Genomic DNA, 72,089 nt, shown 5'->3' on the forward strand with positions numbered 1-72,089 from the left:
GGTTTATTTTGTTTACTATTGAGTTGCAGGGGTTCCTTATATATTTCAGAGACGAACCTCTTATCACATACGTGGTTTGCAAATATTTTCTCCCATCCATAGGTTCCCTTTTCATTTTGTTGATTGTTTTCTTTGGTGTGTAGAAGCTTTTTAGTTTGATGTAGTCTCGCTTCTTTATTTTTGTTTTTGTTGTCTGTGCTTTGTGGCATCATATCTATGAAAACATTGCCAAGACCAATGTCAAAAAGCTTTTCCCCTATGCTTTCTTCTAGGGATTTTATAGTTTCAGGTTTAGGTGTAAATTTTTAATCCATTTGAGTTAATTTTTGTGTATAGTGTAAGATAAAGGCCCAATTTCCTTCTTTTAGAGGTTGATATCTAATTTTTCCAGCATCATTTGTTGAAGAAAATGTCCTTTCCCCATTGTGTATTCTTGGTACTCTTGTCGAAGATCAGTTGACCTTACATTTGTGGATATATTTCTGGGCTTTCTATTCTGCTGCATTCGTCTACACATCTGGTTTTATGCCAGGACCATATTGTTTTCATTACTATAGCCTTGTAATATGATATGAACTCAGAAGTGTGATGGCTCTAGTTTTGTTCTTCTTCTTCTTCTTTTTTTTTTTTTTTTGAGACAGAATTGCACTCTGTTGTCCGGGCTAGAGTGCCCTGGAGTTAGCCTAGTTCACGGCAACCTCAAACTCCTGGGCTCAAGCAATCCTCCTGCCTCAGCCACCCAGTAGCTGGAACTACAGGCATGTGCCACCATGCCCGGCTAATTTGTTCTATATATATTTTTAGTTGTTCAGGTAATTTCTTTCTATTTTTAGTAGAGACGGGGTCTCGTTCCTGCTCAGGCTGGTTTAGAACTCCTAAGTCCAAACAGCCCTCCTGCCTCAGCCTCCCAGAGTGCTAGCATTACAGGTGTGAGCCACCTCACTTGGCCTAGCTTTGTTCTTCTTTCTTTATTTTGATTTGGGTATTCCTGGACTTTATAGTTCTAGCTGCAGATTCAGTGCAACCCCTATCGAAATCCTAATGGCATTCTTAACAAAGGTAGAAATAAAATTTAAATTTTATATGAAAACCCCATGGTCTTCATTTGGACCTCTTCACTACCACTGATGTGGAAGAACACCTGGGGTGAAAACTGCTGCTCTCTGCCAGGTGGCAGAGCATGCATTCCCGTCACTGTGTGTGCTCCCATCCACTCTCGGAGGTCCACACTGACCATGCCTGAGGCCCCCACACCAGTCCAGAATTAAATCCAGGGGACTGCAGAGCCAGGAGATACGTCCACGTAGAATCTCTGCATACAATTGTTTTTTGTTGACTGTTTACTTTTTGCCAAGCCTGGTACCAGGCACTTCCCAACTAAGACTAAAATTTGCTGCTGGATCAAGCTGGTGTGTCTGATTTTCTCTTTCTTGAAAATACTTACTCTCCAAGAAGTCTCCATAGCCACAGTTTATAGATGTACATGCACTTATATTATTTCCAGCTATGGGTGCTCTTTATAATTCAGGTGAAAATCTTGCTAGATTTGCATGTAAATGCTAACTAGTAAGCATTACTCATGAATTAATTGATCATTTGTAAAATGAACCAAAAATACATATATTTTTAAGACTGACTTCCTTACCTTCTGTTTTGTAAGGTTTTCAAGGTGGTGGTGGGTGATAAAATTCTGTATATCTTGGAACTGTGAACTAAAATAAAATCTTAAGTCTCCCTCACCACTGGATGACTGAATGGACCTCTCTTGGCCAAGGGGATACCCTAAAACTGAGCTGCTGGCCATGAGAAGGGAGGCCAACATGCCTTACGCCCCCTTCCTTCTTGGAGACATCCTTTGTAACTCAGTACCAGGCTTAAGGCCATGTAAGACAAACCTACAGGTCCTCAATATACAGAACAAATCACTTGAGTCTGGGTACACATCAGGTGGCTTGTCTCGATCTTAACTTAAAACATTCCAAGCCTTTAGACAAAGCTTAATTTCTTTAACCAATTACAAATCAAAGATTCTTTAAACCCACCTATAACCTGTAAAACCCCCCCTTGAGACGTCCCACTTTTTCAGGCGACACCAATGTGTGCCTTCCATGTATTGGTTTACAACTTTGCGTGTAATTCCTGTTCCACAGCCAAACTGTAACCCAACCACAGGGAGTCCACTTGCTCAAGGCTTCTTGGGCGTGGCTCTGGGCTGTGGTCCTCAAATTTGGCTCAGAATAAACCACTTTAAATTATTTTACAGAGTTTGGCTTCTTTTTCATTGACAAAACTTGCTCTCAACTAAATGGCATTTCCTTCCACTTGCAGAGACTTGAGAATGAGGAAAGATTATGAAACTTTTACATTTCAAAGCTACTGACATTCTTTGCTGCTCAAAAGTGAGGCCTAGAACCCATGGCCCTTTGTTTCAGAAGGAACTTTAAAGAATCTTTTGATATACAAAGGCAGACATAATAAAGTACAAAATAAAGAGTTAATTTCTCTGCATAATAAAGAGAATTGACAGCCAAGTGAAATAAAAAAGAGTGAGATTACTTTAAGAGGTCAGCTGGAGCAGGAATGGTGGAGAGTCAGAAATGACCATGAAATATACAAGCCCCATAGGAGCTGGGTAATAGAACCAATTTGATTTAAACTGCAAAGAACAGGGTGACCTTAGCTAACATTTGGGTTATACAATTGAACTATCTTATCATAATATGTGTAGGCTAAGCAAAACTTTCTCTCCAGAGTCTAAAAAACTGGGAATTGAGTCAATTTGCCTTGATGTTTAGTAGAAATAGGTTATTTATTTTCCTTTACATGTTCATATATATAGGTAAGACAAATAAAAAGCAGCATATTAATGACAATCAACATAGTATATAATTTAATATAGTAACATTATAGCACTGTTATAATTCTACTCCCGTTAAGAATTTATTTTTAAATTAAGGTTTAAAATATTTTCTAGTTAATAAAAAATACATTTTAGGAATATTTTTAAATCAACCATATTTCCACTTCCTGGAGAAAAATTAATTTTTACATATTTTGGTTTTGGTGCTCTTTTGACTTTCCCTGACACTGTTACTGTAACTTTAAATACTATGTTTAAATATTTGTTACTTAACCACTCTTTTTAATAATATTCTTTGAACTTGTTTTTATTAAAAAAAACACAAAAATCATGTCCTTGACACTTTGTTTCTATTCTGTTACCTATAGGCTTTGTAAGTCACCCTACCATTTTGACATTACCTAGATTAAAATAAGGTTCTTTTTTAATAATAATAGCCTTTTTTTCTTTTTGGTTAATTATATTGCTATAGCTTAATTAACAAGCATATGCAGTATTTTTATTGTGTCAGTAGTAAACATTGCGGAGGCAGCAATGTGACTGAATAGGTGGAGAGCAATGCAAGCCTGTGCTCCCCGTCCTGTGCCGGGAGGAAGCAGGGCAAGGCGCAAAGTCCAAACAGCTCCTGATTTGTTCATGTGGCTCATGAAATGGTCTTTTCCTATGTTTCCGTCTGATTTGGGTGGAATCCTGAACACATACACACACATATACTTACCCTATATATACATGTATACATACATGATAAACAATCCTAAGAATCTGCATATATAAAATACATATATTTATCTCACACTTAATTGCTGATTTGAGTTGGAATATTAAAAATTATTTTCCCTCAGAATTTTGAAGGAGTCGTTGCATTGATATCTTCTGTCCAACACTACTGACAAGAATTCACATATGAGTTGATATTTCTCTACTATTTACGTAAGCAGCCTAGTGCTTTTGGGAGTGTTTAGGACTCCCAGTGGTGTTTGGAGATGCATAATTCCAGAAAGCTGTGTCTGGCCTGGGTTTCCATCATTATCCTTCCCTGTTGGGGGCCGTTCCAGTCTGTGCCACGCTGTAGCACAGGGCAATGGGCTACTCTTGGATCTTTATTTATTCCTCTGCAGTCCCTCCAGTTTCTCTTTCTAAAACTATATTTTCCTTACTATTTATCAAAACATGTGCATTTCTTTTCTTCTCTATGTTGGGATGCTAGGGATTCTTTAACTTGATTTTCTAAACCAGCAGTTTATTTAGCTCTATCTATTCTATTATTGAATTCATCCATTTATTTCTTCTTTTAATTTGGATGAAAAATATATTTGTTTTCTTTACCAAAAACCGTTTTGTGATGTTTGATTGATTCCTTTTCAGAACAACATATCTATGTTTTATTGATTTAATAACTTTTTAAATCATTCCAATTCCTGGTCAATTCCTCTGCTTGTGAAAGACTGCTTTTTGTTAGGCCCCTTCACTGACTTGGGAGTTTGAGGGCTGGCTTTGAAAATGGGAGTTGTCAACGGAGCCACCTCGTGTGAAGGCCTGTGGGCGCAGAGAAGCAGGCCGGGGACACCCAGGCTCGCCACAGGCCAAATCACTCACGTCTGTCTTGAACATTCGCTACTGTTGGTTTGTAGGAGGGTGTTTTTGTGGAAGAGATAGACATTGTTCCCAATGTACCTGTTTCTAGGATTGGCTGTCAGTGCGCAGACTTGAGCCAGTTTACAGACTCAGAACCCCTTGAATGAAGGGGAAGCCTGATCCTCTTGAGGCGGACCCTGATACACTACTGAAAATGTCCACTGCTCTTCTTTCCCAGCCTTCCCCAGGGGCCTATGGCCTTTTCCAAGGTGGCTGTGCATGAGGGAGAAGGAAAAAATCAGATCTTTTGGGAATTACTAGACACTACACTAATTCCAGAAGACCCTAAATGTACCTGTGGCTCACCAGTCAGAGCAGGGGCTTTTGGAGGTCAGGTAACCAATATAGGTTTGGCTTTGCTGTATCTCATAGTAGTCCAGTGGGTTCTCACACGTATCCTATGGTTATTTCTCCAGTTCCAACATGCAAAATTGGAAAAGACATGCTTAGCAGATGGCAGAATCCCTGCCTTGGTTCCCTGACCTATAGAGTGAGGGCAATTATGGTGGGAAAGGGCTAGTGAAAGCCACTAGAACTGCCTCAACCTAGAAAAATAGTAAATCAAAGCATCACTGCATCCCCTGGAGGAACTGCAAGATCAGTGCCACCGTCAAGGACTTGGAGGACGCAGGGGTGGTGACTCCCACCGCATCCCCATTCAACCCTCTTTGGCCTCTGCACAAGACAGATGGACCCTGGAGAACGACAGCAGGTTATCGTAAGTTGACCCACGTTGTGACTGGATTGCAGTGATTGCTGTGAAGTTGCATTGGTTGACTGGTGACTTCCATTTAATTGAAGTTCGGGACTTTATGAGTTTTGAGGAATCAGCCCATTTTTCTAACTTATCAAATTTATAAGCATATGGTTGCTTATATACTATTTCCTTATTATCCTTTTAGTAGCTGCATGATGTAGGTTAGCCTACATTTCGTTTCTGAAAATGGTTATTTATGTCTCCTTTTTATCTCTGTCAATCTTACTAGATTGGCCAAGGTGAGCTGAAGTCCACATAACTGAGTTTATGAATAACTTCCGCCCCTGTCATCACCGTCACTTTGTTCATTGCTTATTTGGTGATTAATTGAGTTGTGCTCCCCCTAAATGTGTATGTTGAAGCTCTAACCCCAATGGAAATAGGGCCTATAGGAGGCAATTAAGATTAAATAGCCTCCTAAGTGTGGGGCCCTTATCCAGCAGGACCGATGCTCTCCCAGGAGGAGACTCCAGAGCGCTGGCTTGGTCTTGCTCACCACACACCCACCACAGAAGGGCTGGGTGAGAACACAGGGAGAAGGTGGCTGTTCCCAAGCCAGGAAGGGATTCTCGTCAGAAACTGTCATGGCTGGAACTGTGATCTTGGACTTGCCAGCCTCCAGAACTATGAGAAATAAATCTCTGTTTTATAAACCACACAATCTGTAGTGTTTTGTTATGACAACCCAAACAGACAAATACACTGACAAAGTCAAATATTTAATTATACAACATCAATAATATCAAAAGTTGTTAAGCACTAGAGGAAAATGTGTGCACATAAGTCATTTCTATCATTTTATTTTAACCAAATTGAAAGGATATTACAGCTAAATATTGTAGTCATATCAAGGGATAACTAAGAATTCAGAAAGCACTACTAAGGGTAAAGATCTTGTAAGGAGTATAGTTAAAACATAAGCAGTGTTTGTTTATAAACCAGAACCTTGTATCAGTAAAGATTAAAGAAAATAGTTAAGAAAATAAAAACAGCATGAAAAATGAAAAAAACACAGATGACATAGTGTTTGGCTCTGGCCCTCTGGGTCCTGCTCCACATGTTCCAGGCGGAAGCTGTTTGTGTCCTGGAGCTTCCTGACCTGAAGCTCGTGGTGACAGCTGTCTTCTCCTGGAGATTGTCTGCTGTTGGAGGATTCTTAGAATTCTTAGTTGTACATGTCCAAAAAATGGCACTCCAGGGGTTGAAGGTTATGGCATTGTGAGACATGACCCCAGGAGTCTATGGCTGTGCTGAGGGTAAAAGTAAGTCCCAAGGTCTCTTTCAGCGTGACGCCAGGTGTGAGCGCGCTGGAGAGCTGTGAAGGAAGACTGCGTGTGCTTGCTGGCGGCAGGACTGAGCGTGTTCCACGAGTCAGTTGCGGGACCTGTCATGTCTGCCTGAGACGAGGTACAGTGAAATCTCTCACCTTTCAGGGTGACCTGACCCAAGTTCACATGATGAGAGTCAACGAGGGCTGGAACGTTTTCCTCCCGGTACTGAGAGCAGGAAGTTCCATTCTCAGTCAACAAAGCACAGGAGTTTCAGATCATTTTGTCATTTTGCTAGTTTGAGTTTTAAAATGACCTTGGCTATCTGTACTTGAGAGGATTGAGGGTGACGGGGCCATAGGAGCAATAAAGTTTCTGAGGAAGTGACAAGGCTTTGCAAAGTTCTTTAATACCAGTGCCAGCAAAACGAGTAGCAGTATCACCGGAGAGAGGTTGAAATTCCCCATGTTAGAAACAAAATATAAAGGTTTTTGTTCTTCTTTCTTTCTTTCCTAATGTCAGAACTGTGTCTCTCTGGCAAAGAAAGGCTTTAATCCAGCCTGAGAAGAAGCCGGCAAGAGTCAAATCCATGGAGAGAAGTACTGTGGAAGTGCACACGGCGGCAACTGAGGCTGGGTTCTGTTCACCTCCCCCTTTCCTAGTTTGTCACATGCTGGTGACAGATGCTCTGTGGAACAGGGACACTCTCAGCAATCTTTGTAAAATCCCCCCATTAGTGCTGATAACAGTAGCCAATTCCTCCTTGAGTGGCTGGCTTATTTCATGAACAATTTTTGCCCCAGTTTGTTTGGGATTCTCTGGCACAAGCTGGTAGCTTTCATGAAAGTTTCAGAGATTATTGTCATATAGCACATAACCAAAAGAGTTCCAGTGATTCTCTTCGGATGCCAGGGTCAATAACTGGTATTTTTAATAGCATCTTCACACCTCTCTGAAGATCTGACTTCTTGAGATGGGGGATCAGCGTCTCCTTAGGAGTCTCCTACTTGCCGAGTACTAAACTGCTACACTGGGCATTTTCTTTTACCTCCACGTTTCCTTTTTGTCTGGGGTTTTTCAATAGTCGCCATCTTAGAAACATTGCAAAACTTAACAGTTCTTTAATATGTTGACCATTTTTAAGTTGTTTCCTGCTGAGGCTTAAAAGTCTTGTTTCCTCAGTGTTACAAAACCTTGGACTACTTCAAAGGCACACTTGTCACCTGTGTATATAATAACTCTCTTGTCTCCGATTCAGCAGTCTGTGGTACGTGAAATATGGATGCCATATGGGCAAATTTTGGCCAGGTTGAGGCAGTCTGTGTTTTAGGAATGAATTGAAATTTGTTAAGGCATATCATGCCTGAGCATTTTCCATCTCAATCTTAAGATAAGACCTGCCAACAAACAAGATTAAATCTGGAATTTTTACAGACTGCCTAAATAAATCGTTTTTTAAGACATAGTCAATTCTCAGTCGAAGGAAAGAGTCACAGATTTCCTTTCTTGGGGTAAAAGAAGAAGAGCATCAGGATTTTAAGTGTTGTCACAATGGGTAGAAATGTACAGAGAATAAAGTAATTAAATTCCATAAGCGCTAAGCCCACATACTGAGGACTGCAAGCAAGAAAAAGCGCCACAGTGTCAAAGAGGCATCTCGGTATTAAGTCAGTGAAGTCTTCATTCCCTTGGCTGTGGCACCTATGGCCTCTAGCAAGGTGCGTAGGATATGGCCTTAGATCTAAAGAAAGTCTGAAGTAAGAAGCTGTTCTACCAGTATTCCTTCCAAGTGGAGTCGGAACATCAGGGGTGTGTTCAGGGGGATCACGTACAAACAGGTGCACAGACTTACGATAATCAGGGAGATCCACAGTGGGAGGATGATGGAGGCCTGATTGCAAGTCACCAAGTACCATTTGTACTTAGGCTCTGGGGGGAGGTTCAACTACTGAGAATTCATAGTGTCATTCGTGTGTCATGATTATAGAGAAATTGTGAACCCATTGCCGGTGAAACTTAGAAAAGCTCTAAATTGTCTCTTAATGAACATTCTAGAAAAATTTTGAGTGACATAATCTGTCAGGATTAAGGTATTTAGTGATTTGGGATCAATCATGACCCATATAATATATTTTGTTTTGACAAAATTGTAAATTTTAATATAATTTTAACATTATATTAAAACATGAGTAGATAGAGGGAGTCAATCTCAGCGGTCACTTTGTGGAATAAGGCAGCGTTTCACCCACATGCTACTCGAGGTAGATTCACAGAGGAATCGAAGGTCCTAATAGTCCTAATTTACAGCCTGTGCCTCAGTAAGCCTCTGCGGCACTGCTGCTTAAGTCAAGTGTTGAATTTCATAGGAAAGGTTAAACGAGTGCTGATCATCTTAATGTAAAGCAACACTGAAGAAATCAGACCAAAGATCTATAACAATAAAATGTGTAGCTTTAGGTAGCACTGAAGGTAAAATAGATTTTTTCCCCCACAGATCTTCACATTTCATGAAGATCTTTAAATTGTGCTTAATTTGAACACAAATATATTGGAAATTCAATGTCCAAATTAGCTGTAAGCTAATAATTAATTGAGAGTTCGCCAGGATTTCAAATAATGCCCCTGGGAGAGCATGTGTTTTGGAGACTGTGTCTGCATTGTAAACCCACACTGTGAAGCCAGCAGATGTGGGTTCTCAGTGGGGGTCCCAGATGGTGACAGTCATGGGCTCTGAAGGACAGGTTATGTGACGATAGCGGGATTAGTATGGCACTCTTAGCAATAAAAACTTTGTAAGGTTTTCTTTTAATATTTAAAGAAATTTCTCCTTGTGACATTAAGGGTAAAACATGAAATTGGACTTTGTTTCCTCCTCAGAGGATGATAAACCATCATTAGTCACCCACTCTTATTTTTCTCTTTAATTTTTTTAGCTAGTGTGGGACATTTGATTTTCTAATGTTCTTTTTTATTTATAGTATCTGCAGGTATTTTTATCAAGCATTTCTCTCCTCGGATGCTTAATGACTGGAGTTAGAGCATCTAGTTGCCATCCGTAAGGCCGTGAATATATTGTGACATTTTGTTTGTTTGTTTGCTTGCTTTAAAATTCCATCAAAGGGTTCATCAGGAGATTGGCAACAGGGCTCCTTAATATTCCAGTAGCTGTTACTACACTAAATAGCCTATTACTAGCTTAAGGTCATTCATAAAATGTACGTAAAGAGCTAAGGTCACATTTGCTTCAGGATTTACTCTTGAATGTTGTGTAAAGTTGTTACAGATCCTATCCTCAAAGTCTCCCTTGGATTTGGATTCCGTCCAATCTATTTGTATGAGAAGGCTTCGGAAATAGCCTCCAAAGTATGCTGGCCGCTCTCTGAAGCTTCTCTAAGTCTCTCTGGCTCTCTGATTTCTCTGTAGTTCCCAGTATCTTCTCCCTCAGATTTTCTATTCTTTCCTTTTTCTATTTTTTGTTCTTTTTTTGCATCTGAGATGTCTAACTACATCCAAAACCATCAATAAAGCTCTGTTAGCCATACATTATTATTCCTAAGGATATTCCACATTCATCTGTAAATGTTTGTTTATCTGGTTTGTGCTGCAGAAAGGCTTTGACATAAGCTTTCGGCTCAGAAAGCCACAAATTTCAAGTTGTTATATGGGAATATCTCAAAGAAAAATAGATTTAGATATTTTACATTTTTATTTCCTTTGGCTAAGTAATTTTTGTATCTGAGATTTGTTTGGGAGTCTCTTACTCCAATAAAAAAAATTCAGATCAACGAATGGAATTCTACTTCCATTTTGTCCTACAGGACCTCTCATCTGAACAATTTTATTCTTATCAAAAGTTTTCCAAAGTAGCACTTTGATATTAAATTTTTCTTGGTGAACCTAAGCTTCTTAGAAAGACAGTCACCTAAATTCAAGTTACAGTGTAAATATATGTGAGAGAATTTGAGGCAAGGGTCCAGCCCAAAGGATTATGGACTTATGTTTAGACTGAGAAAATCCTTAATAGTATTGGGACAGTTTGAGGAAAACGTTGTTTAAGAATCTTGTGTTTCAGACCCCAGCCTATAGTCAGCTTTCCTCAGTCACAGATTCAACAGCCTGTGGTTCCGAGTAGAGGACGCTTAGGGAGAAGATCCGACTCAGTGGCAAGCGGGTGCAGACAGCGCCATACAAGGTTGTCCTCGCAAGGTCTTGCTAACTGACTCAAGGCAAAGTTCCTCCAAAGGACACCAACCAGGGGGAAACTGTGCACGCCCGAGGCTCATGGAGGGGCCACAATTTTCCGTTTTTATGATTCAAGTTAGGCCTTTCTTCACTTGACCTGGAACATTTCTGCTTATAAAAATCAATATCAAATTAGTAGGCTTCCTATCTATTTCACTTCTAGGAACACCAGGACCAACCAGACAATGCCATGGGTCTGCGTGAATCAGACTGTTCACACTGATACTTTGCTGTTGCCTGAGGCGATGCATCCACCTTGCCACCACTGGCCCTGCCACCCTGGGGTCCAATTACTACCATTGCATTTGGGTTTTCCAAATGGGTGACTGTGGTTTCCACTGATCCACAGAGAAGAGTAGTCATGGTCTTCAAGGACGCTGGGGCTCCCCTCACAAATTTATTTCTCATGATGTGGTGAAAGCTGTGGCTTCTGAACCTTCCCAGCGTGGCTGACTAGGTAAGAAATTACAAATGCACTCTACCAGTCCAGTCTCCCGCCTAAACCTCTCCACCACTTCCTCTCCATTAAACCAATGGATGTCAGGCATTTGCAGTTCACCCACAGTGCACCATCCTTTGGTCCACATTCCAGTCAAACAAGCTGCCAGGGCCTTTTCTGACTTCCTGAGCTGCAACACTAAATGGGAATTTCTGCTTAGTTAGCTCATATCAATAAATTCGACCTGATCCAACTTGTTCCTTCCACCATTATCCCTCAAATTCATTCCAACACGTTTTCCAGATTTCTGCTTGCGCACATTAGAAACTCCAGTAGTTCTTTTGGAGTGCAGCACACTTCCTCTTGATTCATACATAGTACCTCACCTTTAGGGGCCTGCTGGGACTAGAGTTCAGTTACAGGTCTGGAAGCAAAGAGGGGTGGTGGGGTGGGTCTTAAGGAGAATCAACCTTGTCTTGTAAGACAAACTCCCCAGGGCAGGCCATCAACCTTTCCTTAGGCCGTGCAGTGTTGATACTCTAAGATGGATGTGGAAAGGCCAATCTCGGAGTGGAGGAGCCATTTTTGCTGGGGGTCGGGGGTGGGATGGCGGTGAGGGGCCTCCTCCACTGGCAAAGACGCATTAGAATTTAGGGGCTTATCGCCAGCTTTACCTGGGTCTTCTCACACATCCCCATTCCAACCTATTGGTTCACTCTTTTTATTTTTATTCAGTCAATGACCTCACTTTGACAGTAGACACTTGCGAGGCTGAGAATTCAACTTGCATGTAATGTAGCCAATCACAAGATGAGATCTTCTATTGGACTTTTTTTCCAGCTACTTTACCCCTGTGGCTACAAGAGATAGGGCTCCCCATCAAAACACACCTAGAAACTCTTAGTTTATTTATGTGGCAATTGAGCTGAGAATTCGAAGCCTTAAGTTCATTCTTTTCTTTCACCACTTTATCCGGTGACATTAGGAACAGCCAAGCAATGTCATCCTCATTACATGCATTAGTTTTCCAAAAATATTCAAAAGTGTCATGCATAGAGTCACTTAGCTCTCTGCTCGTGTAAGTGGTTGATTAGAGTATGCAATGCATGTATTTTGCATATCTCTATAAATAGTTCACACCGTGGAGTATTAGCGTTCTCTTTTCTGCTAGAAACAGAGTTATTAACATCTTTAATCTAATCAGATTGGGAAGCCAACTCCAGAAACCCTAGAACTTAAAATTCTGTTCCTCTGTAACCATTCTCGGTACCAAAATCTGTATTCGCAAGGGTTCTGCAGAGAAACAGAATCCACCATAAATATATATGAATATTTATTTATTTACTTATAATGGGAATTGGTTCCCATGGTTATGGAGGTGGAGAAGTCCCAAGATCTGCCCTCTGCAAGCTGGAGTCAGGAAAGTCAGTGATATAATTCAGTCTAAAGCCCCAGATTTAGGTCTGAGAGACTGGGCCCGGGAGAGCTGGTCGTGTGATTCAGTCTGAGTCCAGAGACCTGAAATCCAGTAGCACCAGGCCAGGATAAGAAGGATGTTCCAGCTCACACGCAGGGAGTGAGTTCACCCTTTCTCCCAGTCTTTTAGTTCTGTTTGTGTCCTCAACAGATTGGATGAGGCCTGCCCCACTGGTGAGGGCAGTCTTCTCCACTGAGTTGACTGATTGAAATGCTAATCTCTTTTGGAAACACCCTCACACACACAGACCCAGAAATAGTATTTTACAGCTCTGTGGGCATTCCTTGGCCCAGTCGAGTTGACACACAAACAACCATCATAGTCGGTTAAAGATATGAAGGGCATTTCACTGAAGTGTATATCCAGATGACACTTGAGAAAAGTTCAACATTCTTAGTCATTAAAGAAAGGCAAATTAAAACCACCATAAAAAATTACTGCACACTTATCAAAATGGTAAAATATAAAATAGTGATTAATACCACATTCTGATTAGGATATGGAAAAACTAGGTCACTTCTACATTGCTGGTAGGAACAGTAAAACCACTCTTAAAAAAGAGTCAGGTAGTGTTACATTTTTAACAAAACTAAAGGTGTGTTTATTATAGGGCCCATAAATGTGGGTATCCTCCCAGAGAAATAAGTTTATTTTCAAAAATATGTGTGTGCATGTCCATAGAGCCTTTATTTGTAATAGCCAAAAACTGCCAATGACAATATTTTTCAATAGGTGAATGATTAAACAGACTGGTACGTCCATTTCATGAAACACTGTCCAGCAATACAGAGCACTGGACCGCCCACACCCGTGACGACCCGGGTGGACCCCAGAGGAATTATTCTGAGGGAAAAGATTCAAAATCAAAAGCTTACCTGCTGCATGACCGCACCTACCCCACATTTTTGAAATGACAAAATTAGAGTTGAAGAACAATTTAGTAGTTGCCGCAGACCAGGGGAGGGACGAAGCGAGGAGAAAGGAAGAAAGACAGCAGGAAGGGAGGGCGGGGAAGGGAGGAAGGGAGCTGTGACTTTTTTGCGATGGACTCTTCTGCATCTTGACTATGTCGGTGGTCACATGAATCTACACACATATGAACACATGTAAAACTAGAAAAATCTAAAGAATGTAAGCAAATTTTATTAACATCAATTTCCTGGTTATGATATTGTACATTAAGCAAGATGTTACTATTTGGAGAAACTGGGTGAAAGACACGTAGGATCCCCTTGTATTATTGCTTACAGCTACATGTGAATCTATAATTATTTAAAAAACCTTTCATTAAATAGTAAATCAAGATTTGACTGACATCCAATGTTAAATTCTCTGTATGACTAAAGCTGTTACATAAAAAAGACCTAATTAACTTGCTGTGTTTCTTAGATTTCTATTTCATTTCGTTAGTCATTGATGGTATCCACAGCCATGCCTAACTGCTGGGAATTTAGGGAGGAAAGAATGTTTATCTGGGCTTTTTGACACACACCAAGTAAATAAATACATAAATTATGAAAATCTATTTCATAATTCTCATTAGAAACACTATATTTGAAAATCAATCCTATAAGTTATTAATGAATAAAGCCTATCAAAGCAACATTAATAATAAACTAGAATTCGTTAAACAAAGCAATCATATTGTAATTATAGTTTTCAGTGATTGTGTGCTACTACTTAGTATGGATCTTAGTCATATAAAATACAGTATCTCCCAATACACCTGATACATTTATAATCTATATATAGTATATCTAGACATTTGCTTTAATCTACCAAATGGAAGTTTGTAGAAAAAGGCTATCTGATGGTAAAGTTTAATTTTAAAAAATGTATTAACTTGATAAACTAGATACTTAAAATCTACTTCACAAAGAACTCTCTCCTATGAACTTTAGAAATGCTATCATTAAGTGAAATACTAGTAAATATTCTCTAAACAATAAGAAATCAAAAAAAAAAAAACAATACAATTAGAAAATTGGCAAAAACCATGATGGGACATTTCACCAAAGTGAATTCACAGAAGGGAAACAAACATGGAAATATATTCATAGTCACTATTAGGAAAATCAAAACTAAAATCATTTGTTTGAAACAAATTAAAATTGTGTTAGATATGATGACATACCCATGAAAATGGCTAACATACAAAATATTTTGGTGAAATCACCAAAGTGTTGGCAAGATGCTGAGATGTGTGACTCGTGTGCGTACGGCCACTGTGACACTGTGAACAGCGGAAGGCCCTCTCTCACAAAGCAGGCATGAAACCCGGAAATCGCCCACTGGTCATTTATCTTAGTGAAATGAAAAGTTATATTTACACAAAAACCTCTACATAATGTTCATAATATTGTTATGTTTGATAGCCAAAACCTGGAAATCTCTCACTTATCCTACAGCAGATGAATGCTTAAACAACCAGGGGCACCTCCATGCCAGGAAAACCTATTTGACAACAAAAGGAAATAACAGTTGATAGACACAGAAATTTAAATGTAACTCAAGGGAATTACAGTAAGCTTTTTTTAAAAAAGATCCAGTCTCAAAAAGGTTACATGCTATGTGATTCCGTTTATTTAACATTCTGGAAATGACAAAATTATAGACACAGACGACAGATTATGGGTTCCAGCAAGGACAGCAAGGAGGAAAGGAGAGGAGAGAGTGGCTGGGATATGAAGGGTTTTGCTGGTGATGAAAACGTTCCATGCCTTGACTGTGGTGGTGGGCAAAGGAATGTACATGTGGATTCTTCACACACACATGTTTCCTTGGATTTCCTGGTTTGCCTTCCCAGATTCCATGACATTCACACAACTTCCTGCAAAAGAAGAGAGGTCAGTACTAATCTAACAGTTTTCTTGAACTACATAGGATTCAGGACAATTTTAAGAGTCACATATTTATTACATAATGATCACATTCAATAATTCAGAACCTATGAATTAAAAATCCTAATGGGGGGGCAGAGAAAGAGTAAAAATAATCCTAATAAAAGAAAAAATTAGTATATCTCCTTTGACTGAAAGCAACTATAATGAAAGGTTACAAATAGTAGATGATACATGTGTTTAGGAAAGAGAGTGATTTTATTCTATTAATGATATCTGGTTGTTTTTTTTTTTTAATGCCAAAATATAATAAGACATTACCAGTGGATAATTCTTTATTGCTTTATCTGAAAAATCTACTGCACCCATAAGCAGGTAATGGAGAGAACAATGAAGAGCAGTGATTCTCAAACTTTACTGCAAGTTGAAAAGCATTTATTTGGCTTTCAAAAATCCTCAGGCCTTTTCACAGCCCAGATCAATTACATCTGATTTTGGAGGGGTGAGATTCAGGCATCAGTATTTTTCAAAACTGTAAGGTGACTCTAAAGTGCAGCAATATTTTAGAAACAGTGAAATGAAGTACACTGTTTTAAAAAGTGATTTTAATTTCAGAGTAACCAGAAATCAGCTTCTTATTCAAATTAATGAGCAAAGAAAAGCAGGAGTGATATTATACTGGAAATTCAAGGGAAGAGACTTGGCCAGGAGCGACCAGTAATTGAAAAACTCAATAAAGCATTAAATGTAATTAATTTCAAAGTTGAGGAGATTGAGACTCTGGACTGGAAAGTGTTATGTATGCCAGAGGCGGATATAATTCAATGTTGGTGCCCTTGGGCTTCTTCTGAACTTGCAAGAAGCAGGTTTGCCCAGGGTACTTCTGTAGAAATACAGGACTCTTTTAATTATGGAACCCCCGTCCCTTTTTTGCCTTCTTACTAGTATGATAATATGAAATGTGTTAATTTAGATAGTTCTTACTTGAGAGACTTATGGAATATGTAGGAAAAAATAATTGTTTTACTGAAAGATAGGACATGTTTTCAGATGCTGCTAGCCAAAAACAAAGAAACAAAAACAATCCTCTTAAATTTTATTTTCATACCAACTTTAAATATGATTGTATTGCTTTGTCCACTTTTGTCACTAAACTTTTCCCTCATGTGTTTTTTGTTTAAAAAAATCTGACATATTATGACATGTAGCCCATATACTATATAAAGAATCAAATATGATTAAGAGAAAAACACACATTCAGTTCGAGATATAGGTTAGGATCAATATCTTAATTGATTCCTGTTTTACATTCTGCTATTGCTGCTCCCTTTCATCTCCCCAGCAATAATCAGTTTTCTAAAATCTGTGATTATTATTTCCTTCATTTTCTTGACAGTGTTTTTGTAGCTCTAAATATTTTGCCAAGTTTTGCCTGCTCTAGAAACTTGTATAAATGACACTATAATGTGTCTTCTTCTCTATGACTAGTTTCTGGGTTCGTCCACTCAGTACTCTATTTATGATCTTTATCTACTGATGCTTGTAGTGGCAGTTCCTCAGTTGGCACTTTGTACAGTATTTTATTTTATAAACAGCAAAATTTATTTTTACCATTAATAAATGGATCGCCATTGTTTTGCCATTATGAAAAATCCTACTCTATACCATACACACACAAAAATAATTAGAGATATTATTAATATTATTAATACTGTCCCCAACATGGAGTTAGGGATAATGTGTCTGGTAGCCTAAGGATTGATCTCTTTCAAAATGCATGTTTCGCAATAATATGTATATCTAAATCACGGATCCAGAAATAAATTTCCATATTAATTGTGACATACAAAGTTGCATTTTGTTAATTTTATAAAGTATAATATATTGGAGGAAGAGAAGTTAGATCATCTACTTCATGACTCATACAAACACTCTGCAATACCTAATATATAATGCCACCAAACACAGCAATGGAATAGAGAAAATATAAATTCTCAAAAATACATGAAAATAAGAAAAGATAAAAAAAATTGTTATGCAACAATTCACCACTATCCATGTGACATACGGCAAGTAGAAAAATATAAGTTGAATGTAGAAGATTTTAACATTCTTAAGTAGTTTTAATTACTAAGTAGTTGGAAGTCGTTAGGTAGAAAATACTTCTAATTCATTGCTAATGAAAATGGAATATTTATGAAAATTGGACATTTAGCAATCCAAATTAAAATTTAAAAATTTATATCATTAAAAATACGTGTTAAAAGTCCAACACAATTAACAATTATTAAACCACTAATAACTACGAATCAATTATGGATTGTATAGTTAGTATTTAAATTAAATTGCATTTAATTATAACATTGAATAAAATAACATTAATTAATAATTAACTGCTAATTAATCTTCAATTAATTTGTAATGAAAACAAATCCACTCTTCTGAACCAAAATGTTTATAAAAGTGACCACTGGTGAAGCAAGGAACCAAAAATGTAACAGTAAGCACAGTAGTGGTACATTAGACAGTCGTGACGGCGTCACTACTTACTAGTTTCTAAAAACTAAAACCTGAACAGTTTTGAAAATAAGTTAAAGAATTAAATATTTTTCCTTAAGAAGAAAAAAAGATGAATAGTTTAGTACTTCTAAACAAAGGAACAATATATCTTAAAGAAATACTAAGTTTGAAAAAAATGCAAAACTAAGAAATAAATTAGAAAAATAGAAACAGTGGAATTTATAAAGAAAAGTAAGAGCCAGGTCTTTGAAAGTATTATCAAATAGATAAGGCACAATGAACATGATAAAAAATAATAGCTATAAAGAAGCAGATATATACATACAAAAATTTATGATATATATGAGATTTATATATGTAATATATTCCTAGAGAAGCTAAAATATGAAACAAATTGAAGACTGATTATGAGAAGTGCTATTTATAGGGAACTATCTTCAAAAGTCTAAATTGGCAAATACATTTTAAAATTTTTGGAATATTTTTAAAGAATTATGAAGATGTAGTATTAGGTGGATAGGTAAGCTATTTCAAAATTCCAAGTTAAAAAACATCCTGAACATACAAAAAGAAATGCCTCCTATGTCATTATATGTCAAAGATAGCTATGATTTTTTTAAATCCGATAAACATGCCACAGAAAGAAAACTATTTGTCAGAAAAATAGTAAAGAAAAAAATCAAGAGCCAATAGAAAGCACTTAATTTAATTAATGATTCATTATAACCAAAGTGGCTCAATTTTAGGGATTCAGTGACAGAGTTCAAGGTGACTTCGTGGGCCACTCTGAGCAGGAGAGTGGGAAGGTGAACAAGAAAGGGACCTCTGTAGCGACTGTGCTGCGTGTGACCCGTGGGCGGACCGGTTAGGGGAGAAAGGAAACCGCCTTGGTGGCCGATGCGCTTCACAGTCCCCTGCAGGAAACGGGGGTTAGGAGACAAAGGCAGCTTCAGGTCAGCACGTGGCTCTGCTCTGCAGTGTCCTGAGACGGGTTCAGGTCTACTAGAATCAAATATTTTCCAAAGAATTATGCGAAAATTTACACAGAATTTAGACATTTATTCTAGACCCTAACTTGCAAAGAATCAGAACTTTTCAATTCAACTATGCTGAAATTTTCAAAATTTCCCAGGCTTGCTATTTATTTTAAAACTCTCTGTTTTTACAAGCTTTTGTGAAGTAGTCTTTCTTTTATTTTAACTCATAAACTAAAAAAGAAACAACAGAAAACATCTTATATACCACCTTCTCTATAAGCTGTCCTTTCTCTGGAATCCCACTGTGGTTTGTCATCTGAAAAACATGTCATTAAAAACAAAGAAATAACAGCAACAAGAACACACCATGTTGTTATAAAACATGGTCTGGGTGTACACCTTCCTGGAAAATTCAGGCATTAAATTTGGATGTTTTCACCACAGAGAAACAATACATGTTTGAGACGGTGACTATGCTAGTTACCCTGATTCGATCATTGCACAATGTATACATGTGTCAAGGTATCACATTGTACCCAATAAATATGTACAACTATTATGTCTGAATTAAAAATAAAATTAAACTTAGAAAAGAAATATAGGCATTAAGTAGAAAATTCTTTATGGTTTATTGCAAGCATGAAAATCTATGATGGTCTAATTGTAACTTAAAAGAATACAAGAAGATATAACTTCTCCCAAGTTAAGTTATAGATTTAACACATTTCCAATTAAAAGTCTAATGAGATACTTTATGAAAGCTGACAAAATGATTTTAAAATTCATTAAAAAATAAATGAGTTAGACTGTTTAATATATTCTGAAATAAAAAGAATAGTAATGAAGAACTAAAGATCATACCAGATATTAGAACCTATCATATATCAAGAATAATTAAACTTACATCAAAAAGACTAAAACTCATAGAAAAAAAATCATTGAAATACTGTGTTAAGAAAATATAAACTGAAGAAGGTGTGTATGCAAAAGACTTTAAATAAATCTTTAACTGAGCAAACAATTCAAAAGAGAAACAATTGCAGTGATTGTTCTTTGTATAGCTGCATAATGATACAATTCAATACTACAGTACAACAGTAGGCTTTTCTTCCCTCTCTGAAGCTATAAAGTAGAATCTTATGTTGTTTATTACTTTAACAGGACTAGCTAGGGATCGTGGTCCTGGGAAGATAGTCAGAAATATGTGAATTGTAACCAGAACTGAGCCATTTCTCTCTCTCTCTCTCTGAAAACGTCATTATGATCTACAATAACTGATAGTACTGGTATTAATGTCCTAACTAATGGAAATAAGAAAATGCAGTTTTGGGGGGAGAGTTTAATACCATACCAGAGTCAGTAGTCTTTACGTACGTGCATTAAGTCAGGAGGCAGTGCATGCACCGCAAAGCAATCTGTGTGCATTTAATCATAGCTTCAGGGCCAATGGTACCCCCTGCTATAAGATATTATATTTTCACTGGACTTTATATATACTACGTCATCCTTAATGTTTACTTTTTTTCCCTCAGGTTAACAGCCAAATAGAAGGATGTATGCAAATATATAAACAATGATCATTGTATAATTCCTGGCACCACAGTTTTCTAAGTGCAGCCAAAGTGAAGAGATGGTTGTGAAAATCTATGAATATGGACCCAGGAAAATGAAGCAGTCCAAAAATTACTTAGGGCTATAGAATAGTAAGAACACTCAGATGTGAGGCCACTAATCTCATACCTGCTGCACCAAGCAACTGGCACTGAGACCTCTTAGTTACTCTTCCCAAGGGTTCACCTGCAGATCATGTAGGCCCCAGCCCCACCTCTCCTCCTACCTCATGAGGCGTGTTAAAGTCCCTGGCTCTTATAGTATTGTTATCTATCATTTGGTTCAGATCAAGTAGGGTTTGATTTATGAATCTGGGTGCACCTAAGTTGGGTGCATACATATTAAGTTTAGTTATGTCTTCTTGTTGAATTGTACCCTTCACCGGCATGTAGTAACCATATTTGTCTTTCATTACTTTGTTGATTTAAAAACCAAGTTATCGGAGCTTAAAACCGCCATGCCAGCTTTCTTTTGGCTTCCATTTGCTTGAAATATTGATTTACACCCTTTTATTTTCCGTCTAAATACATCTTTGCAGGTTAGATGAGTTTCCTGAAGACAGCAGATACTTGGCTTGTATTTTTTTATCCATTGGGCCAGTCTATGTCTCTTGAGTGGGGAATTCAAGCCATTCACATTTAATGAGAGAACTGATAAGTGAGACAGATTTTTGTTCATCGTGTTGGGGGGAACTTCATTGTTATGTTTTCTCTCTTGAGCCATTGTGATAACTGGGTTTTGATCTTTAGCTCTTGAGTAGTTTTACATTCATGGGTCTTTCTTGTGCTGGTCCGTGTGTAACTCTCTTTTGAGTACTTCTTGGAGAGTTGGTCTTGTCTTGAATTCTCTGAGTTTTTGTTTATCTGAGAATGTCTTAATTTCTCCTTCATATATAAAACTGAGCTTAGCTGGGTACAGGATTCTAGGCTGGGCATTATTCTGTTTCAGAAGAGTGAGAATGGGGTCCCAGCTCTTCTTGCTTGTAAGGTTTCAGTTGAGAAATCTGGCGTGATTCGGATGGACTTTCCTTTGTATGTTACTTGTTTCTTTCTCCTTACAGCTCGAAGAAGGGTCTCTTTAGTGGATATATTGGTCAGTCTGATGACTACGTGGTGTGGTGTCTTCCTATTTGCTATGAATCTCCCAGGGGTTCTTTAAGCTTCTTGAACCTGTATATCTGGAGTTTTAGCAAGGCCTGGGAAATTTTCCTCAATTATGTCTTCAAATAGTTTATCCAACCCTTGCTTATAAAACCATCCTCATATAGCCATCTAATCTTTGACAAAGCAGACAAAAATATACTCTGGGGAAAAGAATCCTTATTCAATAAACGGTGCTGGGAAAACTGGATAGCCACATGTAAAAGACTGAAACAAGACCCACAGCTTTCACCTCTCACAAAAAATCAAATCACGGTGGATAACAGACTTAAACCTTAGGTCGGAAACTATTAGAATTCTAGAAGAAAATGTAGGAAAGACTCTTACAGACATTGGCCTAAGCAAAGAATTTATGAGGAAGACCTCTAAGGCAATCACAGCAATAACAAAAATAAATAAATGGGACCTGATTAAATTAAAAAGCTTCTGAATACTCTGGTTTCTCTTCAGATTGAATAAATCTTTCGCCTTTTAAAAAGCTTCTGCACAGCCAAAGAAACAGTCACGAGAGTAAATAGACAACCTACAGAATGGGAAAAAAATTTTCTCATACTACACATCAGATAAAGGACTGATAACAAGAATCTATTTAGAACTTAGGAAAATAAGGAAGAAAAAAATCAAACAATCCTATCAAAAAGTGGGCAAAGGACATGAATAGAAATTTTTCAAAAGAAGATATAAGAATGGCTAACAAACATATGAAAAAATGCTCAACATCTCTAATCATCAGGGAAATGCAAATCAAAACCACAATGAGATATCACTTAACTCCAGTGAGAATGGCCTTTATCAAAAAGTCCCATAACAATACATGTTGGCATTGATGTGGAGAGACAAGAACACTCATACACTGCTGGTGGGACTGCAAACTAGTGCAATCCCTGTGGAAAGCATTATGGAGATACCTTAAACAGATTCAAGTAGACCTACCATTCGATCCAGCAATCCCATTATTGGGCATCTACCCAAAAGAACAAAAGTCATTCTATAAAAAAGACACCTGCACCCGAATATTTATAGCAGCAAAATTCACAATTGCAAAGTTGTGGAAACAACCCAAATGCCCATCAATTCATGAGTGGATTAGTAACATGTGGTATATGTATACCATGGAGTATTAGTCAGCTATAAGAAATAACGGGGATATAGAATCCCTTTTGTTCTCCTGGAGAGAGTTGGAACCCATTCTATTAAGTGGAGTATTCCAAGAATGGAAAAATAAGCACCACATGTACTCACCAGCAAATTGGTTTCCCTGATCATCACCTAAGTGCACATTTGGGAATAACACCAATTGGGTATCAGACTGAGGTGGAGGGTGGGGGGAGGGGAAGTGTGTATACCTACATGATGAGTTCGATGCGCACTGCCTGGGGAATGGTCACGCTTGAACGCTCTGACTCGGAGGGGGCGGGGCATGGGGGCTGTGGGAGGTGATGGGGTATACCTACATGATGAGTGCAATGCGCACTGTCTGGGGAATGGACACGCTTGAAGCTCTGACTCGAGGGGATGGGCGGGACATGGGTAATATATATAACCTGAACTTTTGTACCCCCATAATAAGCTGAAATAAAAAAAATAAAAATAAAAATAAATAAATAAATCTATGCAAAATTTGAATTGATCAGGACCATTAAAAACAAAATGAATCCATATGCTAAAAAGTGTCAAAAAGGCCTTGTATACAATATACGATATCAATTTAACATTGTTTCTTAAAGAAATAATAATCATTTTAATATATTAAATACATTAATATAAAAATTTTAAAGTATATACAATAGTCAATTAATATTTTCCAAAAGAAAATGTACTTGTTTTATAATATTCCTTCCTTTTCATTGATATGGATGTAGCAACATTAATCAAAAAGATTATCATAAAATTTTACAGATGTTTCTATAATACTACAATTTTGGTTCTTTATTTTTGCTCTATTGAAAAAATATTCTGAGATAAATTCCTTTGAGTAGGATTACTGGAAAAAAGGAAATGACTTTTTTCTTTGAATTTGGAAATGTTAGTTCTATATTGTTCTCTGAAGGAATTGGAACATTTTATAATGACACTGACAGTTGGCCCATTTACCTGTATCTTGACCAACAGTAGATTTTATAATACTTTTAAGAGTTTAGTTAATTAAGGATTTAATTCAAGAAAAACTTATTTTGAATCCTTATGTACAAAGAAATAAGGTAGCTGTTTAGAAAGTGCCTTCGTCGCAGACATACATCACAAGCACACCCGTGGGACACCTTCTCGACCAGATCTTTACAGTTTGAAATTCTCTGACCCCAGATCTCACGTCCCTGCTCACTGTAGAAGCTCCCTCAGTGCAAATCTGTCTGTGTACATGGACTCTTTGGCATGTATACATATATAGTCTATTCTTTTTTTTTTTTTTTTTTTTGCAGTGCTTATGTTCTATAAAGTTACCACAAACACTGAATTAGCGAATATTGAACCATCGCTCCTAGGGGAAACACAGGGTTAAGTATCTGTGAACCTCTAGTCACAATCAATACAAAAACCTTATTTTATGTCTGTATCTGTGTTAGATACCATATTTAATGGCTATTGTTTACTCATTAACATGGAACTCACAGCCAATAGCACCGTAACTCACACCTCACAGAGCTCATCTAACATTTGCTCTTTCTCAGTAAGGCACAGCATTATACCTGGGTGGTATTTTAAATAGCAAAACCACCAACAAAAAGCACAAAAATACAAAAACGTGGCCCCAAATAGACAGCTGAAAGGACACCTAGCAGCATAAGAGCTGAAACAAGAAGGCAGAGTGTGGCATCATCTGAATCCAGCTGGGAACATGTGAACCCGGAGAGTCAATTTTTTTTGCACTCTGGGCATGTCCACGAGTGACCACAAAAGTGTCCCAGATACTGATTTGGGGTTAGAAGCAAATTTTAGCTAATAGGTAAAATGACAAATATGAATGTGCAAATAATGAGATAGACTATGTTAAAAAATATAAAACCTCCATCCCCTGGGTATTTTATGCATATGTGACATTCAACTGTGTAAAACTGAAGTCATGGCTTTCCACCAAACACGTTCCTATTCTAAGTGACCGGTAACATCGTCCACCCGGCGTGGCAAGCAGGAAACCTGGTAATCACCCTGACACTCCCCACGCTGCCCTCCACGTATCCAGTCGCTCCCCCAGGACGCTGGAGTGTAACTCCTAGTACTACCAGAAACCGTCTGCTCTCCATCGCCACTGCTGACACCAAGACGTCTCACCTGGTTACCTTCAATGGCCATATTGACTTTTGCAATTTGTTATTTACACTAATAATAGAGTAAGATTTTAAAGCCCAAGTTAGACATCTCACCTACTTTAAACTCTTCAAAAGGTTTTCATTACTTTTCACCATAAAAATTCACATCAATAGCATGGATTTTAAAATCACATACATTCTAGAAAGCCCTCAATCACTTTAGACATTGTTGGGTGAAGATGAGATGCTTGGAGCTGCTACAATAATTATGCAAACATGAAAGGAAGAAAACTGAAAATTAAAGCCAAAACTCGGAGGATGGCAAAGCAAAAAGATGGCTAATTAGATGTGAGTGTGTGCATGTGTGTATGTATGTGTAGGTGTGTGTGCTTTGCAGATATACTGATTTATTCACATGCTACTAAAAGGCACCTTGATTCTTTATTCCAAGAGTGATGACTGTTTTCTGTCTCTTGGGTTCTTTCCAGGAGTATTCTGAGTTGATATATAAGCACATCCTCCTTTCAGTTGACAATATGAGCATTGTAATACATCTTGCGTTGTTCCCTTGATATTTAACTTCTGGAGTTTTTCCATCTTGGAACAATTAGTTCTGTCTATTCTTTTTATTGAACACATAGCTTTTCTCAGAATGACTGTGACACCATTTATTTAACCAATCCTTCACTAAAAGACATTTGTATTGTTTACAAAATTTTGCCATTACAAATAGCAAGGCAGTGAATATCCTTGTGCATACTCTCTTGTTTACCAGAGCAAATATATCTGTGGCAATGCTGGATCAATAAGGGCATGGGAATGTTTGATTTTGACAGGTACACAAAGATGTCTTCCAGAGTAGTCCTACCAGTGAATTAGCATGGGCAGGAGCTTATGGTACTAAGTTCTTATTTTCCTACATTTCCTTTGACACTGTACATTATCTGGCCCACCTCTGCCCAACACTGGCCACCCACAGGACAAGCATGGCAGCCAAGATGGAGAAGTCAACTCAACCATTAGCTAGAGTCATAGCCTCCTGCCCTGTGAAATTATAGCCTATTAGCCTCTCATGCATCAACTCAGCAATGTCCCCATGGGTCTATGTTCCAACTTCTCCAGATTATTTTACGTGTCCCTCTTGGGGACCTATCCAGGCTTCCAGGGGAGCCAACTGGTCCACATCTGCTTTCTTAATTCAGAGCTCCAGCTGGGCAGCACCCAGCTGCTCCTGCACCCTCTCTTCTGCTGAGAATGGATTGGCCTGGGTGCCCCCCTCTTTCAGGGTGTGATTCTGCAGCCAGTCCACCCTGTGTTTCTCAGCTTCTGCTCTTCTTCCCTTAGATGCTTGCTCTCTGGCTTCTCATTTTCCTTGTCCTTGCTCTCAATTTTTTTCCATGAAATCTTCATCCATGGCTCTTCTTCCTCCAACTTTGAGTTGCTGAGTTCACTGGCCCTAAAACTCCTCTATCTCTGTCTCCTTGTTCTGAGACAATAACCCCCTCATTATTCAAAACAATTTTAATTGAGTTTTCTGATATTTGGAGTTGAAACTATCTTGAAGGCTAATATCATGAAGTGATGACCTTCCTTGCTTAAAACGGTAGCTTTGTTGTTGGTGGGTAGGGGAGGTAGGATGTGGAGTGACAAGGTTCCATCCATTACTTACGTGACTCAGAAATATACCCACAAAGCCAGATGTTTTGTCTTCATATTGATATTTTCAGACATCTATACCCCTTGCTTAGAACTCACTTAAATTTTTTAATGTTCTTTTTACACTGACCCACACCATCAACATTGCCCTCAAATCTAATTGCACTACAGGATATTCCATCATGTGGACTAAGTTCCTGGAAAGCTGGAACTCTGGATTCTTACTTTTTAAACTGGCAGAATAGGAGGGAGAGATAAAATATTCCTACCCTTTGATCATCAGTATGAGCAGGATCCAGAAGCCAGTTTGAGTGATCTGCAGCTGTTCATATTCATTGGATTTGATAGATGGAAACCCAAGGTTATCCAAGGTTGGAAGGTTATTACTGTGAAGAAGTAGCTCAGAGGAGTCTGGTTTCTTTCTACAAGTGTTGTGATGTCTCCATGAAGAAGACTTAGTATGCATCTGGGTGGGCATGAAAGCAGTTAAATGCCCAAGAAAGGACATGATTAAAATTGACCTTTTTATACTGCAGTATTTTGCTGTTAAAGTAACCCTAATATTGTATCTGCATTTATCTTTTGTTTATCTACTTTTACTTATTAATACATATAGTATTATATAGTAGAGCAAAATGGGAAAATGCAAGTGAATACAACTTTATTTTATACATTTTATATATATATATATGTACACCTACACTATTCATTTGGGTTTTATAAGAGATTGTTACAAAAGGCTTATGAAAATCATTTTTGAATTGATAATTAGAATATTGAATAAGCAATCCTGTGATCCACTAATTTGCTTTATCTGTTAGGATTATGCATCAAGGAAAATTACTGTGTGTTCTAGTCAGTTTGATTTGACATAACTCCAAATATAAAATTATTAAATGTAGTGATATATCCTAGCGTTACATGTGGATATTTTTTAAGTGGACTTGTATGCTGATAATTATAGATCAAAGTAAATATGGCAAAATATTTATACATGAAAAAATAATTTTCCAAATATTTTCTATAATTGTATTATTCATTTAAAATGTTCATAGCTTGTGTTAGTTTCAGGGAGGGGTGTATATTTTGATAAAAAAAAACTTGACTTTATAATTCTGTATATTCTATACAATTTATAACAGAGCCATTTTAAGACAACTTTGTCACATTTTTTGTTAATTGTGAAAATTTTATTATGAGTGGTGTTTGAGTATACATTGAGTACATAATGACCAACTAGAATTAAAGTAAGGGTAAAGGGTGAACATATTGCATACTGTACAAGTTATATTGTAATTTGCTGTTTTAGCATTTGTATTTTGGTTAGAAGGTATTAAATGCAAATGTTAAGGATTGGAAAAGTCTAATTTTATTTTTATAAATAATGAATATAAATGTGTTTTTGTTTGATTAAAATAGCTTATTCTTACATTTTTAAAAAAAAGAGTTGGAAACAGGGTTTTGAAAAATCTCTATTACTTGAAGTAAGTTATCATCAAAAGGAGGTCATGGTAACACAATGACCGTGAACTAATTAAGCTCTGGGGAAAATGGCTTCTGACTGAACCAGTAGGGGTCAGTAGACGTGTTAACTGCCCTTCCTCGTGGCAAGGGGCTTGCTCTAGAGCTGTGTGCAGGACATGGGGCGGTGCCTATTGTATGCAGACAAAATTCTTCTGAGAAAAATTAGATTTGAAGAGCAGCTTTCAAAACAACAACAAAGCGAGCTCCTGTGGGGTTGAAAGATTTCCTCTAAGGAAGGAGTCATGACATTAAAAAACAAAATAAAACAAAACTTGACACATTTGTGACTTGTAAAGAAAGAAGAGCTCACCCTTGACAGGGACTTTAGGAATGAGACAGAGTCTAGATCAGGAATAATAAAGGCATAATTGGACCAGCGGACCCATAAGAGGTGACGTCCCCTGACCCTGAGAGCAGGGAAGGAATGAATACTCCAGGAGAGGAAATGAAACTCTGCTGCAAGGGAAGCCAGGCGGGTCTGGACACCCAATATCTTGTGGGTCGTGTTCAAGCAATCTCATGGTGTTCAATCAGAGGACAGTTCTCATAAAAGTCTAGAAGAAAAGATCTCAAGTATGCATTATAATGACTTAACACTTTTATTAATAATTTATTTTCTAGGGAATAGATGCTTTTATTATACATCAGATAATAGTTGATACATTAAATTATTTCTTAATTTTCACTTGTCCAAAAATGTGCTTGTAAAATTTCCCTTTATGTAATATTTACCTCTGAAGAACTAATTCCCCATGGAAATTCTAAGATGGAAGTTATTAAATTATCTAATATCATATAATCTTTCCCATTTAAGTATTTGGACCCTGGCAAGAGAAATTTAGTGATTTATTTGATAACTTTCCCAGCATCAGATGTTAGATTTTTAAATATTTGGCTAATTAAATTTATGTGAAAATTTAAACCAGTGGCACAGGGAAAATGGGATACCTCACAGTCGTTTTAATGTGTAGTTCTTTACGAACAAGGCTGAGTATGTTACATTGGCACTAGATATTTGTATTTCTGTCTGTGAAATGTTTGATTATATCATTTGTGTATTTTTAAATTATTGAGTTAGAGTGATTTTTATAATCAGTTTGAAGTGTTTTTAGTACAGTAAGAGATTTAAACTTTTGACAGTCCTATGAATTGCCAATAATTTTCTCATTTTTGCTTTTATCTTTAGAATCTGTATATATTTTTATAAAGTGTACTTAATCAAATTTATCAACCTTTATTTTTCTAATTATGGCTTGAAGTTTTTTTAACATAAAATTTGGAAGGATAATATCTTATGAGTTCTTAATATTAATATATCAAGGAGTTTTTATGGAACTCCATGTGAATAACAATTTCCTTTTAAAATTATAAAAATTATACCTACTTCCTGGCAAGAAAAATTTGTGATTCACTCTGATTTATGATAGCATAAAATAGTAACAATAATAAATAATAAAAATGGCTTTCATTTATTTATTGGTAAGTCTAGGTCTATGAGTATTATATAATGTATCATTTAACTAAAGAAATTACAATAAGTTATATATTATTACACGATTATAGAAATTTAAGATAAAAATTTTTGCCAAAATTAATGGGGGGAACTAGGATTTGAAAAAACTACTTTATTGAATTTATTCTGTAAACCACCATATTATACATAACTTTTATTATTTACTTCAATTTTTAATATGCTTATGTTTATTATAGATGTCTAAGGGGAGATGTATACTGCAACTTGTTTCAAATTTATTTGGTAAACAATATTTTAAGTATTGAGAAATTTCCACAGAACACACAGATCTGAGTTCCACTGTTATCAGACACAAAGTGTGTGCTAAACGTTAATTCATTTAGTAAATATTTACTGAAGGCCAAACACTGGACATATCGTGAAGGAAAAAAAGAAATATATTTAAAAATAAAATGGTGTAAGGGATAAAAATGAAATGTCGTCTTGGCACTGGGAAAACTTTTTCCATTTGTAGATGTTGACGTATGGACTGGGAAAATAAAGCATTGTGAGTTACAGGAAAATCCATCTGTGGCTCCATAGAGCAGGGTCTCCAGGGTAGCTGTTACTGGGACTGCCGCCATCTAGCCTTTGTCTCCACCCTGCACGCTAAAGACTGAACGCCTGGCCCCTAGTGGCTGCTTAGGGCTGTGGGACCCGTTCTGGCCAGAGAGCTGTGAACACACAGCAACTTATTTCACCAAGCTTGGGAACGTGATTGCCGCCACTCTGATCCGAGACCCCACACGACAGCTCCCCCATCACGGCCGGTGCCCCTAAGTGATCAGCCACAGGCTGACCTAGGCTGAACCTACAGAGAGGTTGAACAGTATCTTTCTGTTTTGTTAATCAGCTGAGAAGTGGAAGTTACTTGTTACTGTAGCAAAGTCTGTCTCTTGTCTATCCTGGTGGATAAAATCCGCTAACTTCTTAGAGTGTGAGATTATTGCCAGTTTTGTCACTTTGCCCTTTTCCTTTTGTAACTCATTTCACTTGTAATCACTGGCCTTTGCCATGTGCTTTGAAATACCCAAAAGCAGGAATCATAGCAGAGTATTTTGTTGCTGCATCCTCAGCATGTATGTGGCATGAAGCTTAGCACAAAGTAATGTACACATTTGTGAATGAAATAATGACTATATAAAATAAAGTGTTGCACTCTTTCTCTACTAAATGAAATCACATACCACATAATGAAATAACTCCTCAGGCATTCTCAGGACCTAAATATTGATAGAGAATATATAAGTAATATTTTATATAATCGTAAAAGTATAAATCACACCTGCCTTTTATTTTTCCAGGCTTTCTGAGAATACAGCATGAGGGGAGCTCTTCCTTCAGATGTGACATGGGAGAGGTAGACAGCCGGTGTTAGGGAAGTGTGTGATTCCGCGAGTCTGGAAGCCCTGTTCCTGCTGAAATACTGTTTTGTTGAAAACAAAAATTATTGTCTAAATGCCCATGTTCACAACCACCACACTGAATGGTATTTTTCAATATGTATCCCTCCATCTCCATCACACCTTTTTCCTTCCTACCAAACGTCAATTTCCCAAACTAAATGTAAACAGCCTCATCCTGATCCAGATTGTGAGGCTGAGGCTGCAGAGCTGTCTGCTGCCACCGGTGGAGACCTTTGGAATACTAATCACGCCCCGCCCTGGGCTCTGCGGGAGCTGCTTCCCCTAATGTTCTGGGAGAGAGGTAGTGCGTGTACCTAGCCGCAGGTGCAGAAAGCAAAGGCATAACGACACCAATTTGAAAGCTTTCCTGACTGAGACAGCACTGGGACATTTTCAGAGTCATGTTATCTCTGTATTAAAAATCTATCCTCATTCTATTATTTGGGCCAAAGCAGGGCAACTTGCCAATAACTTTGAGCCCGTGGCATAGGCTTTGTAAGGAAAAAGAAAAGCAGCATTGATCACCTAATGGAAACTCAGGCTGACTCCACAGTCCCGCCTGCCAGTTTGTCAATTATTTTTCATGGTGAGCCTCTTCTTTCGGATAAGTAACCCTGTGCCTTTTCAGATAGGAAAAAAGAAGTCTCATATGCTCTTAAAATAAACTGATATCCAGAAAACATGTTTAGCATCGTGATTTTGGCTGATCTGTACTCTTTTTCCTACAAAGTAAAATAAATTGCTCTAGACCTAGTTTAGAAAAGGTTAATGTTTCTTGTAAAGAGTTTTTAAAATATATTTGTTTTCATATCTGTAACTCCATATGTTTTGAGAGACTTTCTTTTTTAAAAAAAAAATTACCTAAAGGTTATTTAAAAATACTTTCTACAAGGTTAAAATTATTTTGATTTTGATCAAGGTAAATTCAGCTATGCTGAATATAAACTAAGAAACAGTGTAGATGTGTTTTTCATTAAAGCAATAATTGGACCCATTGTGGTTTTAGAAATGTTAGCTCGCATACTGTCTATTCTCTCAGAGCAGTTTTTATATATGTTCAACCACAAGATACCTCTGTTTAGTTGTATTTTATTAGACTAGTACATAAAATAAGGTGACAAATAATAATCTTGTAATTTATCCCCCAATTTCCAGATATTTGTTGTGATTCAAAATTTATGTAGAGTCTGAATGAATAATGACATAGTAGAAGAAACTAAAGGAATCATACTGAATAATCTGATGTGTTCTAAAATATATATAAAGCAAGTTGCTGTTAGAGTAGTATTTTTATTGGGAAAAAACTTCTTCATTCATTGATTTATTCAGCAACTATTTCTGCATTATCCCTGTACTCACCATTTTGCTAGCCCTAGAAAAGAAACACTTCATATGATTGTTGCTCACTATATCGTTATGATATACACAGAACAATTATATTCTCCTAATACTTTAGGATTTGGTCACAAAAACGCATAGTATAAAAATAGGATGCAATAACTAGGAGAACAAATGCATCTATTTGGCAAATCTGGAGTAGTTACTGTCTGCTGCTAAGATTTCCACTATAGATGTAAGGAAAAAGTGCATTTATGCTTTTTGTCTGTCTCACTGTGGCAGCCAAGATTGAAAGGGGAATACAAGAGTAAAACATGATAATATGGGCAAAAATATGGAGAGAAAATGTTTGCAACTTAGATATAACCTTGTAACCAGGAAAATACCAACTACTATGTCCTCCTGTTGAAAAACAGTTTTCATATATCTTTGATAATGGTTGTAAGTTCGAGAAGCCATTTAGTTCTGCAATCTCATTCCTTGTGATGAAACATTTGTATCATATATACATGTTCATCACAAGCATAAAACATGCTACAAGGAAGATTTCTGAATCCTAAGAATCTAAATAGTGTGTGAATGTAACAGTAAAGATAAAATATAACTTTCCTCAGCTTTTTCAGTAAGGTATTCTGTGAAGTCCTGTTTCTAAACTATATAGATTTTTATTATTTAGATTATGAAGAGAAAGTAAAGCTTATTTTATTTCTTCAGATTTGTTTCTTTTCTTGGGGAGAATTTATGATGTTTGAAAGGATCAAGAACCCTTGCACCAAAAACCCTGTATTTATCCAGAGAACGGGAACAGGACGACACAATAAGTAAGTTCCCCTGTGAGCGCAGCCCTCTGTGCCGCAGAGAGCGGCAGGCAGCGCTGGCTTTGGTAAACTGAGGGGCGGCCCAGGTCGGTGCCTGCGCCTCTGCTTCTCCAGCTGAGGCTCGTGCCCTCCGGGTTTGCCCTCCTAGGTCACTGCTTGCCCTTACCCTGCCACACACAGACTGAACTCTCAGGAGACAGTCACTCCAAAGCAGCACATTAAACTGCAAATATTCTTTCTTTTAGTTCATGGTCTGAGCCACTGCCCGACTCCCTGACTATGTGAGGAAACCCTGGAAAACCTCTGAGAAGCTCGTACCTACTCTTCTCAGGGGAGTTTGCATTTGGCAGAAAAAATCCTAAAGCTCTATCAAGCAATGAGAAATGAATATCAGTTGGTGATTTTCAGGGAGCTTCAAAAAGGAAATATTGAAAAGAATTGCTGTGAGCCAAACCGGACCTGCCTCTGAACGCGGAGGGAGGTGGCGGTGGGCGGAGAGCTCGGGGCTCCTCGCAGGGGACGCGCACCCCCGCCCAGGCTCTGTCCTCTTGATGCTGCCGTGTCCAATGCGACGTTTCCGGTGATATGCTGCACTTATTTTATTTTAACTTGATAGGGATGCAGAAAGATTTTAAAGCCTGTTCCCTCATCAGCGCTCAAGTAAGTTTTGGAAACTAAATTAGATTAAATAGAATTGAACCAATTTCTTCACTGCAGAAATTTTCAGAGGATCCAAAAAAATAAAGGAAATATATGATGAGACAGTTTCCAAAACTTGTTTACCACGGTACTTATTCGTGTGCGTGTGCAAATGTATGTGGCATCAATTAATCTCTCAGAAATGATTTTCTGTGAAATAAGAAGCCATGGGCCAAGATCCAGGTAGATATAGATTTTTTAAAATTCTTTTTCATCTTCATATTTACTTTGTGTGGCCTGTGCTGTCTTTGTGTTTGCTCAATTTCTGATGATGAAAGTGGTAGAAAAAACTTGTGGCTTTGAGCAATATCCCTGCTAGCAGGACCTCCGGAGGCCCTGATTCAAACGCTGATTTCCAAATGCAGCTTTGGTGGAACTAAGAAGGCCAGAAAACCGCAAGCTTATGTGAGAATCACACAGGAGCTCCGAGAATAAACATTCCTGAATTGTGAGTGACACTCACGTTTGTAGAGGTACATTTGCCGCCTTTGTTGATTATGGAGCTTCCTCTCATTACAGAATATCAGGTGTCGTGGTGATGGATTCGGGCTAGACGGGACAGGTGGAGTAACGGGGAATGGGATTTGGGCTGCAAATGTTCACCCTTTTGGATTGAGCTTCTAACGGCAAAATTTGGAACCAGTTTACCAGCTGTAAACAAAAGAACTTCCTAAGATGATGTGCACCAGGCTGGGTTCTGTCTTCATCTCGTCACTTTGTATGCCCAGGGAGGTCATGATTAGAAAGCCAAGCATCCCTCTACTAAGAGTAGAACATTGAACTGCAGGAAATCCAAAACAGTGAGAGAGATTTTGTTTGGCAGATGGGACAATTTTGCATTTCTCAAGTCACAGCCCATGAACTACATCAACAGTGTGACTCGGCTATCACTCTTTTTTACCTAGACTTGTGCTGTGCTGTGTGCTGATTATGTAAAGACAAGCATTACAATTTGTCGGCGACAAGGCATTCCAAGGGAATAGGCTGAGAGGGCTAATGAACTTCTTGAAATGTTAGAGATGAAGATCTCTTTGAACTTCAAAAAAATCAATTAAGTTTGACTTTGTTATATTTGGCTGCAGACAGGAAAAATCTTCAGATAGAGTAATCAGAAATAACATCTACTTAACATTTAAATATATACTAAATTTGATTGGAGACAATTGGATGTCCTCTAAAAAAAGATCATAAGTATTCAAAGATTCTGTAGAGGTTAAAACCCTCTAGATAAATAACATCACAATTGTAATGTGAATAATCTGCTATCTCTCCTTTAAGAAAAAATGAAATTAAAGATATTACAATTGTATAATTTACATATGCCAAATAAGTTCATCTAAATAGTCACAAAATCTTTACTAATTGAAGAATGTGTACAGAATTGCAAAATATAAACTTAATCTTAGCTTAAAAACATCTGTCCAGCTGAATAGCAGCATGCATTTTATCTCATGACAACTGTGTTCAATGCATGTTAAAAGGAAAACAATGAACATTAATAAGATATGATTCCTATTCACAAGGAATTCACAGTTGGTGAAGTGAATAATACATATTCAGTTAATTACAGTACAGGAAGACCTATATGTAGCACGCTTTGTTGGAGAAAAAGAAAATAGACTTCACCACTTGCTAGCTGGGTAGATTTTTTGATATCTTCTTTGTTCATCAGGACAATAGGAAGATTTTACTTGTTTTAAGTTACTGTGATGTTCAAGTGAGTATAAAATACATATATATATTTCAAAGCATTGATATATAAAGGTAGTTCCAACTATCAATTGCAACCACTTTGGCTTACATAAATGTTGATATGTAAAATGCCAGTGGGTGCCAATACTAGAATTCTTTATTATCCAAGCGATTCAGAGAAACTGACTTAAAGAAAGCTTCATAGAGGAGGACGTTTAAGCTAAGTCTAAAAAGATAAAAATAGAAGAATTTTACAAAGTAGATAAGACATTTTGATGAGAAAGACTCATATACACAAAATATGAATCGTTATTCTCCAATATTATCCTATGTTGCTGATTCAAATTAAGTCAGTGCATGTAGAGAAGCTTACTAAGCATTCAAATGAAGACTTTGATGAGGAAACATCTGGCAGCAATATGTTTGGCTGTGGCTGAGCTGGACCCAGTAATATCATGGGAAAAGGAGATGAGCAATGTGTTGCTCCATGTGATTTGTGAGGTGCATGCGTGAGAACCAGTTCAGCTAAGGAGGAAGACATCTGCAGAGGGATTGCTGGGGTAATCCAAGCCTGCAGACTAAGCAAGTCTCAACCCTGTGCAGAACTCCAGTTGTCCTTGAACTATACAACGATCTGGGTAACTCACTCTCCAGTGGGGCTTCCACATGTTTCAGATTGGCTTGAAGGAACATGGCATGTTATAAGAGCATGTGACAACTCTGGTTGTATCTCTGCCCATGCAAGAGCTGCTAGTGGTGGGACAGGGGGTTGGGAGAACACGTTTAGATGCCACAAACAACTTTACTGAATTAATTCATTTCCTAATTCTGTTTCTTGAAGATGTTTACTTCTTTTCAGACACATCTTGGATCAAGCATCTATGTGACTTACACCAGTGAAACTACCTGGCAGATCTGTTACTGGGGCTGCCCTCCCCTTTCCTTGATGACCCTAATGTGTATCACTGTACTTAAGCAAGTTAGCTACAATGAAAATAATTGAATGCTTTGATCAACAAACTTTGTGATGTGAGTTTTAGAACAGCTTCCACAATTGCATATGCAGTCACTGATTCTCTGAAATCTGCAAACCTCCCAATCCTCAGGCTGGTGGAAGAACCTGTCAAGTAACTACTTTCTTCTGGAATTTTCCAAGTGTGAGCCTATTGGATTTTTAAAGAATTTATTCCAACAGAGGATCATTGAATAGTGTTTCCAATCTCCATAGCTATTACCTTGTATTCCATCTTCTAACCAAGTTTTCTGAAAGACAATTACAGATTTTGTATAGAGCAATTGCTTCTAAAGTATGTTCATATTTTTAAAAGATGCATTGTCTCCTTATCATCATCTTCCTATTATTTGGCCCCCAAAACAATGCCATATATTTAAAATTTTTTGTAGTGCCACCCCAATTCCAGGGTTAGATTTCTGTGTTAGGTATCTATTGCATAAAAAATGACCCTGAAACTTGGTGGTTTAAAATAAGTGATTCACAATTTTTCATGATTTGGTGGATTAGTTGGTGATCTCACCCGAGCTCACCTTTGGGGCTACATCCAGGTACAGGGTCAACCAGACTTGAAGACCCGACATGGCAATACTGACTCAGTTCTTCTTGAACAGCCTCAAGTCCTAGACACCTAGTACACTAGACCTGCTGCCTTATAAGACTGGCTTAGAAGAGGGGAACAAGACAAGCTGCAAAGCATCTGATATGGACTGAATTTTGTTCCCCTCATAGTCATATGTTGCAGCCCTTACCCTCAATCTGGGTGTATTTGGAAATGGGTCCTTGAAGAGGTAATTAAGGTTAAATGAGGTCATGAGCATTGGGCCCAAATCCAACAGGACTGGTGTCCTTATAAGAAGAGGAAGGGACACCAGGGGTTCCTGTGCACAGAGAAAGGCCATGTGAGGCCAGAGGGAGAAGGCAGCTGTCTGCAAGCCAAGGAGACAGGCCTCCAGAGAAACCAAACCTGCCAGCACCTTGATCTTGGACTTCAAGCTACCAGAACTGTGAGAAATAAAACTTTACTGTTTAAGCTACCCAGTCTGTGGCAGCTGTTACGGCAGGTATCTTTGTCTGTTTGTCCTGCTAAATCAAAATACCTGAGGCTGGGTAATTTATAAAGAATAGAAATGTATTTCTCACGGTACTGGAGGCTGGGAAGTCCAGGATCAAGGCACTAGCAAGTCTGGTGGCTGGTGGGGGCTGCTCTCTGCTTCAAAACGTCTCCTTGTTGCTCTGTCCTCTGAAGAGGGCAAATGCTGTCATATGGCAGAAGGGACAAAAGGGACTCACTAGTTCCTTCCAGCCCTTTTATAAGGTTGCAATCCCATTCAGGAGGGCAGAGGCTTCAGGGCCTAATGACCTCCTAAAGGCCCTACTTCTTCATACTGTTGCACTGGGGATTAAACATCAACATAAATTTTAGAGAGAGCACAAGCATTCAAACCATGGCAGCGACCCCAACAGACTGGTATAGCATCTTACAGCTCAGATTCAGAAGTCACTTCTGCCGTAGTCTTTTGATGAAAGCAAGTCACAGCCTAGCTTCAATTCGATGAGTGGGGGAATAACTCCGCCTGGGGAGTGCAGGAGCTGAAAAGTCACACTGCAAAGAAACGGGAGAAATTGTTGTGGCCACCTTTGTAGACAAGGCAGCACAGAGACTTAGAAAATTATAAAGCTTCTGCTTAACTTGTCCCCTCCCCGTCCCCAGAGTCAGTCCATTTCCTTGAGTGAAAAGGCCAAAGACGTTATTGTTTAACGGGCCCCACGGGCACTGCCCTGCCCCTGCAAGCTCTGTGGCTGAATCTTCTGTGCTTTCCCTGCTCCCTGTTCCAGCTACACAACCTTCCCCTGCCGAGTTCTTTCCCGCACGTGTGCGCATTTGCTCTCTGGGCCGGCATCCCTGTCCCATGGCAACCTGAATGTGCCAGCTCCTCCCCTCCTTCCCTGATTTAGTTTCCTTTGCAATAGCATATATTTTATTATTACATGAATATGAAATCCACGAAAACAGATACTTTAACCTGTGTGTTTACTGTTGAATCACCAGCCTCTCCTTAATGACCTAACATAAAATAGGTAGTCCATACATATTTTTAAAGGATTGACTTAAAGGAGCAATGCTTTTAAAATGCAGCTCATTCAATCAGAAACAAGTATATATACTTTGAATTTTTGTAAATGTAATGAGTGGAATTTTCTGCTAAAAAAGTTTAAAGACAGGAGAGAGTCTCATGATAGTGTAGAGAATGAGTGTTTAAAAGTCAGGCGTTTACGCTAAAGCCACGTGTCTCCATCATTCGTATGCTATTTCAACAGGGTGAGAATTAAATAGAATCAATATCAACTCTTATCATCATTTTTTTTTTTTTATTGCGGTAAAATATACATTATGAAATTTACCATTTTAACCACTCCTAAGTGTACAATTCAATGTCATTAGTTTTATTTACAGTGTTGTGCAACCATCACCACCATCCATTTCCAAAACTTTTTCCTCCTCCCAGACAGAAATTGTATACCGAGGAAAAGATAACTCCAGCCCCTGGCAACCTCTGTTCTGCTTTCTGTCATGTAAGCGGAATCATGCAGTGTTTGTGACTGGCTTATTTCACTTCGCGTGCTATCCTCAGGGTGCATCCGTGTTGTGCCACATATCAGAATCTCCTCTGTTTTTAAGACTGAATGATATTCCCTTGTAGGGATATGCCACATGTCATTTATCCATTCATCTGTTGATGGGCAATTGTTTTGTTCCTGCTTTCAGGTTATTGTGAATAATTCTGCTTTGAGCATTTGTTTGCAAACTTTGAGTTCCTGCTTTCAGTACTCCCAGGCCACACACAGAAGCGGAACTGCTGGGTCATAGGGCATTTCTATGTTTGACTTTTTGAGGAACAGCCAAACTTTTTTCCACGGTGGCTGCACCGTTTTATATTCCCAGCAGCAAAGCAGGAGAGTTCCGATTTCTCCACATACTCCTGCTTGTCATTTTTCTTTTTCTGTTATCTTTTTCTTTTTCTTTTTTTTTTTTTCATTTATTTGATAACAGCCCTCCTAATGGGTGTGTATCATGACTTTTAAACAGAAGGTTTGAATCACAGGGCCTAACAGCCCTTGTCAGGGAGGCCCAGTTGTCACTCTGTTTCCATTTGCTGCTGCTTCACTTTGTCTCCCGTAAAGCCTTCCTGGATGAGCTCTTCTCTTTCCGCAGAACACGCATGTGCCTCACCACGGTTCTTGGAGCCTCTACACAGCACCACACAGGGAATTAGAGAGGCCGAAGCAGCAGTGTGGCTACCACATTAGTGGGTCACAATGGGAAATCTGAAATCTATGTGACATTCCTAGAACACTGTGGTACATGCGATTTCACACACAGCCTGTAAAAATACAAGAGTAATTTCCAGTAACTAAAGCAAGGCTAAGTACTTGAAACATCATAGTCAGACCAGGGAGAGAAAAAACAAACAAACAAAGCAACAACCACCGCTTCCTTAGCTTTTATCTCTCTGCACACTGGAGAAGCAGTGTGTGCACTGGTTAAAAGGTTGGAGAAATGCTCCATGAACCAAGGCTCTTTGACCAAACCATCTTCCCCAACAGAATCATTTTTTCTTCATTTATTCCAAGTCCAAGTTTCACCACAATGCAGCAGTGCTGAGGAAGGAAGGAGACAGAGAACGTGACTTGCAGCAGAACGGGGCTGTGATCTGGAAAGTGTCTGGTCACGAGCTCTGGGTGCTTGGCCCCTCCCTTTTGTGGCCTGTACGCCTCCTTCCTGGACAGACAAGGAGAATATTAGAAAGGAATGACAGTGACAAAGTGCCAAAGGTAAGTCAGAGAGAAATCACAGGCTTGCATATTTTATTATTAAATGAAAGAATAAATAAATGAAGTAAATTTTTAAAGAAAAAATATTATAAAAATTAAAATAAACACTAAAGGAAAGCAGGAGAAGTGAAAGAAACAAAAAAGAAAAACTTTCTAAAGAAAATAAATTTAAATTTAACTTAAAATTAAAATCAGATGCTAATCTTTAAAAATAAGATTAAGTAGATAAACATCAAATAAATCTAATCAGAAATTTAAGGAAATATACAAAAGATTGAGAAAGAAAATAAAACCAAATATGGAGAAGGCATAAAAATTTAGGTTGTTATGCATAACTATTTGCCAATAAATTTTAAAACAGACCATTTTCTAGGCAATTAATTTAGTTAAATTAGCAAGAAAAAGAATATGCCTGATTAGACCAATAACCATGAAATGCATAAAACATGTGGGCAACTTTAAAAACACCCATTCCAAAACATTTCACAGCTAATGTCCATCAAGTAGGATATCAGGAATAAAAGTGCTGACCAGTCTGTTTCACAAAGGCCGAGGCGACCCTGGCGTGTGATTCCCTCCCAGCGTGCACTAAGGTTCCGGCCGCAGAGCTGGCCGAGCGGTCAGGGCAGCTCCAGCGTGGACCCTGCAGGGCTCACAGGTGCAGCAGAGAGGCAGGTCCTCGGCTTTTCCTCCTCTCCTGTGGGAGACCGGGTTAGCACAGACCCGGCCCCTCTTGCTGACAGAAAATGGGGGCCAGGAGCGACGGGGGAGATGCTCTTGCTTTCGGATGCCCAGAAGGAGGAGGGGGCTGACTCTGTAACTCTCACCTGTGGTAAAGAACATTTTTAGTTTCCAGCAAACTCCTCACTTTGGTTGGCCAGAATTGGGTCAAATGTCCACTTCCGATCTAATAATTCATAGAATTTGTGGGGAACTCCTTAGTCCTACTAGAGTCACACCTGGATGAGGTCATTGTGTTTGGGGTGTCAATTAAATAATATAACGGGATTTCCTTAGCAAAGAAAAGAAGCAAATCTGATGCTCAGTGGGCAAGCAACCAACATTACCACTGGGCTTGTTTTTTTTCCCCAACAGTTGCCTGAATCCCGATACCAGCTGTTGACTGTGTGAGCTCTGACCAACCATTATGTGGAAAAGAGCTCCCAAAAGTGCAACACAAGCTATCAAACAAAAATGACTTTCACATAGTACATTACGCAGTGGAGAGGGGTTGGAGTGAAACAAAATCCAAACCCAGCTGAAACTGTGTGCTACATATAAACCTCCTTGAGTATTTCTTGACAGCAGGGACTTCTCATCTCGTCTTCCTTAATGAAACCACACTTCTCTGCTACGTTGACGTCCCTCCCTTCTACTCTCAAATCTGCATACAAAATTCAAGTGAGCAGGGCGGGAGGTGCAGGGTGTGCTGCTAAACAGCTACTCCCCTAAGAGGCTCAGCAGAGATGACTAAGAGTCTGTGCTGCTATTTTGTTTGTTTATTTGTTAACATATAAAATACATGCCTAAAGAGAGAAAAGTGCAATGAAAGATACCAACATGTCAACAGTGGTTGATGTGGCTGGCAGAATTAACAGCCCTATTTATATTCTTCTTTGAGTGCTTCTGCACAGAGTAGGTGTGAAACTCTGACGACTTAGATATAGAAAATGTGATTTTATTTTTCTAAGATTAAACTTCATTTATATTTTGAATTCCCAAAGAGCAGGCCCCTCCATCCTCTTCCCGTTGCACAGAATTTTACCTGATTTCTAGATTATTATAGATGGAGGCCAAAACTCCTTCTCCAAAGTACGAGGCAACACAAGCTGCCGGCAGTGCTCGGTCGCAGGCCCGCGGTCCTATCTGATCTTTGACTCTCAGTTCTGGTCTGCCGGACCCTTTCGGGTGCAGCTCGCCCTCCCCTGCTCCGGTGACACTCAGAGGTCTGGGGGGACTGTCCTGCACAGATGCACTCAGTAGCTGCTCCTCGCTCAGGGGTCTCTCACCCTGCTGCCCTTTCCCCTGGGGAATGAAGCATGCGCCTTCAGCTCGGACAGCCAATGACTCTTTCCATTTGCTTGGGTATCTCTTCTCCCTCTTCTTAATTTACTCACTTATCTCCCAATCGGTAGGTGGAACCTATTCTCATATGTGCACTATTCAGTCCCCAAGGATGGGACATTATGGACAATAAAAGCTGGGCAGAGATCCGAGGATTATGTGCACGCTACCTGCCATATACCTCACCTTCCTTGAGTAAGGGAGGACGTGGGGGCCTGTCCCGAGAAGCTACAATTGAGAAGTGGTTATATTTGCAATGTAGTTTGGTCAAGAGCTACATGTGACCAGAGACACTGAAATGGTGACCCAGGGAGGCACTGCACAGGTTCCTAAGGCAGGTCAGCTTTCCCTCAGGGCTAAACCTGCAGGGTCCTAGGACAGGGAGAAGAGACATTTTTCACATATTTGTTTGAAATTAACAGACTCCACAAATTATCTGTTTTTTCTGTCTGTATGCCTTAGGCCATCCCTCGGACCAACTATTCTCCCTTACTTTTCTGTTTATTAGTACTCCTTTATTTTTATGTAATCACATTCTCTTAAGAAATATGTTAAGTATCCCTTCACAGTGCAACCCTAACTTAATTTAGTCTGTCCCTGAAATCCAGCGTGCATTTCCTTTCAGATTAATGGCTCCTAAACAGTTCAACCATTTCTAATGTCACTGGCAGTTCCCGTGACCTCAAGAAAGTGTTCTATTAAATAGGTGATTAAACTTAAATATTGTCACCCTGATTTTAACGCCTTCTGCACAACACTGTCTTATGTCAAAAGACCAACTGCTTCAAGGCAAACTGATTTGAGTGATGTTAGGAAGATTTACTAGAAGGAGAAAAAAAGAAAGAAAGTGCTCACCTTTGAGTGGATTAGAAAAGATGCTTGGAGAAGGCATTGCAGTTGCTGAAGGTGGGTCCGTGGCCAGAGGAGGTGAAGGAAGATCGTTCAGGCTGTGGACCAACTCGACAAAGGTGTGGAGTGGGTGTGGAACTCGAAAAAGAACGGAGACCTGCTGTCCACTGGCTACTGGGACGGTTTTAGGAAAGGAGGGTTTTGTGGAGAGTGTCAACCCTGATACCGCTGAATGTGCACTGGCATGTCCTTTTCCTGAAATTCTGCTGTCTAGACCAGCAGAGATTTGCATAGCCGTCAGTAGAGTTTGCAGCGGCAGTTTACTACGGCGGCTAAGAACCTGGGCTCTTTAGTCAGAACCCTGGGGTTCCTACCTCGGTTCTGCCTCGTACTGGCCTGGTCATCTTGGCAAAGGTCCCTAACCTTACATACCTCAGTTTCCACATCTGGAGAAGTGGATAATAGTAGTGCCTATTGCCTGAGATGGTTATGACGAGTACATAAGTTACTATAAGCAAAGCTCTCAAAACAGTGTCCCGCCTGTTACGCAGTAAGTGCTAGCCATGATGAGGGGGGTGTTTTCATCTCCCCATGAGACTGCAGCGACCCCCAGGACAGAGCCTGTGTGCCTATGCTCTAGTCAGCCTAGCATTGCTCTGGCTACACAGAATACCTGTTCAAGAAATGCTTCTTGTCTCATTTATGACATGGTGATAAATGCCAAAGCAAAACACCTCATAAAGGAGAATTTGGCATTTGTCCAAGCTGGCTCTGATTTCCCTTGAGATCCAGATGAGAAACAGAATTAAGACTCACGAAAAAAGGAAAGAAGGATTTGGGGAAACAAATCGTCGAGACTAGACGACCTTGAAGCTCAATGAGATGGCGCTTCAATTTTATTTGGCTCCAGCTGAACTACTTTGCCTCAAGAAGATACTTAAGAAGCTAAATTTAAGCACACGTTAAATCAGAGGCTGGAGAGCCACCTACTGAAGCACTTTCACACCACTTGACTTCCCGGAACAATCCAGAGCGTCAGGGCTGCGGAGAGCTGGCGAGGAGCTCGAGGCTGAGCCGAACTGGAACGTGCGGTGATGAAGGGGAGCACGGCGCTCCCCCTGTTTAGGGATGGGCGGGGATCCGACATTACCAACTCTCGTTTTCTCCTGGTGTGGACGCATTAGAGAGAGCTGTGGTGTTCGGTGGTAAAATAAATGGGGCGTTCAAGAGAGAAATGTTATCTGCTAGTACTGTGCGGTCCAGAAATACTTATGTTCTGTAAAGGGAATGAGCAAAGGCTACAACATGGTCTGTGGGTTTAAATCAGCAAGGTGGTCTGGGAGCTCCAGACAGAACTTTATTCTCTGTGTGTGCATGTTCATGAGTGTGCGTGTGTGCATGCGTGTGTGTGCACACGTGTGGCTCAGGTTCGGTGACACGGCTGGGAATCGGATCCTGTCCTCAGGGGTGCGGGTGTGGCAGGCAGAGGCCCCAAGGCCTCAGACTGGAGCAAGGGTGCCTGGGGAGGGTTGAAGGCCCAGCTCAATTTTCTCACTATCTCCGGGGACACCAATACACACAGACACTGAAAGAGATTGCTCAAAGTTAGAGAAGACTTTAGATTTCAGTGTTGCTATTAATTCCTTCCCAGTGTTTCAGGCGGCCTGCTGAGTAAGTGAGCTCCTTTGCAAAGTAATAATCTGGGTTTTTCCAGTCACTAAAAGCCATTAGGCAGCTGCAGAGAACCTCAAGTTCTTCTCTTTCCACCATACTGTAACTTAAAACTGAGAAAAATTTCTGGCATGCTGTAAAATTTCAGCCAATTAGTTTCAAAACATAAATGGTGCAACTTTAACATAAAGTACTAGATATTTTTTAGAAAGGACTTGATTTTTCACAAGTAATATTTTAAACTGCATAGCATTTATCATCAAAGAGTTCAATTAGGATACAAACAATCAATCCTCACATCTTAGTTTCGCCTGTCATGGTATTATAACAACTTAAATCAGTTTTTCCTACAATTTTTCACAAGGAGTATAAAAGAACCTTCTTTGACGAAGTGTGTACTTATAGATGCAGTTGATGGATGTGCAAATGTATGCATGTGTTAGCTACCTGCCACTGGGTAACAGATTACCCCTAGATTATTCACCGTGTGACCCAGTTTCTGTGGGTCAGCAGACTAGCAGGGTGGCTTTGTCCTGCTGTCTCTCATGAGGCTGCAGTAAAGACGCCGTTTGAAGGGCTGCCTGGCGCTGTAGCTTCCCCCTCTCAGGTAGGTGATTCACGGTCCTGGCGAGCTAATGTTGGAGGTTTCCAGGAAGCCTTCGTTCCTGCTAAGGACATTGTCGTGTGCAGCCACTATCCCAGAGGGAAAGCTGGAAGCTGCAACGCCTTTTGTGACCAAACCTGTGTGGTAGTCAGTTTCTAAATGGCCCCCAGTGCACCCCACCTGCTGGTGTTTACCCTGCTGTGACCTCTGCTCCTGCATGGGCTGGACCCTGGGACTCGATGTAGTGAATAGAATATGGTGAGAGTGATGGGCGGCCACTTCCCCGGTGAGGTTCTCACATAGTCTGACTTGTTCTGCCTGCACACCTTCTCTCTCTCTCTTCCTCCTCCTCCTCCATCCTCCTCATTCTCCTCTTCCTCCTCCTCTGTTCTTCTTTCAACTTGCTTGTTTCCATAAAGCAAGCCGCCGTGTTGCGAGAGGCCCTGTGGAGAGGAAAACAGGACACGGAACTGAGGGAAGCCTCTGGCTGAGAGAGAGACAGCGAGGCCTCCGTCAGTTTGTGAGAAACGGAAAACCGTCGACAAACACTGGGTGAGCTTAGAAATGACCCCCCCCTTAGTCAGCCATAAAGTGACCGCAGCCTTATGAGAGACTCAGAGCCGTGGGACCCGATTAAGCCACACCTGATTCTTGACCCATAAAAACTGGGAGATAACCAATGTGCATTCGGGGGTAATTGGTTTTGCAAAAATGGACGACTGATACACTTTGGAGCTCTCACACAGTCATTTTTGCTGTATCCTACAGCCATGCAGGCTGTTCTACTCACCGTGGGAGAAACACACAGGGCGAGTGCCGGGGGCTGAGAACCCCGGGGAGGCGCGCTGGGGGCTGTCGCCCACAACGTGCATCCTATCTCCTCGGTGATGAGAGGACGTGATGAGAAGAAAAGGTGATCGTGTTTTACTTCAGTCCAAAGACATGGCAGAGCATAGACCTCTCTTCAGTTAGCCAGATGGAAAAAATACTGTAGTTCTGGGTTAGATTATAACCCACTTTCATAATAAGGAAGGAAGGAAGGAACAACTTCTATCAGGTTCTGGGTTTCACCCCGGAGGGGACAGCAAATAGCAAGACCAGGGTGGATCTTTCCAGAGCTGTCTCAGGGAGCACATTTCATACACTATGGTGAAGTAATGGTGGAAAAACATTGGCCACTTCTTAAGAGCTAAGTGCACCCCACAAGCTACCATCTCTAAACGGCAGTCAGAACTGGCCTTTGGTGAGATTATAAAAGCAAAGGACCAAGTGTATTGATGAGAGTGGCCGCCTAGGGTGATGGGTGCTTCCCTGCACATAGTTTCTGTTAAGCAGTTCCTTTGTCATGAAATATAAAGCTTTAAAAACTGTTCACTGTCTGTATGTACTCCACAATATTTATTGTTTGTTGCCTTTTTGTCTTGTGTATTTGTTTCTTTGGTTGGTTGGTTGGTTTTTAGTATTACCAATTAGATGTATAAAGTTCTCCAAATTAAAAGTGCTTCTGGCAAGGTCCCCACTGGCCTTCGCATTGCTCACCCCAGTGACCAGTTACTGCTCCTGATCCCCTTTGATTGTCTGTCAGTACTGTTATCACAGCTGAGACCAATAACCTTCCGGAAACACCTTTTCTACTTTGCTTCCAAGATACCATTGTCTGCTGGTTTCATTTCTAGCTCACTGAATGTTCTTTTTAAATTTTCTTCTCTGCATCCACATGTCTTCTAACCTCTAAAAGCTGGAATGCTCTGGAGCTCAATCTTTGGACTCTATACTTTGACAGACATCTGTCTATATGCTGATGAGTCATATGCTTATCTAAAGCACACATCTTGCCCTTGAACTCTGGTCTTGTCCACCCACCTGCTTCCTTGGTAATTTCACTTCAGTGGTAACAAACATCATGAACTCATGTCCTAAGCTAGACTCCTGATCTTCCCCCACCCCCAGCTTACCCTCACCCCCTTCTCCCTGTCTCCCATGTCATGTGGTGCAATGCCATGTTGCAGCTGCTCAATCCTGCCTGGGCAGCGTCTCCCATCCTTTCCATTGTGTCCCCTGGCAGAAGCCACCATGGTCATCTCCCTGGATTATTGTGCTCAGCTTTTGAACTGGTCTCTCTAATTCCACCCCAGGGCCCTACAGTCCATTCTCAAGACAGCATTAAGGGCGCTCCTTGTAAAATATTGTGTCCCATCAGCTTGCAGACCACACCTCCTTAGTGGCTTCTGAGATACTCAGGGCCATTGCCAGAGCCCTTCAGTGACTATAAGATGTCACAGTCCGGCCCTCCGGTACCTCTCAAAATTCAATTGCAGCCAAATCTGTCTCCTTGTTTCCCGCCCCCCACCCTAGAACACTAATTAGCTCCCATCTCTGGGACTCACATGTGTACTCCCTCTGGCAGACAGACCTCCCTTACCTCTTTCAGGCCATCGCATAAATGTTTCTTTATTTGTGAAAATTTACCTCCCTGTCTACCTCATTCCCTTTTTCTGCCCCATATGACTTGCTATTTATGTTTTTCGTATTTATCTGCTTGTGCTCTCTGTCTCTCACTACAATATAAACTACAGGAAAACAGTTGTTTTGTCTATCACAGATCTATTTGAGCAGAATGGATTTGGTATGCATTCTAGGTATTGCTTAAATGTGAGCATCAGCTTGGCAGTGACATGAGTTACCCAGCTGTGTGTCTATACATACGCGCACACACATCCCCACAAGATGCTCACGGTGTCTGCTGCTGATCAGTGTTACGCTGGGCGAACAGCCGTGAGGCCCCTACGGGCAGGCAGCACAGACCGGCTAGGAATGGCTTATTCTTTTACATCACTCTGTCTGGGCCAAAAGTATTTGCACCTGGGGGACATGGGTTATGAAATGTCACTCATTTGGAATCATTAGGTCACAGGACAAAGATGAAGGATGTTTTTTGTCTGTTTGTTTTTTCACCTTTCCTAGTATTACCATGTTTTTGTTTTAAAAGCCTAGGTGTCAAGGTTGGTTAATTTAGGTCATCGCTCATAGTTTTGGAAACATAGAAGAAATCTCATTATGCCAAGGAGAATTTGGGGAGGGCCTTCCAGCATCTGATGACAACTAGAGAACCCAGAACATTGGCCTCTGGGCTTCTACTGCGAGAGATGTCCCCTGTGCCCATGTTCGGGCTTGCTGTGGCCTTGGGCACTTGTGGAGACAGGGCTAGATAGCAGGGGCAGCCTCCGGTGACTGCCTGGCTAGGAAGTTGGCCGACAGTATGGTGGCCACCCTGGCAGATCCCCAACAATGCCCAGGAGGGGCTCACCAGGACTGAGTTGGCCGGGAAAGCAGGGGCACAGGGGCCTGCATGTCACCTATTTTAGTCATTGCAATGACCTGTAACTAGTATGGACATATTTCAGCAACTGGTACAGGCGGCCACAGCCTAGGTTGTGGGGTCACGGTAGATAAAGCATAGGTGGAAATGCATCCCAGGCCTTCTCTGCTGGCATAGTCCACAAGGAGGGATGAGGGGACAGCACTGTGGATGTGAGAGCTAGCACACGTCCAGCCTGGCATCTCGGATCTCCAGGCCTGAGACGTACTAGTGTTCATCCAGGTCCCTGGGGCTGAAATGAACAAAGACATAGAATGACAAAATTTTGTGCGAGGCTTGGACCACCACTCCAGTGAGAGGGGCCCCTGGTGGAAACCCAGCAAGACAATCCTGCGTTACTCTCTCCCGCACTGGTGGAGCGGAGGCGTACGGCCCCCATCAGTACAAAAGTGCCTTCCTGGAGGGCCTGCCCTGCCTGGGAAACTGACTCTGGAGAAGAAATAGGTCCTGTGTGTCCTGTGTAGACTGAACGAGGGGTGGACTCAAACGTTTTCCAGCTGTTTAAGTATTAATGAGCTAAAAGGGGATTCCGAAGGCCCATCGTGTATTTTCCTTCTGAACCACATGCTCTCTTTGATACTCAGGAGAGATTCCCAGACAAGATATTTATGATGGGGTCTGAACATGACTCACTTTTTTTTTGATCATTGAAGGATGGGAGATAGCAAAAACCGCTGATAAGATATTACCCCTTGTCATTGCCTTGATTCAGGCACAAGAAATACCCTTCCAGTTATTTGGGACATACCTGGCCTCAGAGAATTTAGTTCCATTTCTAAAGGAGGCCGCGTATCTATTCTATTGTTACAAAATAAATGAATACAAACAATGGAACCTGACTCTCCAAAACACCCAGTTTTCTAACAGAGTATTTACTTTCCCACTCACAAATATAAACCTATCCCTATAGCTTACCATCTTTCACCTAAAATCTTAAAATAAAATAAAACGCATTTTAAAAAAACGTCTATCATTTATCAGTCGTGTCAAGAGGCAAGTAATAGGGCCGGGCGCGGTGGCTCACGCCTGTAATCCTAGCACTCTGGGAGGCCGAGGTGGGCGGATCGTTTGAGCTCAGGAGTTCGAGACCAGCCTGAGCAAGAGCGAGACCCCATCTCTACTAAAAATAGAAAGAAATTATATGGACAGCTAATAATATATATAGAAAAAATTAGCCGGGCATGGTGGTGCATGCCTGTAGTCCCAGCTACTCGGGAGGCTGAGACAGGAGGATTGCTTGAGCTCAGGAGTTTGAGGTTGCTGTGAGCTAGGCTGACGCCACGGCACTCACTCTAGCCTGGGCAACAGAGTGAGACTCTGTCTCAAAAAAAAAAAAAAAAAAAAGAGGCAAGTAATATATGCATGTATCTTCCTGAGCGTGAGTTTTTCAGGTGGGATGCAGTCATAATTTTCCTATAATCCTTCCAGATCATCTCAAGAGTTAAATAAAATATTGAGTGTTGTAACTGCTAGAATATTGAACAAGGAAACGTATTGAACTTTAATGCTCAAGGTGATGAGGAACTGCACATAATTACAGCTAAAGGAGAAAAAACTGGTAGCTTTTGTGTGGCAGGAACACAAATAGGGAGGAGGCAATTGCACTAGTCTGAGCGAGAAACGGGAACTCATATGCGAGGCACCAGCCACAGGGGCGAGATTTAAGTGTCCAGGATGGTGGCTGCCCTTGACCTTCAGCAAGTCTCAGAACCCAGATCCTCAGCCATCCTCTTTAGGGCGATGTTGTCTGGCATGTGAAGGGGGAAGAGACGCAGCAGGCAGTGTGACATCTCACTCTCATCAGATGTTCCTCTTAAATGGATCACAACAGCTGCAATGCCCTGTAATGACATTAAAATGACTGCACACCCTAAATTGTTTCCCTCCACATTTAGGCATCTTCTCCTAGTCATTTTCTGGCGATTCCACGGGGTTTTCTAATATTACTTTCGCTTCTCTCCACTGTCACATGCTGTTTGAGATGAGCCGCAGGGCTTTTCACACTAAATATAGTCTTTCAAAATCCATGACACTTGGCAAATGGGTTAAAATTAAAGTCCTTTCTCCATTTTAGGGGAAAGTATTTAGCAGATTGTGTACTGTAGCCTAAACAAATGCTGCAAGACCTTGAGTTAGGGGGATGGAAAATCATCCTCATTCCTTCTACACTTAATGACATGATACGGAGCTGGCAAGCTAAACAACAGTAAATCCGACAGAACTATATAATGAGGATGAACAAACTCATGCGACATAATGAATCGTGCACAGACCTTCCTCCAGGAGGGACACATGGCAAAGCAGTGGAAATCATTGTTCCCAACAACCTAGTTGTGACTTTGTTCCCCAGACGAAAGGAGAGGCTGTTAGCGAGGCGGCAGTGATGCCATTTATAACCTAAGCGTTCGTTCCTAATGCATTTTCCCCATTTCCTCCGTGATCCCAGCATCGCCCATTCTTCATTCCTCGCAGTTGCTATTCGAAGCCATGACTCTTGGCACTTTACCGAGAAGCCCTCTCGTCCTGCTCAGCTTGGTCCTATGAGTGAAGGCTGCAGCTCTCTTACTTTTTGGTGTCAGATTTAGTTGATTAAACATAGTATTATTTTAACAACATGTGACAGTTTACACGGAGAGGATTTATGGAACGTATCCTGGGACTCCATCCTCCATCATTAAAAGCAGGGCCTGGTGTGAGGCTATTAGTCACTCAGCCCTGCAGAGTGCCAGCAACAACACTTGCAATGTGGCGACTTAATTTATGGTATTGTTAGTGCAGCAGAATTGTTTTAGAAGACAGATTATGTTATAGAGTTATTTTTATCAATATTGCTAATGTTCTGACTGGTGTTGTTCATTTTTGGATGCCAGTATTCTAGAAAATAGCTACACACAAGTGGGTCCAAAAGAATAGACAACCATCGTGGGCCATAAAAATCCCTGCTCCTCAATCCTGAGGATAACCAGCCAAACGTCAGTGGTGAATCACCATGGAATCTTCTTCTAGAAGACGTTACAGAAGTTGAAAATGTGAACCCTGCTCTTTTGCCAATGTTATAATTAAAATAAAAGAAGATTTATGACCAAGGGATTTAAAATGACTCAGGTGGCATTTCTCATAAGACAAAGTAACAAAGTATTATAATAATGACAAGAACATCAGACAGTGGACATCAAAATACACAATGAGTCCGGCACCTGGAGGTCATGCCCGGTACATTCTCATCAGTTACAGTCAAACCTCTGCAGCCAAATGCATAAACCCTGGGGTTAGCGAGATGAACCTCTCTTCCCACCCCAGTGACCAGCAGTTAGGTTGACGAGAAAATTAAGAAACCCGTTCTTTTGAAAGACCTTTTCATTTTGCTTCTATTGTCTCTTCAAGATTCTTCATTTGTCAAGGAGCCAGTCATTCCTGTCGCTGCCTAAAGTTGTGGGTAAACATAATGCATTAATCAAAAATTTTTTTCACTAGAACTTTACAGACTCCTTTTGAGGGAGTGTATTTGCTATTTTCAACAGCAGATTGATTAATAAATTCTCCTCTCTTGCTATTCTGTGATTTATGATTTGTTTTGGCAATGCATTTTGGATTCTAGGTCTCATCAGCTAAATTATCTTTTTGGATCCTAACAAAGTATTAAATTACCTATTAGGAATAAAACAGCTCTCCCCTTCCATCAGCTCATGACTTATGTTCACTTTCATTTGTTTTTTGGGGGCTGGGGGTTGGGACAAAATGGAAAGAGCCAATATGTTTGCCCTCCTCAGAACTCCTTTCACTCACGGCAAACATTCTGCAGGTGTGTGACACACAGTGCGTGCCAGGGCTCCACTGCACGCTGAGTGGAGAGACTCTCACCAGCAGAAGAGGCCTCGGACGCTGTCCTCTTTCCCTGACACAGCGTCTCATTGAGCTGTCCGAGAGTCCCGCGGAGTGGCCTGGCTTTGCCTCCTTACGCAGTGTGATGGGGGCAAATTATCGGACAGAGGGGTTTTCCTGAAAGCCTCCAAGTTCACAGAGATCGTCTCTGAAGCAGGGGTCTGGACATAATTAAGCATAAAAGGCATCCGCTTCGCCTACGGATTGGACCTTGCCCTGTTTCTGACAGATTCGTTCCAGCAGATTTGCTTGGCAACTGTGCCCACCATGTCACTGGTGGTTTAGTGTGGCCACTTTAGTACATTTGTCCTTTGATTCAAGTGTGTTTGAAATATGTTCCAAGTGGAAATTTTAAAATTTGGAATAAAATTTTGAGAATAAAGAAAGAAAAAGATCCTCAGAATCAGCTCCTGGGTTTGCTCCTCTGTGATACCTGTCTGCCTGTGACTCCTTCACACCTGCCTTGGAGAGGCGAGGCGTGAGTGCACGTCCAGAGGGTCCCCTTGCTCGCTCCCCCATGCACTGCCTTCCAGTCCCCTCAGCCTTCCGGACTCTTCCCTGACCGCCGCCTGTGCTTCATCCTGTGCCATAGATGATAATAGAGTCAACTGTGGCCACCACACGGCACCAATTACCCACTTCCCATCCCCACAAGATTATTCTTCATATTACAAATAGCCGTATAGATTTTATTTTATATGATTTTATGTTGTTATATATGACCAACCTGATAGCAGAATTCATTTTGAGTGTCTCTATTCTGGTATCTCTTGTAATATAAAGTATTATGTTAGTGAGAGGCTTAAGATGAAAAGTATAGAACACGAAAAATACAGTAATTTGAGGAGGGTTTGGATATAAAGAGACTGCGTACAAAGCCTGGAGTACGGAGGAGCCCCATGTGACAGCCTGGAGCTAGGGGTGGCCGAGCTGTGGTCACACGGAAGCCCACAGACACGGTGGGGTGGGTGGTTCCTGGGACCCAGCGGGAGAGTCGCTGCCATGAGCAATTCCATTTGTCGACATGGCTGGGCCACGCTACACAGCTTGTGGTCAAACCCAGGTCTGAATGTCACTGTGAAGATGTGATTTAGAGGAGAGTGACATTTAAATCGCTAGGCTTTGAGTGAGGCAGATTATCCTCCATAATGTGTGTGGGCCTCTTCCAATCCTGCGAAGGCATTAGAAGTAAAGACTGGAGTTCTCCAAGGAAGAAAGAATTCTGCAGGAAGATGGGCTTCAGACTCAGGACCACGGTGTTAACTCTCCCCTGGGTGTCCAGCCTGCCAGCCTGCCCTGCAGACTCTGGACCTGCCAGGCCGCACGTTTGCGTGAGCTAATTCCTTAGAATGTATCAGCCTTTCCCTCCCTTCCTCTCTCTCTGTCTCTCTGTGTAATATATATTGATATATAGTATAGAATATAATATTATATGTGTTATCATATAGTATATATATTATAATATATAGTAAATAATAATAGATTATATTATTTACATAATATAAAATAATATATTTTGCATATTATAACATTATAAGTATCAATTATATAATATAATACATACAATCTTATATAATATGGTGTGTATATGATACATATTATATATTACATTACATTATATATAATGTGTATATTATGTATAACATCTAATGCACATATTGTGTGTGTGTGTGTGTGTGTACCTATGGTATGGTTTCTCTGGAGAACCCAGTCAGTACAGTCATGCATGACTAAGCACTTGCTTGGGAAGACCAGAGACCTTCAGGGGAGGGACTCAGCCAGCCCAGGATGGCCACTCAGGGAGGAAGCCAGGCTGATAAATGCTCTGGCCTCTTTGCAGAGCTTGCCATTGGCTCAGCTCCACAAGGAAGAGAGTTGGGCCTCCGTGTATTCTGATCAGCCTCCCAGGGGAGCACATGAGGAAGGGAAGAAGGAATCTCAGGGACATCTGACCCCTCCACTGCGAGCGGCTCTCTGCCCTCCACGTGCTCAGCCCCATCTCTCACCGGGAGGCTGGGGAGGACACCCCTGCTCTCTGTGCCCTGGGGGAAGCAGTGCCCCAAGAGCAGGTGTCCTCTGCTCCCCAGGCCAGAATCTGCTTTCTGCCACCTGACGCGTTGACACAGCCTTTGCAACACCAGTGGGGTAATGTTATCTCTCTTACCACTCACTCGGCTTATCTCTCAATTTATTTACTACTTGTGTAGAAAAAATGTCCCATTAGTAATGATAATAATAATGCCAATAAGAAGATATCAATATTTTTATTTCTGTTATGCTAAGAATTATCCAAAAAATTGTTTATGTAACTATTCCACAACTATATGTGCTCAAGTTATTTTCATTGTACTAATGGCAGCTGGAAACTTGCAGTGTGGTGATTATGTCCCTCGAATACCAATTAGAACCTGTCACTTACTAGTGCTAAAGTCAGTCTCTTCTAATGATGTCACATTCCCTCAACTTACAGCATGAAAGCAAAAACAAGGAAATAAAATAAATTGTATTTAGAGATTACATCATTGACTGAGATTCCTAAATTGAATCAGGTACATTTTACTCTGCTCATTTACATAAAAATCACACAAGGGCGTGACCTGTGTTTCTTGCGGAGGCTGCAGCATAGGATGGCCCTCTGAGGAGCAGTGCCTGGGAGACGGAGCTGGGTCCACATCACATCCACAGTCCAGGGGGAAAATACTGATTCATTTGTTATCTTCATGTCAGTGTTTCTAAGAGGGAAATATTAACTGCTGTCTCAGAAACGCGTGAGACCTGAAGGGATATGCTGACCTGGGCGCAAACTGCCAGCGGGAAGCTGATCGTAGGGGTCTGGCGATGTTTACCTTCGTCCCTCCCCAACACGTTTCTTTCGCCAGGGTTAACGAAAGCACGCCAACTTCACTGAAGTAAGGTTATTTTATAGGGCTATGACGCACCTGGATGGATTTCTGATCATGTCTTTAAACTGATTGTCATGTTCATGTGAATGTTGTGACCAAATCCCCAAGAGGGTGGGTGGCACTGTCTAGATGGAAATGCCATGAGAGGGAGCACTGGTCCCAACCTTTTTGGCACCAGGGACAAGTTTCATGGAAGACAGTTTTTCCAGGGATGGTTGTAGGGGCGGGGGTGTGTTGCAGGCAGAGCTCAGGCGGTGACGTGCGGCCAGCTTCCTAACGGGCCCCGGACCGGTACCAGCCCGGCCTGGGGACTGGGGACCACAGAAGAGGATACAGAATGTCTTTGGAAGGAGCCTAGACCTGTGCGGGGTTACCATATTTAGGAGGAAAAAGCACAAGACACCTCATAAAACTTGAATTTCAGATAAACAACAAATACCCTTTTTAACATAAGTGCATCCCAAGCAAGATTACTAAAATTTCACCTGAAATTTAAATCTCATGAGGCATCTTGTATTTTATCAGGCAGCCCTGATTCTGTGGCAATGACAAAATGATAGTGATTGCTCGTGAAATGAAAATAATCATCAGCTGATGAAAATGCTGATTCACACAAACTTGTGGCTTAGAGACCTACCGTGTGACAAGGGTTCACTGGTCAGAGAGGGCTTTGGCCCCAACCTGTCCAGTTAGGGGCTCTCGCTGGACCGTGGCTCCAACTGCAGTTGTTTCCTTAGCTCCAGACTGCAGAATCCCCACAGCAGCTCTCTGCCCCTGGAGTGAAGGTTGCGGTAAGATGAGACAAATGGAAGCCTCCGCTGTATCCGAATAATAAACCAAAATTGAAAATACAGCCCTGGGGAATTTCCAGAAATGAATGTCACCTGAAAGATGAACTCCTACCACGTCCTCAGGTCCCGGATGAGCCCCTATAAGCACAATGTGTGCGGTGAAGGAAGCCTGTGGGTTACCACGAACTGAGTCGCGGGGTGATGGGCATGAAGCTGTGTTTGTGGATATATCTACAGAAGGAAGTCAGCAGCCCCTGCCCCTGCCACACACACACTTGGCATAGCTATTGACCTAGAAATCCTTACCAGGAAGGGAATTCAGAAGCAATTTGGAATTACATAACAGGGACAATTAAGCAGCTTCATTATGTTGCTGTAAGACTCTGTCCATGATCCTGCCCTTTGCCAAAATATAATTCAGAAGGACCTTGGTCAGCTTGAGGCCCTGTATGATTTCCTTCTGGTTCATTACATTGAGAACATTATGCTCCCTTGATCCAGGGAATGGGAAGTCATAGCACTCGGATACTTTACTAAGCCCGCCAGACATAGGAGATTAACCCTACAAAATTTTAGGCCCTGTCATATTGGTGAAGATTCTAGAGTGATAGGGGTTAGGGTGTGTAGGGCATCTATTCTAATCAAATGCGAGGCAGGCGACTTCACTTGGGCCTCTCCACAGACTATAAAGGCACACCACACTTGGTGTGGGTGCGGGGCATGCTGCTCCCCGTTCCACCTGGCGGGCCACAGCCTGGCAGTTTGAGCGGGAAAAGGCAGGAGCATAAAAGGGTTTCACACCAAGTCCCGGTGGCTGCTCAAAGTGCCCCGGCACTGAGGCCTTCGGACCAGCAGAACCACTGTCGTGGGCCGTGCCTGGAGCAGCCAAAGTGCCGTCAGTGGTCTCTGCAGAACAGGGGCAGGAGACCAAGACAGTGCAGAGCACAAGGATCTTGGAATCCGGCTTTGCCTTCCCCTGCTGACTGCAATTCTCTGATGGAAAACTAGCTCCTTATTTGTTCCTGGGCCATGGTGGAGATTGACAGTGGGACACCAGAGCACTGTGAAGCCCAAACTGTCCATCATAAAATGGCCTGGCTTGAAACCATAAGCTGCATAATCGGATGTTCATAGCAGCAGACCATACAAAGTCATACTGAACAGGCATATGTGAAAGAGCAGTCCCAGGCAGGTCGGGAGAGGTGAATGACCTGCACGAACAGGGAGTTCAGATGCCGAATGTCTGCTCTCTGCTTTGGCATCTTGCACGGCGCCAGCCCCATGGCATCATGGGTGTTCCCCACAGCAGGCACCAGGGGAGGAAAACGCAGGGAGCCCTTTCCGCTGGCTGAAACGCAGCCAGGCCAGCTGCCTGCTTTGCAGACCAGCTTGCAGTGAAAAGACGTCCACTCAGCAGGCAGGATTTAGGGCGGCAAATTCCGTGGTCCACTTTTTGTGGGAGGATATGTTAATTGATACTAATTACCAGAGGAAGATTGAATTGCTGTTAAGCTGAGATCTAAATTCAGGGCAACACCTCCTAGTACTCCCTTACCTAATTGTACTTTTGATCAAAAACTACAGCCACCTAAGGATAAATGCAGCAAGGACTCAGTAAGTGGTTAACTTTGGCCCCAGAGTTTACCTTCCCTGGGAGGAAAATTCTCCCACATGCCAACTATTTTCTGAGGGAAAGACGTTGGACTCATCGCTGCCTTCTTTAACACTGATAAGTGTGCAAAGTGGCAGCAGGTTCTGTTGCACTTGTCTCTTTCCCTAACATATGCAAGACCAGTTCATTTCCATCTCTTCTTCAAGGCACGTTCTCCTGGTATCCAAGTCCTGAGCTACTAACAAAACAGGAAGACTTCCTTTGGGGCAAGAGTGCTGCGTGACAGGACTCTTGCTGAAGATTTGTTTAGGGGATTGTTATGGAACAGTCCAGGACAAGGAGAACTGCCTACGAAGGAAGGTTTCTCACAGCCATGTGATTCCACAGCCCAGATGTAAGTGGGGACGGTGTGGTGTGTGGGGAGGGTGTCATCTGAGTCTGTGGACAAGCGCGGGAGTCCCAGGTGAACCCCTGCCGAGTTCCCTCCTCGGTGTAACCACATAACGCAGTTTGGGCTGGCAGATCAACACCAGCCTGCTTAGCCTGGCAATAAAAAGTTCACAGAGAACTCCACTTGGTGTTTTGAAGTTTGGGTATATATACAAAGAAAATGAAATCAGTATATCAAAGAGATATCTGAATTCCCATGTTTATTGCAGAACTAGTCACAATAGCCAAGAGATGGAATCCACCGAGTGTCCACCAGCACTCAGGAGGGTGAAGGAACTGTGGTGTGTCTACCACATTTGTGTCTATGTACATACACGATGGACACTATTTAGCCTTGTAAAAGAAGGAAATCCTGTCATTTGCAACAACATGGATGAGCCTGGAGGACATTATGTTAAGGAATATAAGCCAGTTACAGAAAGACACAACACAAAACTGCATAATCTCACCTATATGTGGAATCTGAAATATTAGTAGTTGAACTCATAGCTGCAGAGAGTAGAATGGTAAGTGCCAGGAACAGGGAAGATCCGGGTTAGCGGTTTGGGAAAATTGCTAAGAGAGTAGATCTCTAATGTCCTCACAACAAAAACTTGGTAAGTATGTAAGGTGATTTAATTATTCTATAGCCTGTATTGTATATTAAGACACCATGCGGTGCATCATAAATACGTGCAATTTTCTTTATGAATGATACCTTAATAAAGCTGCAGGGGGAAACAGTACATAGATTTTGCTCTCTGCTATCTGTGAGGCTGGTATAAGAAAATATCCTTTAGTCTGTAGCTGAGCCTTCACCTCTGAGGTGCGTGATTAGGTAAGGCAGTGTCTGCAGAGAAAGTTTTGGTAGCCTGAGTGCTGAGGCCGCCTGTGGTCGGCACCTGCACAGCTGAATTCACTAACGCTCCCTTGGCCTGGGTCTTTGCACAGGCCCTGAAAGCCGAGGCTCGTCCTCGGAGGCCTGAAGCTTACCTCATATGCACAGTTGCTTCAACACAGTCCTCATTTGCAAACGGGTCACTAAAGAACAACCACTTTTCTTAGGGCAAGGCTGTGTTTTTGTAGCAAGGTCATTCAACCATGTGTCTGAGGGCTTGAGATCTCATATCTATGCCCAAACAGAGAAACCTAGGTTGATATTGGCCTCCCCAAACCAGTGGTGTCAAAATGCCCTGCCCATATGCTAAGTCAAAGACTCAATTGCCTGGACACAGAAGATGTCTCAGTAAGTCCGAGTATTATTTTTACTCCTCTGCATTCTGTTGCATTCCTTGATGTCCCTGGTACATGTGCCAAATGTGCACCAGGCCTCTTTCGGGGGCACACTTCTGCCTGTGCATTCTGAACAACATGGATTCCCTGGTGCACAAAATAAATCTGTACTTACAGTCTTTGCTTCCTCCTTTCTCTTTGCCGAGTTCTTTCCTAAAATTAGAAACTCCACTTGTGAGACAGATCCCAATTCCTCTTGCGACTTGAGGACACCGTTTGAACAATTTCACACTGTCTCTTCTGCATGTATCCATCTTCTTAGTCCATTTTTGTGTTGCTGTAACAGAAAACCTGAGACTGGGTGATCTAAAGGAAGAGAGGTCGGTTTATCTCAGGGTCTGCAGGCTGGGCAGGTCAAGGGTGAGGTGCCAGTGTCTGCTGGGCTTCAGTGAGGGCCTCACGCTGCTTCCACTCGCTGCAAAGAGTGGCAGGGGAGTGGGTGTACGCAGAGACCACGCGAGAGGGAAAGCGAGCGAGAGACGCTGAGGAAGCCAGACTCTCCTTAGCAACTTGCTGTGGCAGGAGAGAAGAGCTCACTCACCCCCACACGTGGGCACTGCCCTACCCTGAGGGATCTGACACCGTCACCCAGACACCTGTCACTGGGCCCCACAGGCTGACGCTGTCACCCTGGGGATCAAACTGCAGCATGAGTTCGGATGGGAACAAACTATATCCAAACCACAGCATCCATTCCTAGAGAATGTTTATGAAGGATCTCTACACCAGACACCATTTTACGTGTTAGGGAGTAAGGGCCAAACAAAATCGGTAGAAAGCACTGCTTCATGGGGTTTGTTCTTTAGTGGTGGACAGACAGATAAAAAGAACACAAGCAGTTGCATAGGATATTCAAAAGATATTTTAGCCAGAGTGGTACACAGGAGAGACTTGGAATGAGGAGTGCTGAGGGACATCTTGATCATATTATAAACAGAGCATGGCCCCTCTCAGAGTGTGACATTCATTGAGATGAATCACATGTGGCTGGCTGTGAGAATGCCCCAGGGAGAGTGACAGTCCCTGCCTGGTGTACACGAGGAAGAGCGAGGAGGAAGGGTGAGGAGGACAGAAGGAGGACACCATGTTAGAGAGGACAGGGGCAGGTCCCCTCAGGCCTCCTTGGCTTTTGCTCAGAGTGGGATGTGGAGCTATCAGAGGGCGCTGTGCAGAGGGGTGACAAGCTCTGACACAGTTTCAAAGCATCATTGTGGCTGCTCGGTGGAGAAGACACTTCAGGGCTGGGTTGGAAGCTGGGGTCCCGATCCAACGGCTCTGGCGATGATCCGGACAAGGCCCCTCAGTGGCTGGTGGCAGTGGGAATGATGAGACATTGCTGGACGGGATTTGTACTCAAAAGTGCAGGGCAGATACGGTGTCTCTTGTGTTCATGGCAGTCACTGACACAGAGACCATGGTGTGTGTAGCCATGGAAGACTCTTGTTCAGGTTCTGGGGAGCACAATGCGAGGGCACGGCTGTGACACACGCTCCACGTAGAACCAGAGTCCCCGCTCTCCCCAGCTGCCGCCACGCCCCATACATGTTATAGACACTGGGTAGCAGTCAATCTTCACCAGCCTGAGTTTTCACAGCTTTAAATAATAAGTTTATATGTAAATATAGATACAAACATTAACCGACATATAAATTATGCTGGGTCCCTCTATTTAGCCCGAGTTAATTCAGTTGTGTTATTTGAAAACACATTTAATTGCATGCATTTTCCTTTTAGCTTATGTATAAACATATATCACAAGTAATTGCACCAATTCTTCAAATTCCAATACATGGGGTTAGACTTTTTGCCTAATAGTGTCCATTATAAGAGCAACTATTTTTCTGTAAAATTTGTCTAGGTAAATTCCTCATTTCCTTAGGTCAGTTTGTATTTTCCATCCTTCCTAATGTTGTCACCATCCCTGATTACCTATCAACAGAAAATTGCATTTATTTGAGACCTATTTCCTCCATCTTATAATTAATTAAGAAGTTAATTAATAGCAGGCATATTGTTGGCCTCTGTGAGACTTCATTAAATATTTCCTTCCTAAAGACACTGTCATTTATTTTAGCTGTTATTAATGGTCTTCCAGCTTCAGTTCTTTTTAATGTCAAAACTCATATTTAACCCATATTGAATTAATTTTGCAAGAGAAACTTCATACAAATGTTATTGCATTAATTATCGATTCAAAGGATTGTATTGCCTTCCAATATGTGGGCTGAGTTTGTTTTGATACCCTCCCATTCCAGACACATGAATAGCAATTCAAAATTTGCTAGGCATTTTATTTCTCAGTTATTATTATATATTTAAAAAAAAATTTAAAGTAATGAGCAAACTCCCCTTCAGTCAATGACAGGTTGGGTGGAAATTCCCACTACCTCCTTAACTTTACAGAAATAGGGCTACATCCTAGGCATACTCCTTCGCCTATATACTTCTCTTTTTACTGCATATGTGTGTATGTGTACATACTCATATGTACGTGTATATGTGCATACACTTGTGTGCATGTGTATATATATTCATACACACACATATAAAATTTTATATTTTTCTTCTTTCCCAGGCTCCATATCTCTGGAAATTTGGGGCAGTACTCTCCTAGCTCCCCATTGCTTCTTCTAGATGCTGCATTTTCCTCCTCATTCTCTAATTCAAGACTCCACTGAGACTCACAGCTCTGTGTACCACCCTGGTTCCCTGCTGGGGGTTGTTACAGTAATGGCTTGAAATAAACCACCTTCCTGCATCCTTGCATTTGTGCACTTCTCTCTCACATGGCTTTGGGCTTGATCATGGGATCTGTTTTTACCACTGGGGCATGAGTAAAGTTGATGCAATCAGAGTCTTAAAGAGTACCTGCTCATGGGGGCTTCTCTCCCTTGCTGCTTTTGGAGTCCAGTTGCCACGTGAAGAAGCCAGGGCTAGCCCGCTGGAGGCATGAGGCCCAACCCAACAGTCAACCATGTAAGTACGGGCACCTACATCATCCACCCCAGTACATCAACCTGCCAGACAGGTGCATCTGCACAATGATTCCAGGTAAGACCAAGAGCAGAATAGCCCACATGAGACCAGCCCAATTCACTTACCCACATAATTAGAAACAAAAAAGTTGGTGGTTGTCTTTAGCCACTAAATTTTCCAAATCATTTTCTAATAGCCAGGTTTTTGATGGAAAATAGAGGTATCAAATAGAAACTACTTTTTTCCCTCTTTACCAAAAGGAATAAGGTCTTTACCATCTGCAGCATCCTCCTCTTCTGTGTGCTGAGACGGAGCTAAGCACCAGGCCTTCTCTCACAATTTGCTTCTCGTGGGTTCTACATAGCCCATCCTCCACTGCCTCTCGGTCTTCACTTGTGTTAGATTAAACCTCTCCATCACCACCTTCTCACACTCCACTTAATCAGTCCGAGCATCTTATATGCAGAGTGTAGCGTCCCCTTCCCTGAGTGAGGTTCCTCTCTTGAGCCCTCGTTCCCTTCCACGTACTACCCACTTTTTGTTGACCTTTAAGGTTAAGATCATTGAAAGAGCTGCTCCAAGTAATCGCTGAACTTTCTAATTAACTCACTTTTTTAACTGGCTTCTCTCTCACCCCGTAACCCAGACTTCTTTTTCTCATATCCCAGCCAGTTCCGTGCTGGCAGGGCTGCGGCACAGTCCGCGCTGCTCATCTGCTGAAACTCTGCGGCTCCCACCGCGCTGGCACGTACTTTCCCACTGCAGTCACCTCTGCTGGCTCCTCGGAAGTCCAGTCTCCGGGTTTCCTCCAAGCTTTCCAGACCCTATTTAATCTCTTCTTCTCGTTACTGCGTCCTGCTGGCAACTGTTGCCACATTCCCGTGCCCAGTCCAGTGCTCTCATCTTCCGTCTCTTCCGAGTCTCTCTATAGATCATCTTGGCCTTTTAGTATCTCATGTTGGAGTCCTGATTTCCCTGTCTTACGTACAGCCAACTTCTATGTAACATGTCCTCTTGGATGACCTGAGGTGTACAGAAATAACATGGTAAAGACAATGCTTCCATCCCCCCCTCAATTCTGAACCCATTCTTATTCTGGCCTTCTCCAATTTAGCTCTCAGGAAATGAAAGTCCCAGCCGCTCAGCTTTTTATGCCCAAAACAGAAAAATAATCCTTCACACTTCTCTTCCTCTTACCTCCCAGTCAATTTCCCAACAAGTCCAGTCATTTCATAGTGTTAAGAATATCTTATTTTGTAAGTCACTTAAATCCATCTGCTATCGCACTTTCCAAATACATCACTGTCTGTTGGTGAATTGCTACCATGACCTTCTCACTCGACTCGGTTTCCCTTGTGTCTTTCTCAAATCTAGTCTCCACTTTGACAATATAGCAAGAGCAATTGTTTTAATCAATAAATTGGACTACGATGCTTCTACTTAAATTCTTTAAGGGATACGTTTATATTCATAAAATGCAAAGTCATTTCTGAGGCTCAGAAATTTCTGTGTCTTTTGACTGGTAATGAGACCCACAACCTATATCCGACCACCGCTCCTCCTGCTCCTCTCCCACCGCGCGGTTGGCTTTCGGGTGCAGCTTGTCCCCCTTCCCAGAGTCTCCGTCTATGCAGTTGCCTCCATCTGGAGCATCCCTTCTTGTCCTTTAGACATCAGCTTATGGCTGTGCTACTGGGAAGCTCTTTTCCACTGGAGACTCTTCAGTATCACTTACAGACCCTCTTTCTAAGGGGGAATATATTCTGCAAGTTGTTATTAAAATATGCGTGCCTTCTTGGTATGCTTTTCATTTCCTGTCACCCTTACAGAGTACAAACTTCATAAGAACAGTGGTCTGTTTGTACAATCTACCACTGCATGACCAGTGCAGAGTGCAGCTCCTGGCACATCCTAGCTGCTCATTGAATAACTGTTCAATGAGTGAAGAAAGGTACTGGAATTATAATTTCAGTAATGTGAAGGCTGAAATTTAGGGAGACTTAAGACATACCATGTGTCAGCAACATTTTTTGCATTTATATCATTCAATTTTCATAACAGTTTTGGGGAGGGGAATGGTCAGTCCTTCTGAAGATGCAGGTCTCGTACCCAGCGCTTGCCTGGGGAGAGCAGGGGCAGCACCCCTCTGGTCACGGGTGTTCTCTCAGTTTTTACCGGGGCTCGGCTAGCCCCATTTTACAGATACGGCCTTAAAGAGGTCATGTTATTATTCAAGTATATCCTAGGTGGTGAAATGGACTAATCAAACTCGAAATATGCCCAAGCTTTTAAACATGACCTGCATTGCCTTCGGCTGGCAGCAAAACACCAGCACCCTGAGTTAGTCTCCTGGGGCCGCTGTAACAAATTGCCATAAACCGAGCAGGTTAAAAAGACAGAAGTGCTTTCGCGTACGGTCCAAAACCAGGGCGTCAGCAGGGCCAAGCCCCTCTGAAGCCCTCAGGGAAGTATCCGTCTTTGTCTCTTCTGGCTCCCTGTGGGCCCAGGAGCTCTTGGGTTCGGGCAGCGTCACTCCAACTCTGCCTCCAACTGCCTTTGGCGTCGTCCCTGCATCTTCAGCTCTCTCTCTCCTGTAAGGACACTGGGCATTAGGTTAGGGTCCACTCTAATCTAGCACGACCTCATTTTAACGTGATTGCATCTGCAATCAAGACCGTGTTTCCAAATGAGGTCATAATCATAGACGCCAGAGGCTGGGACTCCAACACATCTTTTCGGAGGGACACAATTCAACCCACAGTACAGTCCTCAAAAACAGGAAGGATCCGGGAATGCGGATAACACTGCAACATGGAAACTGTTTTCGGTAGGAGTTTCCTGAACCTGTTTGACATCCCTCTTGCTACATCTCGCACCAGGCAGGATGCGGGGTCCACAGGGAAGCCCAACAGTGCCATTTATTCCTAGCAGCCTTGACCTCCAGTCCTAAGGCAGCCCTGGCACAAACTTTGAAAATTTCTAGCTAATGAGACAAACAAAAGATTCAGGCAGGGCTTGTACCAACTTCTCCAGGCTATTCTTGGGGTAGAAATTAGGATAACAACATTTCAGAATTCTCATTAATATGCCCTAATAGGAAGAGAAGCAGACTGGGGGAAAAGTGTGCAGATCAGGAAAAATTTAACATAGAACTCTCCAAAATCAAAACAGAGAAAAACCTTGGAAACACCCAGGGTCTCAGCAGGAGGAAAGATGGCCAAGCTCCACCCAATTGTGTGGCTGACCCGAAGGCCCAGGCAACCTGCCACAGGGACAGGGTGTCCCACAGGAGAGGGAGCCACCTGAGGCAGGACATTTGCCTAAGTTTCCAAAGAGGAGTCCAAACACAATTTTTCGGACAGATGGTGGAGGCAGCAGTGGGAGGCCCTCGCCCTGGCACACCTTCGTGACCAACGCTGGGCCCTGGAGATGGAGCTGAGCTGTCAGACTACAGCTGGGAGAAGACCAGACCGCAGCAAAACGAGAAGAGAGAAGATTAAAGCATGTAAAATGCCTAAGAGGAGCTGCCACATTAAGTAGGAACAAGATGAAAAGAAAGAGCTTCGTAAGTGTGCACACGTACTACAAAGGGAAAGCAGCTGAGCAGGCGCACGGCAATTAAACAACCCATCCTTTAAAATATACATATTCCAAGTAAAGAGGAAAACTCTCAATAAGCCCTTCCTAATTTAAAAGTACTGAAGAAGGCATGAATTAAGTAAGAACAAAGATGAAAAGGTAAAACAGCCTAAGAAAATTAAAAGGGAGATCAAAAGGGACTTCATAAGAAAATAATTTGAAGACCAAGACAAACCATGAGTTAGAAATAACTTAGAAACCTTGAGCAACAGACTAGACAAAGCTAAAAATTGAAATACTCCCATGGCTTGAATTAATTCCATTGAATAAGAGACATAAAACAAAAGATGAAAAAATAGAGGATATTTTAAAGGTAGGGTGATTAAACTTAAGTTTAATTCTGTTATATGGAGTAAACCCAGCATAACTTAAGTCTTAAAGTGAATAAACCAATGAATGAAAGATACTATGTTTTTAAAGTAAATAAAGAATTTTGTCTCTAAAACAGAAGAATAATTAAACCTAAAAATCAAAATAGACCCATCTGTTCCTAGAACAAACAATTCGATATTCAGTCTTATGAGTAACTTAACTTCAAGAATAAGCACAGAATTCTTCAGACCTAAAAACAGAAATAACTTCTGCAGGAAGAAGGTAATTGGCCTGAGCTGAGACTGTTCAAGGCAGCTTTGCCTCCAGCAAAAGTTTACCTCCCTTCCTAAAGCTTGGTGTCTGAGTGCTGCTGCGGGACACCGCAGAGTTCGGTGACTGTGGCCGTTACCAACCATTTGTCAACAACCCGCGGGCCCCTGGGTGCCTTTAGACAATCGCTTTATATACACACATCGTGCACACACACACACACACACACACACACACACACACGAGGGCTGTCTGGAAAGTACGCAGCCATGTAATATGTTCTTATTTCTTTCCGGACACCCCTCGTATATTACACACACGCACGCAAACATATAACATACAACCCGCACTGTCTCCGTCTGCAGTTCATTTTAGTAGCTAGATTTTAAGTTGTCTCCTCAGTCAGGCTCGCTGCTGCTTCTCTCCCCCTTTCCCTCCCTCTCTCTCTCTCTCTTCCCCCCTCCCCCACCGCCCCTCTCTGCCTCTTTCAAGAGAGATGATCATGTCACCTCCTTCACAGAAGAAAATTAGCGCCAGTAGGGTTTAAAGGACCTCAACTATGTATCTCTCTCCTCGGGACGCTGTGTCCTGTCCAAGGCTATCCTGCCTTGGTCCGTTGCTGCGCCCCTGTCTTCTTTGGCTCCTGCATCTTCTAGAGCAAATCTTCATGCGCCCACTTTAGTGTGGCACGGGAAGTCCTGCATCATGTCATTCCTGCCTTTTTCTCTCTCCCTTCCTTCCGCCTCACCCCCTGCCGCACCCACACGCTCCCACCCTCCACCCAAACCAATTCATTTCAAGATGCCTCAACATGCAATTTCTTTGCTCACAGTGTTTCCTCTCCTTGAAAGTCCACCGCATATTTATTTTCAGCATTTAGTTCCAAAGTCATAACTCTATGAGAACTCTTTTCATGCTTTTGGTGGGTGTCTCTTTTGTTCGTTGTATCCTGCTGAACCTATGCATAATCATACAGTATTAGTTTATACAATGCGTGGCACATTTTTTTGTTTGGAAATCCAACCTCTCCTTCTGACATCTGAAGCCCTGGAGGGCAGGGGATATTTGGAGCTCCTCTTTGACTTCTTGTAGTCCAGCACAGTGGAGGCCGCCTGTGGGCCATCATTCGGGGTCTGTTGAGCGAATCCACTGAGGCACAGGTAGGCTGAGTAACAGGCTTGCAGATCCAACCTGTGAAAACCCAACGTTCCAGATGAGGCATCTCAGTCTGGGAAGTCAGGGTCCTTTCCGCTATGCTGCATGATCTTGCTGAAAGAAAACTGTTGATAGTTCTCAATATTTTGTGGTTTCTTGTTTAAATACAGTTCACATACAAGGGTCAGGAAAAAACTGAAGCCAAATGTCGTGAGGAATGAATCTCGCCCGGCACAGAGAGGCGAGGACTTCCTGGGCACGAGCTGCCAGCGCAGTCTGCTCCCCAAGGAGAAGGCAAGTTGTGTTTGTTTCTAGTCCTGAAGGGCATGGACTGGGGGGAAACGTGTGTGTTCACACACTTTTCAATGTATTCGTGCTTAGGGAGTTCACAGGTGTTTTATTGCTCATAACTGGCAAAAATATAATTTCAGTGAAAACTCATATCAATATCTATTGAGTTATAATAGCCATGAGATTTAAATCTCCATCTGATGAAAACCAAAATCAGTTCTGAGTGATAGATATTACAACATTCAGGATATTTTTTCAACAAAGATTTGCTCCCTGAGGAGGTAAGAAAATGACTTCGAAATATAAAGGGAGAAAACAAGAGGAAACAATTCTGGAACATTTGATAATTATTTCTGATTTATCAAAATAAATAGGCTTCTTTCCTTTGGCTAATGTTTTTATTTCCAGTGACTATCTTAAATCTTTCATTTGTTTCCTTATATTTTTTACTTCTCCACAAAATCTTTTTATTATCAAATATTCTGGGTGGCTACACAATGACCGGTTCATCTGTGTTCTCTTGCACAAGCCTGATGCCATTATGGAAACATTTGTTTTTAAAACTATTCTTGTTACCTTTATATCTGATGCATTATGAGATTGGGAGGAGTAATGATTTATCCAGGTACATAGATCTTTTCACTCCAGACTTGGTAATAAGTTTTCATTGATATATTCATGCCTTTGGTGCTGTTTCAAGAGGGTTTCAGTAAACCTAGTTTCAAAGCTAGGTTTCACCAGATGCTTTCTCTACGATATCCCAAGTTTCTGAACACTTTGGAGCTCTGATTTCTGTAAAGTTGTTAGAGCATTATCTTCCACACAGAGTTGTCATGCAGATTAAGTGAGATGCAGACCCGTGGAAGGATAGCAAAAGCACGACACATACTGAACCTCCAAAACGAGTTTGAGTGCCAGTGGTAGCAGCGAACAGTGCAGCTGGAGGCAGCAAGCGGGTAATTTGGTTCTGCCCTCTGCCACCCACTCGCTGTGCACCAGTATATTTATATGTCTGTTAAATACATGGTAAGTTCATTCATCTTTGAGTAAAGATGATCACAATTGTATCACCTTTTTCCTACAGGATAGATATTTGCTAGTAGTATTTCACTTCATTACAAGCTTCTAAAGTTTATTGCATGAGATCTTTACAAAGTAGATTTTAAGCATCTAACTTGTCAAATCGAAACAACATTTTGTCTGTTAAACTTCATCAGAAAGCCCTTTCTCCATATATTCAATTGGTTGATCGTAATTTAAGGTCTAGATAGATATATTATACATATTGATTATGAATATCTTAAATAACTTCAAAAGTACTGTGTTTTTATGTGACTAAAGCCCATACCTAATTGGTAGCACACACTCACTGAAAACTAAATATAATTACAGGCCAGGCACGATGGCTCACGCCTGTAATCCTAGCACTCTGGGAGGCCGAGGCGGGTGGATCGCTCGAGGTCAGGAGTTTGAGACCAGCCAGAGCAAGAGTGAGACCCCGTCTCTACTAAAAATAGAAAGAAATGATCTGGACAACTAAAAACATATATAGAAAAAATTAGCCGGGCATGGTGGAGCATGCCTGTAGTCCCAGCTACTCGGGAGGCTGATGCAGTAGGATTGCTTGAGCCCAGGAGTTTGAGGTTGCTGTGAGCCAGGCAGATGCCACGCCACTCACTCTAGCCTGGGCAACAAAGTGAGACTCTGTCTCAAAAAATAAGTAAATAAATAAATATAATTACAATGCTATTGCTTTCTTTAATGGACTCTAGTTTTTTAATTAATTCTGATTTGATACACTTTATTCATGAGATAACCTATAGAGTTGATTGGTCAAATTAAGTGTTTCCATTGGAACTCTGGCATAGATTTCCATATTATTCCTTAACAACAAAACAAAACCATTTCTTTGGGAACCAGCAATATGCCCAGATAGAAACATTCTCTTCCCTAAATTCTCCAGCAGTTAAGCATGGCTCTGGACACCATGTCTGACTAGTGAGGTAGACTAGACACCTAGGACAGGCCACAACCTAATTAAATTTTGGTCTTAAAATGGCTTTACTCATTTAGAGGATTTAAGAATAGATGTCAGTCAAACCCTTAAATTAAATCCTATTGCAGTTTATTTTTTAAATTTTTTTGTGCTAATTACAGATTCAAATGGAGTTGTGATAAATAATAAACAGAGACTCCATAGACTCTCCCAGTTGATCCCGTTGGTAACCTCTTGCATCCCTGTCCTAAAGTATCACAGTCATAAATTAACAGTGATACTGTCCATCTACCTCCTGCGGATTTTACCAGTTTTACATATACCCAGTTGTGTGTGTTTGTGTGTGTGCATTTCATTCTGTGCAGATTTATCACATGTGTAACTTGTGAACCACCAATACAGTCAAGATACAGAACATTCCATTTCAGGCATTTCTCATGCTGCAATTTTTTTTTCATTTAAAATATTTCTCATTTATTTCACATGGAAATTTGGTAAGTACACATGTCTGGCAAAATGGGGGGCAGATTCTACTATATAAAAAATTCTCTATTTTCACTTTATATTGTCCAAGTTATTCTCCTCTTTTTATTTTATTTTTTATTTTTTTAAATTTTTATTGATACAAATAATTGTACATATTCATGGAGTCCATGTTATATTTTGATACAAGCATATAACATATAATGATCAAATCAGGATAATTGGGACATGATTCACCTGAAACATTTATCATTGCTTTATGTTTGGGAACATTTGAAAACTTTTGGCTATTTTGCAATATAATAAATTATTGTTAACTATAGTTGCCCTATTGCACTATTGAACACTGGAACTTTTTCCTTCTATTTAACAGTATTACCCATTAACCAACACCTCTTCTTTACCCCTTCCCACCACCCTTACCAACCTCTAGTAGCCACCATTCTATTCACTACCTCCATGAGATCAATTTTTTTTAGGTCCCATATATGAGTGTGAAAATGCAATATTTGTCTTTCTGTACCTGGTTTATTTCACTTAAAATAATGTCCTCCAGTTCCGATCATGTTTCTGCAAATGACAAAATTTCCTTCTTTTTCATGGATAAATAGTATTCCATTGTGTACATACACCATATCTTCTTTATCCATTCGTCCCTTGATAAACACTTAAGCTGATTCCACATTTCAGCCATTGTGAATAATGCTGCAATAAACACAGAAGTGCACATATCTTCTGGTTACATTTTGTGTCTTTGCCTCACCCAAGCGAGGATTAGAGGAATGCCCTTCCCCTCTAGAATGCTCACCGTGTCCATTAGTTGTGAGTTTACCACTCCCCGCCAATCCCCTGATCCCTGGAGAATATTACTACCATGTGAGCACCATAGTGTTGATCAGTTAGTGCCAATTTGACAGCGAGTACATGTGGAGGCTATTCCTCCGATCTTGTGATACCTCAC

General features: G+C 41.0%; 1 non-coding gene across 1 annotated transcript; it reads left to right on the top strand.

Annotated features, from left to right (window-relative positions):
• Nucleotides 1-32,646: 32,646 nt before the first annotated feature.
• Nucleotides 32,647-32,778, top strand: LOC138377724 (small nucleolar RNA SNORA31). Its single transcript, XR_011231879.1, has one exon. It is a non-coding gene; the product is annotated as a small nucleolar RNA SNORA31 (small nucleolar RNA).
• The last annotated feature ends 39,311 nt before the right edge of the window (nucleotides 32,779-72,089 follow it).

Source organism: Eulemur rufifrons, chromosome 29, assembly GCF_041146395.1.
Source record: "Eulemur rufifrons isolate Redbay chromosome 29, OSU_ERuf_1, whole genome shotgun sequence".
Taxonomy (NCBI): Eukaryota; Metazoa; Chordata; class Mammalia; order Primates; family Lemuridae; genus Eulemur; species Eulemur rufifrons.